Raw genomic sequence first — 72,089 nt, 5'->3', positions numbered from 1 at the left:
ATTGATTCTCAATCAATTACTCTAATTGAAAATACATGGAAATATAATTAATTTTCTTTATCCTTAAAACTTAAAGTATTAAATTATATAAATATAAATTATTTAAATCAAATCATATAAAATTTTTATAATTTCATAATTACCAACTACATATTTTAAATATAGAAAATAACTCAATAATTGTAAAATTAAATATACTTCTAATTTAAATAGCCAAACCTCATCATTTTCGAATTTCTAAAACTTTAAATTGTAAATAGAAAAATAATCCATAATTATAGAGTTTGGATAAAAACCTTAATTTATTTCAAATCTAATTAATCAAAATTTTCTTTAATTATTTTCAATAAAATAATTTATGAAATTAAAACTCTAAATAAATATATGATCTGAAATTAGTTTAACATAGGATTTTTCAAAAGTTTTGTGTCTTACATGTAACATCGGCACAGTAGTGATAAATTCTGAGTTTTAGAAGGAAACCAAGTTCTATGTCGTTACTTATCCTATTGCTTAAGAAGCAATAGTTCTGCATGAATAGTGAAAGAGTAAGTGCAAGAGAGTGGAAGCTTTGATTTTGTGGCTGCCATGAAAAGGTCGGATTCACTAAAAAATTCGGAAGTAATTCACACATCTTTGTAGAAGAATCATTGTATGTCAATAGGGCACCTTCTAATATTTGTTTATAAAAAATGCCTTGTTTTTATGTGGAAGTTCTTCGTAACAACTTTGGATTCTTGTTAGATCCCTGCCTTTCTCTCAACATTGAGATGAACATGTCATATCCAGAACTAAGAATCAAGCAGTTTGAATGAGATGCATAGGGAAGCTAGCGCACATATTGTTGAGGAAATCATTATAATGTACCCCAATGATATTCATGCCACTAACATTTGGATGTTTAGAAGAGGAAGAATATTTTCTCTTTAAGGCAACCATTTGGGGTACTAGATCATTTGGAAATAATTGTGCCACTGATTTTAATATGCTTGCATCCTATTCATTTTGAGTGGTTTCCTGAGCATCTTGTTGATCATCCGTCATTATCAAGGGTTGAGCTCCAGATCTCCGACAACACCACCAATGTTCTGGGAGTTACTTGAAATTGTGATTTTGTAACGACCCAACTTCCAGAATGTCATGATCATACCGAAAGTAAGGCGTTACCAACCTACTTTCCTTTATTAACTATTTATTATTGAGCCTTTAGTTCAATATCGCGATTTAGTTTTATAAAAAATTCCATAAAATTTTGTTTTTGTTTATCAAAATCATATAGCAAACATCACCAAGTAATAATAATCACATAATTAGTAATAATAATAAATATTTTACAAAAGAATTCAAATAGAACTCAGGTACAATTCCTATCCCTCTGTATAAAATAAAAATCTTAGGCAATAAGGGCGAGGGAACTCTATGAAAGCAAATTAACTCATAAACTTAACTTGTAAATAAATTCTATAATCGCCCGTAGCTTCAAGCTGAGTCTTCGAACCTGTGTTACTGAAAGGGGGAAATTTACGGGGTGAGAACAAACCACACGTTCTCAGTAGGGAATGGGAATGCCATAAAAGTAATGATTAACATGCAAATAATTAACATACTCAAGGAAACTACATTTTTATCAAACCTTTTTGAAAATGCTACTCTTGGTTTTACTTTAGATAATTAATTACCTCTTTCAAAAATCCCTAAACTCAAAACAAATTCTAAAATATAAAATTGGTCACATTAACAATTTATCAGCCACAAACAGCATCGCTCAATCATTGCAATAACTAAATAAATCAGCAACATAAATAATATAGCCAAACCAAAATTCACAAATATCACTCCTCAATACTTTACTAAGTTCACAGCTTCAACAAAAATATTCAGTCAAACACACAAGCAAGTCACCAAGATAAATAGTACAATCACAAGGGAAAAAGATAAGCAACACAATCAAATGCAAATGCACAAACAAGGATGATGCATGTCTAGCTCTAGTGCAGGTAATGAGCTCATCTGTCGGTTTCTACCCGCTCCCGACGTAACCCAGCATTACTAGCCGGATATGGCTCTCCTGTTGGCTATACCCCTGTGTACAGGAAATAACCCCTCTGCCACCACAGGGTCCACTGCACGCAGGAAATAACACATCTGCCACTACAGGGATGTATGCTGACACACCTTCTGTATACAGGAAATAACCCCTCTGCCACTACAAAAATAGAACAGGTGGTCACGGTACTTCTGTAGTAGAAAATAACCCCTCTGCCTTACAGAAATAAAATATGGATATGTACCGTAGAAAAGCGTTCTCAGTGGTCACACCATCATCTATCTGACTGCCACAATGCAGCAGATGTACACACATAGATATCTATGGGGTTGCCTTAATGCAACAAATGACCTCTCAATAGGTCCTCTGCTTTTTATCACATAATCATTCTCATTATCATCATTCATTATCATTCTCATTATTCATCATCACTTTCACATTCTTATGCAGTACCTCTTTCTTTCTTTGTTCAATCATACTATACAAACTTTATACCTTTCAGCCACAATTGATTCTCAGTCATAACAATTAGCACAAATAAGAAACTCAATTCAACAAACAAATCACAATAAAACAAACAGCACAACAATCCTCAGTTCGTGGGTTATACCCGAGATCAATATACAACAATACAACAATCCTTAGTTCGTGGGTTTTCCCCATAGTTAGACAACTAACAATTCGTGGGGTTTTCCCATCTTTTGTCATTTTTCATTATCCTTTCTAACTCACAACAATCCACATATCCATTCGTCATTCTCACTTTCCCTTTGAATCTTTAACACATTTTCTTAAACCTTTCTTAACTTTCTCAAGCATTCGTTTATAAAAATCTTAATCATCGATTCAGTTCATAATCTCTGCTTTGGCAATCTTGAGTCAAGCCAACTTTAAAACTACTTTTCAGTTTAGTTCTCTATCAAAAGACTCAAGAAAATCGTTTATTTTAAATTCATTAAACACTTTTCAAAACATAACCTCTCATTAGAAGTAATCAAATAAAACTCTTTCTCAAGTTTACTAACTTCCCAAAGACTCAAAAATCATCTCTCTTTACTATTCAAATTCAAATATTATAAATTCATCAAACTTCTAAACAGCAATCCTTTATTTTAAACCCAAAACATAACTCTCTTCATATTAATTCAATATAAAACATGGTTTCTTTCTTAAATAATTTATTTTTGAAGTATAAACCTTTCCTTGGTAAATAGAATTCAAAATAGAATAATTCTTTTCTTAGCTAAATAAAACCCAAGTAATATAATTTTCCAAATTCAAAGCTTCTAAAATAACTTTTCAAATGAAACCTTTGATTTTTATAAAATTTCGGCAGCACCTCCCCTAAAACTCGAACTTAGCCACCCTTACAGGTTTCCGCTTTCTCAGCAATTCATCAATCCTTTTCTCAATAATTATCAAACAGAAAATTCTCAATCGAACAGAAATTCACAACTCATGATAAATAGTAATTCGATTATTCTCTACGATTTCCACTTAATCCATCAATCCAATTTCATTCTTATCAATTCATAACTAATTTCCACATAATCCATTATTAACTTCCATTTCATCAATTATTTTGACCAACGGACTAACAGTTTTTCACTTTCCAAACACTTTATCACCTAACTCAATCAAAATCTTAGCAATATTGACACCGAAACACATTAAGAGCACAATAATTTCATTTACATTATAAATGGGATATAGTACGACAAATTTAAATCAGCTATAAAATGATTTGCAAGTATTTATGATCTATATTTCTTCTTTGTTCTTTTCAATGGGTTTACTAATGATGTTTAGTGGTGAATATATTTTTGTGAGTGTATGTCTTAATTGTCACATGAGAAATAGGGTTGTCATGCACTCATTGCAAGGTAGATGAAAAGTGTGGGTCTTCAGACACCAACGTTCCATGAATACAACAATTAGGGTATTATCAAACACAAAGTCCCTGTGTTACACTGTATCGCCAAACCCAGCCTCCCTCAAGTAAAAAAGAATGGCATTAGTGTGGCTAACTCGCCTAGAAAGTAAAAGACAAGATCTCTACTAAATTTAAAAATGAATTAATATGTGACACATTTCAAAATATAATTAAGAATATAAAATACAAAATAAAGAAAGTGAAATGTAATAAACATTTATTTCAAATGTCATACTTTAATATAGTTTTTAAATTATTGAATTAATTCTTACTATAAATATTGAAATAAAAACAAAATTTATTAAGGAACTGTATTAAATGTCATAAATCCATGGTCATACATTTATTTTCTAAATCAAACATTTGAAAAATTTATTTACAAAAACTAAAACTAATATTCAACAAGACAAGTTACTCAAAATATATATTCAACGACTAATGAAAACTAAAATAGCAACTAACATAAATTATGTTCCTAACACAATACCTACTCAAAATATATATTCAACGACTAATGAAAACTAAAATAGCAACTAACATAAATTATGTTCCTAACACAATACCTATCATAGTCATACATATTAATACATCTATAAATAAAAATACAATAACTATAATTATATGTTTTTTTGTTCAAAATAAAAACATAACAATACAAGCTTAAAAGTCAATTGTCCTAGCAATATGTCACGTTGCATTTGGAGAGTTGATATCGTCATTCCTTACATATGCGCACACCATAGAGTCTGAATAACTCGAATATCTCAAGAAAATGCTCTAAAAAGGATAAGAGATATTAAAAATGGTTGAAAATGATACCTTAAAAGCACTGTCAACAAGTTATATATATAAAAGTCATTCGTGCATATCTTGTTTACAATGTGTTCGGTTGCTCGTTGGGTTGGTAATTTGTGATATGGACCTCCAACCCTTAATGGGTTGGGCTAGAATAGTGCCTCCAACGTTAGCATTGGGTTTAAGGTTTAAATTACTACTTGTGAGGCTCACGATTGGCACGTTCAAATTTTTTGTGTCTTCCTCTGCGGCCATTTGCTCGTCCTTCTCGTGATTCTGTCAACATCTTCACTTTTAGTGCACGTGAGCTGCCCCCAACCCTCACCTGGGCATCGTTTTCGATATCTGTGCCAAGAGCATTTAATACTCTTTACGATTGATTAGAAAGTGAAGGAAAAAGTCCATTTTAACCTTGCCTTTTCGCACTCCCCACTGACGGTTACCATTCGTACTTCCCCTTTTACTTTCACAACTCCTTCTTTCTCATTTTCTTTCACTACTTCATTCTTTTTCACTTTTACTGTTTCTCAAACCAAATTCTGCTCCTTTCCTGGTCTGAGATTCACCACATTTGCTTTGCATCTACCATTTGTCTCTACTTCACCTACTGGTAAGTGATATTTCCATGCCCATATATGCATCTTTCTCACTGTTGACTGTTGTATTTGCTTTTGTTATTGCTATCATTGTGTTTATTGCGTATACCGCGTCTATTTCTTATTCGATTAGAGAACTTGCCCTTATTAGCTAGTTCTTAGGGGGGTACCATAGTTGTCTTACTAGTAGTGATATAGCAGAACATAGTTCCTTTTTTCATTTCCTCCGAGTTTCTGGCTCCCTATGTTGACTTAAGTGGTGCCCCCACTATAGATATGATGCAGCAACCCAATGTAGATATTGATCATAGGCATATGGTGGTGGTTCTTGAAAGTCACAAGTGGATTCACCATAGCTATTTGACTGTTATGCATCATAGAATGGCTCTTGTTCATAGTGCATTGGTGATGCCAGGGCATCTTGGCCAGTTTCACTGACCTTTTCTTTACTTTTTAGGGTAGTTTCATGCATTTTCTTAGTAAATAAGCAAGTTTTGGATGAAAATACATTTACATCTTGATTCAAGCAATTATTGTGAACTTTACATGATTTCATGAGGATTAGGCAGGAATTGTAAGATATAATTGATGATGCATAACCTCATGACTTGGAACAGAGCTTTGATGCATCTTAATTGCTTGATTTCAGGACAAAAGAAGCAAGAAGGAGCCACGTTAGCAGCCATATTAATCTAATTAATGTGACCACTAACGTGGAATGGGAACAAGCTTGTAGCGTTAATGGAAAAAGTGATCGCCAATAATGCCCTCGAAGCCATCATAGCCCACATTAGTTGCCACGTTAACTACATTAACGTGGTAGCTAACGTAGAGGAGGAAGAAGAGCTCCAACGTTAGTGGTAAAAGTGATGGCCACTAACGTTCCACAAAGGCACAATGAAGCCACGTTAAGAATCACGTTAATCCAATTAACGTGAACTCTAACGTGGGATGAAGAACCAATCACCAACGTTACTGACACTCACCTTTGTCACTAACGTTGAACCAACCCAAGAGTGCCCACGTTAGTGGTCACGTTAAGACCACAAACATGAGAGATAACATGGAGCTAAGCATGATAAGCCAACGTTTTTGACACTCACCTTTGTCACTAACGTTGGAGATAGCAATCACTACCACGTTAGTGGTCACGTTAATCTAATTAATGTGAACTTTAACGTGGGAAGGAGGGGCGTTTGGAGCGTTAGTGATAATGGTAAGTGTCACTAACGCTCTCGAAGCTTAGGCATGCCCACGTTAGGAGTCACGTTAGTTATACTAACATGAACTCTAACGTAGGGAAAGGGGGCACAAGGCAACGTTATTGGAAAAGGAGATTCCCAATAACGTTTGTGAAGGACCAAGAGGCAACGTTAGTGGTCACGTTAGTGCCACTAACGTTGAAGTTAACATTGATCATTTTGGGTTGGAACGTTAGTGGAAAAGGTGATTGCCACATCCTCACTTAATGTTAACGCCACTAACGTCCTAACGAACGCCCATGCCTAACTCACATTTTTCTGCAAACAAAGCTGAGCCCACTGAACATTGTAACTGCTTCAACTCAAGATCAAAGGCCCATATCCAAGACATGAAAAACTCACTAGAAGATCAAGAAGAGTAGTATATATAGGAGTAGTTTTCAACTATAGAGAAGCTTAGCACTTTTTGAAGAACTACACTCTGTATATTTACTTTCTGCATTTTCTAGTTTGGGAAGCATGTATTCTGTTCTATCATTTTCATTTCCATTTCCAGAGCTATGAACAACTAAACCCCTTTCATTGGGTTAGGGAGCTCTGTTGTAATTTGATGGATCAATTATAGTTTTCATTCTTCTTCCTCTTTCTTTTCTCTTGATTTACTAGAAGGCTTTCGATCTTAATCTAATTGGTTAGTTGTCTTGGAAAAGAAACTCTCCATAATTGGATCTCCTCTGAGCCTTGGAAAAGGGATGAAGAGATCATGCTAGAAATGCTTTCTCATGTTAGACCAAATTGGGGTTTGGGCGGATATAGTGACATGTAATCCTCCTAATACTTTTATTTGGAAATACATGTGGTATAATTAGTGACCATACTTCATCTCTTCCCATGAGCAAGTAAATCAAGGAATTGGGCAATTGTTCAAGTTTAGAGAGATTGGATTGCCAAGGAATTGGGATCCAATCACTTAAGATTTCCAAGGAGATCAATGAATGCATTGATTGAGGAAGAGATGTGAATGAACTTGATCCGAATAATGCAACATCTCCTAAGCCCAATGAATTCCCTATCTCTGATCTTACCCTTTCTCTTTACTTTATGCCATTTATTTCCATGTTCATTTCCCCATATCCCCATTTAAGATTCTGCACTTTATTTTCTGCAATTTACTTTCCCGCCATTTAATTTCCTGCAAACCTCAACTACATTTCTATTTAGCTCAACTAGCACACTCTTCCAACTAAAGTTGCTTGACCAATCAATCCCTGTGGGATTCGACCTCACTCTATTGTGAGTTTTTACTTGACGACAATTCGGTATACTTACCGAAAGGAAATTTGTTGAGAGAAAAGTTTTCATGCATCAAGTTTATGGCGCCGTTGCCGGGGATTGATTTTGTATCAACAATGATTAAGTTGGAAGTTCACTAGATTGAGCATTTTCTTTTTATTGTTTAATTTGCCTAGCCATTTACTCTTAGTTTCAATTAATTTTCTTCCTCATCCCCTATCCCCTCGTTGTTTTCTTTTTCTTTGAATTTACTTACAATTCTGCTCACTAACCCACTACTATTTGATAATTTGCACCACTCACACTAACAATCACTCTAACAAGAATAATCACTTCATTTTATTTCTTGCTGTGTGCTCTGTTTGTTGTATGACAGAGAGAAGAAGTGGTGCTTCAACTTTGTATATTAAGGAGGGAAGCAAGAGGGAAAGGAGTTGTTGGTGCTGAGGAAGAAGAAGAGTACTTTGAAACAAACATGGAGGAGAACTTGAAAAATAACCATGAAGAAGAAGCTCACAACCATGCCAGAGAAGGCCCTGTGAATCATGCTGGGCAAGAAAGGAGAATTATAGGCTCTTACATCAATCTAAACCCAGAAAATTGTAGAAGTAGCATCCAAAAGCCCACCATACATGCCAACAACTTTGAATTAAAACCCCAGCTCATCACCCTTGCTCAGAACAATTGTTCATTCGGAGGAAGTACCCAAGAAGACCCCAATCAACATCTAACCACCTTCCTAAGAATATGTGACACTGTGAAGTCAAATGGTGTCCATCCGGATGTCTATAGACTGCTGTTGTTTCCCTTTTCACTCATGGACAAAGCATCTAAGTGGCTGAAATCATTCCCAAAGGAGAGATTAACAAATTGGGAGGATGTGGTAAACAAGTTTTTGGCAAGATTCTATCCTCCTCAAAAAATCAATAGGCTGAGAGCTGAGGTACAAACCTTCAGGAAACAAGATGGTGAAACTCTCTATGAGGCATGGGAGAGGTTTAAGGACTTAACAAGAAGATTCCCACCAGACATGTTCAATGAATGGGTTCAACTGCACATTTTCTATAAAGGTCTTTTTTATGAGTCAAAGAAGGCCGTAGACCATTCATCAGGGGGCTCTCTAAACAAGAAGAAAACCATTGAAGAAGCCATATATGTCATTGAGACTGTGGCTGAGAATGACTACTTCTATGCTTCTGAAAGGAGTAACACTCGAGGAGTAATGGAGCTGAACCATATGGATGCATTGCTGGCTCAAAATAAGATGATCACCAAGCAGCTAGCAGATCTTACCAAGAAGGTAGAAGAAAACCAAGTTGCAGCAATCATCACCTCATCACCAGCTTAAGAAGGAGTAAATGCAGGAGAAGAAGGTGACTGGGAACAAGCCAACTATGTTGGAAACTCACCCAGACAGACCCATGATCCATACTCTAAAACTTATAATTCTGGTTGGAGAAACCACCCTAACTTTGGGTGGGGAAATCAACAAGACCAAGGCCAAGACCAGAGACACTACAACCACAATTCCAACAGCAATGCAACTCCCCAACATCCCTCATAGAGATTCTATCAACACCCACTTAATCACCCTTTTCAACCATCTAACCTCAACCCACCATCACTAACGAAGGATAGACTCTCCAGAATTGAGACTCTACTTGAAGACATATGTAAAGAAGTCCAAGACAACAGAGTGTTCAAGGATGAAGTGCAAGCCAATATAAAAAACCAGTGAGACACCATCAAGAGGCTGGAGTCCCAAATAGGATATCTATCTCAACAGTTTCCCAAACCTACTGATAGTTTCCCAAGTGACACAGAAAAGAACCCCAGAGGAGAAACAAAGAAAGTAAGGTGGGAAGAATGCAAGATGATCACTATAAGTGATGAGAGGAATGTGGAGGAAGTGCACATACAAACAAAACACTTCCAAGAAAATCCAAAGAAAAAGCACGAAGAGAGAAACCACGCACTCCATCCCACACACAGGGAGGAGCTAAAGAAAGGGGAGACCCTAAACCCATATGCACCCTTTCCCCAAAGGCTCAAAGGTGGTGTAGCAAGAAGAATGTATTCAAGGTTCCTATACATTTTTGCATCTCTTGATGTAAATATACCATTCATTAAGGCCCTCCAGCAAATGCCCTCCTATATCAAGTACATAAAGGAGCTGCTGGCCAAAAAGATTTCATTGAAGGGTGGGCAAACAATAAAGATGAACAGGGAGTGTAGTGCTCTCATTCAAACAGAGCCACCTACAAATAAGAAGGATCCAGGGAGTTTTCACATTCCCTGTGCTATAGGAGAGATAATGATTGATAAAGGGCTCTGTGACCTGGGAGCAAGTATCAACTTAATGCCTCTGTCCCTCATGAAAAAGCTTCAAATCAATGAGCTAACACCCACAGACGTAATCATCAAATTGGCTGACAAAACTCAAAAACAGGCGATAGGAGTGGTTGAAAACGTATTAGTAAAGGTTGGGAATTACTTCTTGCCCACAGACTTTGTTATCTTGGAGATGGAGAAAATCACATCCATTCCAGCATCCTGGGGAGGCCATTCTTAGCCACAGCCAGGGCACTTATAGATGTGGAGCGAGGAGAACTAGTCTTGAGAATACATGATGAATACCTCACCTTCAATGTCTTCAAACCCTCACAAGAAGAAAATCATGATAACAAAGAGTCAAAGGAAGCCCACAGTAAGGAGCTGATGGAAGAGACAAGCATGGGAACACAAGCATCACACCTGAAAACCCTGATGGTTGATAAGCAAGGTGGTCAGAAGGAGCAACAGCCAAGTGTAACCCAAGAGGAGCTAGACCCACCAGAGTCATATGAGACAAGCAACAGGACCTTCTTGAAAGAAGAAACCACAAGGAGCAAAGTAACATCAAGGGAAACAAAGAAGAAGGCCCCAAAGGGATGGAGGAACAAGAAGATTCCTACAGATGGTTTCTCTCCAGGAGATGAAGTGGTCTCTGCCTATATTCCACCTATCCTACCTCATCTCCCCACCATCCCATCTACCTCAAGTGTACACTATCAGAAAAATTCTGTCCTTAGAACATGTGGAACATCTCAACAAAGCAAATGGAAACAGATTCATTGCAAAAGGGGAAGATTTGAAACACTACCAACCACCCTGACAAAGGCCGAACGTCAAGCTAATGACGCTAAAGAAGCACTTTATGGGAGGCAACCCATGTTCTATACCCTTTCCTTTTAATCTTTAATAGTAGTTAATAAAGCAAAGTTCATGGATTCTAAATCAACTTTGACAAACACCTATAAAAATCTCTACATGCAACATATGGTAAATGATAAGTTTGGTGTTCAAGGCACACCAAAAGGACTTGAACACACTCCATATTATGAAAGTTCTAATCAAATCTTGTTGTACCATATGATCACAAACTAAGTTTGGTGTCACCAACGTTGCATGCATGGGCATTGATGCGCGAAAAACTTGTCTCTCAACAAATCTTCCTTCGGCAAGTATACCAAATTATCGCCAAGTAATAACTCACAAAAGAGTGAGGTCGAATCCCACAGAGATTAACGGATTAAGCAATCAATGGTTAATTGATTATCCTAGTTAGACGAATCATATTGAAGTGATAAGCAACAAGAAAATGTAAATGGCATAAAAGTAAAGAAAGCAATAAAGTGCAGAGAAGTAAAATGGCAAGAAAAGTAAATGTAAGAACTAAAAATAAAATGAACATTGGGATCAAGAGATATTGCAATCCTTCAGATCAAGTTCATTCTCATCGTCTTCCTCAATCAATGCATTCATTGATCTCCTTGGCAATCTTAAGTGATTGGATCCCAATTCCTTGGAATTCAATCTCTCAAATCTTGATCAATAGCCAATTCCTTGGTCAATTGCTCATGAGAAGAGATGAAGTATGGTCACTGATTATACCACATGCATTCCAAAATCAAGTGTTGGTAGCATTATAGTCACATATCCATCCAAACCCAATTTGGTCCAGCATGAGAAAGCATTTCTAGCATGATCTCTTCATTCCTCTTCCAAGGTTCAGAAGAGATCCAAGTATGAATAGCTTCTTTTCCAAGATAACTACCCAATTCGATGAAGATCGAAAGCTCTCTAGTAAAATCAAGAGAAAAGATGGAAGAAGAAGAATGAAAACTAATATTGATCCATTGTATCACAATAGAGCTCTCTAACCCAATGGAAAGAGTTAGTTGATCATTGCTCTACCAAAATATAAAAGAAAGAAAGTGTAGAAAAGTAAAGATGAAGATTAAAACTGAAAATGACACTTCCAAATTCATAAATGAAAAGTACAAAGAAAAGAAAAGAAGGAAGAGTGTGTGAGGGGAGGGAGTCCGAAGACCCCTCTTCAATCCCCAATCTCCAATTCTCAAATCTCAATTCTCTATCCCCCTCTAACCCCCTTGAATGTACAAACTAAGGCCTTTATATAGGCTCTCCTAAATTATAAAATGAAATTAAAAGCAAATTACAATTAAATGAAAATTTCTATTCTAGATGCTTCTTGTGGCCTTGATTGGTTGACACTTGTGGGCTTGCTTCCTTGAGGTTGGGTGGTCCTTGAAAGAGAAGTGATCAAATTGAGGCCCATGGTGAAATGCTACCCAGTTGGTGTTTTTGGGGCTTAAAAGATGCCTCTTGTTTGTGCTTCAATTTCATGCCCACTATAGACTATTATATATCTTTGGAAAGCTCTGAATGTCAGCTTTCTAACGCAACTAAAATCACCTCAATTGGATCTCTGTAACCCAAGTTATACTCCTTTGAAGTGGATATGGTCGCTGGCATAGTCGCTAGCGTTAATGGAAAACGTGAGTCCCGATAATGCTAGCGACTGGGGGCTTAATATTTCTAGGTTCTGGAGCTCAAAATCAATGTCCATCCCATACTATTATATATTGTTGGAAAGTTCTGGATGTCTACTTTCCAACGCTTCTAGAAGCGCATCATTTGGAGCTCTACAACTCAAGTTACACTTCTTGGAAGGTGAAGAGGTCAGTTGGCTTTGCTACAGGTTGATACCATGTTTATCTTTGCACTTTCGGGGCAAGTTTTCTACCTCAAATTTAGTGTCAACCATGTAGTGCCATATATTCTTGGAAAGCTCTGGAATCCGACTTTCCAATGCCGCTGGAATCACCTCATTTGGAGCTTTGTGGCTCAAGTTATGCGTGTTTGAAGAAGGCATGGTCAGGCTACCAGGTGGGACTTTTGCCCACGTTAACTACCACGTTAACTTAGTTAACGTGGAAGTTAACGTGGGTCCTGTTGCTTCGTCAATGTTAGTGGCACTCAGTTTTTCCACTAACATTGGCATCCCCCTTTCCTTCCACGTTAACTTAGTTAACGTGGCTGTTAACGTGGGTCTTTTTGCTTCGCCAACATTAGTGGCACTCACTTTTTCCACTAACGGTGGCATATACCCCTTTTGCAAGTGTTATTGGGACTCACCTTTCCCATTAATGTTGCTTGTTGCCTTTTGTCCTTACGTTAGATTTCACGTTAGTGTAGCTAACGTGACTCTTAACGTAGGTCTTCTTTGCTTCACAAACGTTAGTGGCGTTCACCTTTTCCACTAGCGTTCCATGCTCTCCTTCTTCAAAGTTAATGCCACTAACTTTTCTCACTAACGTTGGGGCTTCTTTTCTTCAACGTTAATGACCACGTTAGTGGCACTAACGTAGCCACTAACGTGGCTCTTCTATGCTTCTTGTTACCTGAAATCAATCAAACAAAGTACATCAAAGTCTTGCTCTTAATCATGGGATCATGCATCATCCAATTTATCATTCAATTCATGCATAATTCTCATGAAATTATTCAAAATTCACAATGTTTGCTTGAATCATGGTATGATTGCATTTTCAACCAAATACTTGCTTATTTCCTAAGAAAATGCATGAAACCAACCTAAAACATACAAAAAATGGCTAGTAAAACTAGCCAAGATGCCCTGGCATCCCAACACCAAACTTAAAGCTTGCTTGTCCCCAAGCAAGAAAAGAACTATGCACAAAGAATTCTCTTTAATTGGAATGTATTGAAGGATTGCTTATGATGCCTTAGTGGGTGAAGTGAATAAGTGACAGTGGGGTGAACTCTAATTTGTATGCTTATGCAAGGATTCCAGTGCTCATTAGTCCTCACATTTTGGAAGTCTTATATCTTAGGACTTTCATTCAAATGATATTATGGAATCCTCTTTATAGATTGTCACCTTGAAGCAGCACTTATTTTCTAGCATTTTTCTTTTCTTTTTTTTGGGATTTGGCCTCGACTCTAGGTGTCATGTATCAAAGCGGCTTTTTAAGATAAGCTTTCAATCAATACTCCCAAACCAGTTGGTCTAAGGTATTAGGTGTTGAAGCACCCCTTAGGATTTACTTGCTTAAGCCTCTCTCTTTGATACAAATCCACCACAAGCATTTAACTAGGACAATAACTCTTTGAGTTCTTGTTTCTTTCTTTTTCTTCCTAGTAATTGATGCTCAGAGCCTTGGGCTTGTTCTTTGTTTTTTTTTCTTTTGTTTCCTTTTGTTACTGCTTCTTGGATCAATAGATGTTTGAGAAATTCCATAATACTTCTCTAAACTTCATTTCTTGTCTATGAGTTCCCATGCAAGTTTTCACAAACATGCAACCTCAATACACAATCATACAATCAGAACCTCCACTCCTCTTAATCTTTTGCTTGCCCCATGATTTATAAAATTCTTCAACATTTTCCTTTCAAAAGAATGATTTCTTTGTTGCATTCTAAAAGATATTGGGTACAAGTAAAACTCAAGATGATAATCATGATATCATAGCAACATGTTACAAATCAAATATCAAATTATGCTTATTCACAAGGAGTAATCACACATGCATACAAAGAAAATATAAGACAATCATGCAATTTAAAGTGTTGGAAATAAGTAAGAGGAAAAAGGAACTTTACCACCTTGTAGTTCATCTTCATTGTTGTTGCCCTTTTCCTCCTATTCTTCCCCTTCCCACACCAAACTTAGAATGATTGCTTATACTCAAGCAACAATTAAAACAGTGGTGATGGGGTCTATGATGGATCATGAATGTCTTAGAATGAAGTGTGAGTATGCATGTGTTTCAGCAAGCAAGATTAATGATACAATAAAGGCACAAGAGATAGAAACAGAGACATTTTGATTGCATTAATAGGTGGTGTGCTTGGTACCTTGCATGAATGATAAGTGGCAACACCAAACTTAGTGTGACACTATCAATTTAGAATGTTGCAAGTACCCAGTGAAGATTGAAAATCAAATTGTTGCATGGCAACACCAAACTTAAAATCCAATCATATGCCAAGTTATTGAAAGTAAATTAAGCAAAGCAAGGAAATGTTACCTACGGTTGGGTTGCCTCCCAACAAGCGCTCTTTTAATGTCATTAGCTTGACATGTTGTTCATGACTTTCTTCCTCTTCTTCCAGTTTGTTAAGAGAAATGACCTCAAGAGGAAAGAGGAGCCAATTAATGCCCCTTGTTTAGAGTGCCTCTCCCCAGCAAGCTTTCTTTTGTTGTTAGCTTGAGTAGACTTGCTTGTTGGGGTAGGGGTGGGATGGCTTTTGGTTGACCTTTTTTTCTTCATGGATATTGTCCTTCTTTTCTTGGTCACCATCCTCTTTTTAGTGCTCATGTTGATTGCCTTCACCACCTTGATTTCAGGACTTGGGTGTTGTATGATGGTTGGAGCATCCTCTTCATCAAGTGCTTCTTGAATTGGTGGTTCAATGAACTCACCCTTTATGCAACTCTCTGTTTCATTGGAGTGTGGGCTCCCTTGATTGACTTCCTCCCTTGTTCTTGACCGTTGAATGCACTCCTCTGTTTTTGGAGAGAGTGAAGTGGTCTCTCTTTGTGATTTCAGCTCTTCAATGAATTGTTCTTCAGAATAGAGTTGTGCATTCTGTCTCAATTTTTCTTCATGGTCCCTTTCTGCTATTTTCTCCTCTTCGATTGTCTTCTTTATTTTTTCAAGGAGGAGTTCTATCCTAGTGAGTATATCTTCTTCTCTACTTCTTTTGAGTTCTTCAAGGATGAGTTCCATCCTAGCAAGTCTATCTAAAGGAGGTTGGGTAGGTTGTAATGGTTGGTTGTTTTGTGGTTGTGTGTTCTGAAAGTGGTATGAGTCTTGTTGGTAGTGGATTGAGTTTTGTGGATGATGAAATGAATTATATGGATTTGGGATAGACCTTTGTGCTGAGGCATACTCAAATGATGAATAATTTAGGCGTGTAAAACTTGGAGGTGAGGTTGTATAATTGAGAGGTGATGGCTCTTGATGAATGGGGTATGAATGAGTGAAATCTCTTTGATTTTGATCTTCCCAGCCACAACATGAGTAGTGATCAATTTCACCAAAATATGGACCATTTTGTGGCCTTGAGAAGCACCCCATTTCATGTTCTTGATACTTTCACCCACCATGAGCATAGTAAGGTAGATTATTCTGTGGTAGTTGAGAGTTTTCCATGAAATTTGATTGACTACCATATGATGGATGCTCCTTTCTTTCTTGCAAAAAGCTTTGTCTCAAACAATAGTCACCAAAAGAAATTGGAATCTCCATTGTCACAGATGAGGAAATTCCCAGTGAGGCAATATCACAAACAGTTGGTTAGCAAAAGAAAATAAAGAAACAAAAGAAAACAAAAATAAAAGAAAAGTGTCTAATCTAGTAAATCAATCAACTGGTAGTTTGTTAATCATAATTAATCCCCAGCAACGGCGCCATAAACTTGATGCGCGGAAAACTTGTCTCTCAACAAATCTCCCTTCGGCAAGTATACCGAATTGTCGTCAAGTAATAACTGACAAAAGAGTGAGGTCGAATCCCACAGAGATTAACAGATTAAGCAATCAATGGTTAATTGATTATCCTAGTTAGACGAATCATATTGGAGTGATAAGCAACAAGGAAATGTAAATGGCATAAAAGTAAAGAAAGCAATAAAGTGCAGAGAAGTAAAATGGCAAGAAAAGTAAATGTAAGAACTAAAAATAAAATGAACATTGGGATCAAGAGATATTGCAATCCTCCAGATCAAGTTCATTCTCATCTTCTTCCTCAATCAATGCATTCATTGATCTCCTTGGCAATCTTATGTGATTGGATCCCAATTCCTTGGAATTCAATCTCTCAAATCTTGATCAATAGCCAATTCCTTGGTCAATTGCTCATGAGAAGAGATGAAGTATGGTCACTGATTATACCACATGCATTCCCAAATCAAGTGTTGGTAGCATTATAGTCACATATCCATCCAAACCCAATTTGGTCCAGCATGAGAAAGCATTTCTAACATGATCTCTTCATTCCTCTTCCAAGGTTCAGAAGAGATCCAAGTATGGATAGCTTCTTTTCCAAGATAACTACCCAATTCGATGAAGATCGAAAGCTCTCTAGTAAAATCAAGAGAAAAGATAGAAGAAGAAGAATGAAAACTAATATTGATCCATTGTATCACAATAGAGCTCTCTAACCCAATGGAAAGAGTTAGTTGATCATTGCTCTACCAAAATAGAAAAGAAAGAAAGTGCAGAAAAGTAAAGATGAAGATTAAAACTGAAAATGAAACTTCCAAATTCATAAATGAAAAGTACAAAGAAAAGAAAAGAAGGAAGAGTGTGTGAGGGGAGGGAGTCCGAAGACCCCTCTTCAATCCCCAATCTCCAATTCTCAAATCTCAATTCTCTATCCCCCTCTAACCCCCTTGAATGTACAAACTAAGGCCTTTATATAAGCTCTCCTAAATTATAAAATGAAATTAAAAGCAAATTATAATTAAATGTCAATTTCTATTCTAGATGCTTCTTGTGGTCTTGATTGGTTGACACTTATGGGCTTGCTTCCTTGAGGTTGGGTGGTCCTTGAAAGAGAAGTGATCAAATTGAGGCCCATGGTGAAATGCTGCCCAGTTGATGTTTTTGGGGCTTAAAAGATGCCTCTTGTTTGTGCTACAATTTCATGCCCACTATAGACTATTATATATCTTTGGAAAGCTCTGAATGTCAGCTTTCTAATGCAACTAGAATCACCTCAATTGGATCTCTGTAACCCAAGTTATACTCCTTTGAAGTGGACATGGTCGCTGGCATAGTCGCTAGCGTTAATGGAAAACGTGAGTCCCGATAACGTGGGTCTTTTTGCTTCACCAACGTTAGTGGCACTCACTTTTTCCACTAACGTTGGCATCCTCCTTTCCTTCCACGTTAACTTAGTTAACGTGGCTGTTAACGTGGGTTTTTTTGCTTCGCCAACGTTAGTGGCACTCACTTTTTCCACTAACGTTGGCATATACCCCTTTTGCAAGCGTTATTGGGACTCACCTTTCCCATTAATGTTGCTTGGTGGCTTTTGTCCTTACGTTAGAGTTCACGTTAGTGTAGCTAACGTGACTCTTAACGTGGGTCTTCTTTACTCACAAACGTTAGTGGCGTTCACCTTTTCCACTAACGTTCCATGCTCTCCTTCTTCAAAGTTAATGCCACTAACTTTTCTCACTAACGTTGGGACTTCTTTTCTTCAACGTTAATGACCACATTAGTGGCACTAACGTAGCCACTAACGTGGCTCTTCTATGCTTCTTGTTACCTGAAATCAATCAAACAAAGTACATCAAAGTCTTGCTCTTAATCATGGGATCATGCATCATCCAATTTATCATTCAATTCATGCATAATTCTCATGAAATTATTCAAAATTCACAATGTTTGCTTGAATCATGGTATGATTGCATTTTCAACCAAATACTTGCTTATTTCCTAAGAAAATGCATGAAACCAACCTAAAGCATTCAAAAAATGGCTAGTAAAACTAGCCAAGATGCCCTGGCATCAGGCATTTGATTGGTCGGTTGCTTTGCATTCATGAATGGCTCTTAGTTAGTCAAAAGCAAAAACAAAAAAATTGGAGCGGGCTAGCCTCCCTAAAGTCTTTTTTTACCGCCACAATTCAAACTAATTTCTCCTTCCTTTTGTTTTGCAAGGAATTTGAAGGGAATATTGGAGGAACTTGATGGGACAACCAATTGAAGGGGGGTCGGCCACCTCACCCATGGAACTACACACTTGCCTTTAAGAGGAGTATCTTGGAAAGTGTTACCATGCAACATTGGGAGTGGGATAGCCTTGGAGACTGAACCAAGACCCTCATAAAAGGAGTGATCCTTATGCCCATCCAATGCTAAACCCCAGCTGTTCACCATTAAGCCGTACCACTAATCTATACCCTTCAATTACCTATCATCTTCCTATATAAAAGACCCCCACTCTACACCTCTTCATATTCTAATATCCGTTCATTCCATCTTTTGTTCTTCTTTCTTCCAAATTCTTCCAAAACTTTACACACTATCAATTCTGACCCATGGCATCGTCGAGCTCGAAAAGAAGAAAAGGAAAGGAGCCTATGGAGCAGCCTCCTTTTGATGAGAAGAAATTTAGAACCTTTTACCATGCATTACAATTCGGGTGGATGGCTGAGAAAGAAATCATATACGAGTTAGGCTTCCAAGTCACAAAAACTGAGTGCCCCGAAATCACACAGAAAATGGAAAAGAGAAAATAGGAGCTCCTTACTGATCCGGTCACAAGAGTAAACGCAACTCTTATAAGAGAGTTCTATGCAAATGCGGTCAGATATGATAAGGCAGATGAATCCTATACAAGCTTTGTAAGAGGGATGACAGTGGATTTTAGTCCCATGAACATCATGAGGGTGCTAAACTACGAATCATACCGTTCGCAGAAGAGAGCTATCAATCAAGGATAGATAGCAGCCCCAACTATGACCAGATTGTGGGAGACATTTGCATACCAGGAGCGGATTGGAAAAGAGATCCCTATAAGAAACCCAGGTTTATAAAAAGAGAAGACCTCCTTCCTGAGGCTAAGGGGTGGTTCAAAATTGTAAAGAGATCCATCCTCCCAGCCGAAAACAACTCAGAGGTAAACCTTAAGAGGGCAACAATGGTGCAATGCATAATGAAGGGAGGAGAAATCAAGGTTCATGAACTCATAGCCCAATGTATTCGGAAGTTCGCTGAGAAAAGTGATTCTAGAGGAAGGTTAGGCTACCCCAGCACCATTCTCCGTCTTTGCACAAAGGCTGGGGTGGTGTTCGAAGATGAAAACCCCGAGTGAATAAAAGTCGGCATCCCCATTACTCTTCGACGGATGCATGCCGCTGCACCTCCCCTACCTCAACAGAGACTAAGAAAGAGGCCAGCCCATCAAGTGGAAGAAAGACAAAACCTACAGGAGCAAGCCCTAGCCACCTTAGACATGCACCAATTACAAGAAACTATTGATGCACTATCTAGGCAATACATGGAGAATCAAGGGGCACAGAAGGAGCTTCAAATGCAAATAATGGACTGCCAAGAAGAATCACTCTCTAGATGGATGAATCAACAAGGGGAGTGGCAAAAATAATTGATGGAGCAGCAATTGGAACAAGGGAGACAATGGAGTGAATCCTTCCATAACTTGAACCAAAAGCAAGATCAACAACAAGAAGCCATCCAGAAGCAAATCAACATCTAAGCACATCAAGGTGCACACATTCATGAGATGCATCGGAAACAAAGAGAACAGGCAGGTCTTTTTGACGAATACAGAGCTTTTTATGAAGGGGTTTATATGAGTGAGACTGGATATCATGTAAACACCCAAGCTAGGCTCGGGTACTTAGTCAGACAACTACCTGTATTACACCCTGGGATCACAAGATATGAGGACGTAAAGGATGAATTAGCACGAGTGGAACGAGAAAGAGCCGAAAAGAGTCATGAATCAGTAAAGAAGGCACTAGAAGATTAGAAAAAGGCCAGAATGAATCGGATGCAAGGAAGTACAAGTGGACATCAAGAAGGATCCCAAGACAAAGGAAACAAAGGGACATGAGCATTCCAATAAGTGAAAGGTGGTGGAGTTCTTTCTTAGTTCTATCCTTTTTCAAGCTTTAAATAAGGAAAATCATGTATGAAATAGAGCATGCTTCCATAGTAGCTTAGGAATTTTCAATTCTGTCTTTAAGATTTTGTTGTTTAGGTCTAAGTGTGTTGGTCTAGGCCCTAGCTTTCATTTTCATCTTGCTTATATGTATGCTTGTCCTTCTAAGTCAATTAAAAAGAAAATGTTATGAAAAAATAAGAGTGGAGTTATCTTGTGAAGTAAATTCTTAAGTTTGTGGTATGGTCATTGATCAGCTAAGTTGGTTCACCCACAAGGTATATAGGCAACTATATGCTCTAAACCACATGCTTGGAACACATCCTATGAGACTAACAAAAAAAAAGATCTTAATAAGAAAAGAGAAAGAGCAATAAGAGTTGAAAAGGAAAGAAAAACAATAAGAAATAAGGCTAGGCACCAAGGGTTGAATATTGAGGCATGTGTCTGTGCCTGTGCAAGGGATATGCTTGGATGAATAAGCTATTAGGGGTGCCTTATCACTTAGTAAATTGGGTTAACTAATCCGGGATTATCAGCTGAAAGTCCACTATCAAGAGTAACCTTTGCTACAAAGCACTTAGTAACCCAAAGAGGTGCTGGACACCAAGGTCTCAAGGAAGAAAAATAACAAACCATGTGCCTGTGGTGTGTATGTATGAGGGAAAGAAACTTGAGGGAGTAAGTCCTTAGGGGTGTCTTAACACCTAAGGAGAATGCAATAAACCTTGGAAAGGAAGGGAGGATTAATAATAAGAATTCTCAAGGGATGCAATCAAGCAAGTGTTCAAGGGCAGGATAAAGGCCTGAAAGCTAGTGAAGGAATGAACCTAAGTTGCTATGCATGAAACCCTATAAACCAGGAATTTGACTTCTATAATGATTACTTGTTTATCTTGTTCCTTCATTTATTTTTTTCCATGTTTCAGTACTTGCTTAGGGACAAGCAAGTTTTAAGTTTGGTGTTGTGATGCCAGGGCATCTTGGCCAGTTTCACTAACCTTTTCTTTACTATTTTAGGGTAGTTTCATGCATTTTCTTAGTAAATAAGCAAGTTTTGGATGAAAATACACTTACATATTGATTCAAGCAATTATTGTGAACATTACATGATTTCATGAGGATTAGGCAGGAATTGTATGATATAATTGATGATGCATAACCTCATGACTTAGAACAGAGCTTTGACGCATCTTAATTGCTTAAATTCAGGACAAAGGAAGCAAGAAGGAGCCACGTTAGCAGCCACGTTAATCTAATTAACGTGACCACTAACGTGGAATGGGAACAAGCTTGTAGCGTTAATGGAAAAAGTGATCGCCAATAACGCCCTCGAAGCCATCATAGCCCACGTTAATTGCCACGTTAACTACATTAATGTGGTAGCTAACATAGAGGAGGAAGAAGAGCTTAAACGTTAGTGGTAAAAGTGATTGCCACTAACGTTCCACAAAGGTACAATGAAGCCACGTTAAGAGTCACGTTAATCCAATTAATGCGAACTCTAACGTGGGATGAAGAACCAATCACCAACGTTAGTGACACTCACCTTTGTCACTAACGTTGGACCAACCCAAGAGTGCCCACGTTAGTGGTCATGTTAAGACCACTAACGTGAGAGATAACGTGGAGCTAAGCATGATAAGCCAACGTTAGTGACACTCACCTTTGTCACTAACATTGGAGATGGCAATCACTACCACGTTAGTGGTCACTGGTGCACGAAATTGTGACCCTCTTTGTATTTGCATGAGATTTATTTAATGGCTATTGATTATGTGTGGACACAACTCCGTTCATCTTAACCAGCAAGTGTACTGGGTCGTCCAAGTAATACCTTGTGTGAGTAAGGGTCGATCCCACAGAGATTGTTGGTATGAAGCAAGCTATGGTCACCTTGTAAATCTCAGACAGGCGGATTCAAGTATAATTGGATTATTGGTTTAAATTTGATTAATGGAATAAATAGAAAATAAAGATAAATAAACTAAGATAGAAATACTTATGTAAATTAATGGTGGGGATTTCAGATAGGCGTGTGGAGATGCTAGAATCCTCTCGAATCTCTATTTTCCTATTGCTTTCATCCAATCCTTCTTACTCCTTTCCATGGCAAGCTGTATGTAGGGCATCACCATCGTCAATGGCTACTTTTCATCCTCTCGGGAAAATGGTCCTATGCGCTGTCACTGCATGGCTAATCGTTTGGAGGCATCACCATTGACAATGGCTACATCCCATCCTCTAAGTGAAAATGGTCCAAATGCTCTGTCATAGCACGGCTAATCATCTGTCGATTCTCAATCAGGTTGGAATAGAATCCATTGATTCTTTTGCGTCTATCACTAACGCCTAGCCTTCAGGAGTTTGAAGCTCGTCACAGTCATTCAATACCGGAATCTTAATCGGAATACCACAGACAAGGTTAGACTTTCCAGATTCCCGGAATCCTACTCGGAATACCACAGACAAGGTTAGACTTTCCGGATTCCCATGAATGCCGCCATCTATCTAGCTTATACCACAAAGATTCTGTTGGGAATCTAAGAGATATGCGCCCGGCCTAAGGTAGAACGGAAGTGGTTGTCAGTCACGTGCGTTCATAGGTGAGAATGATGATGAGTGTCACGGATCATCACATTCATCAAGTTGAAGTGCAACGTATATCTTGGAATAAGAATAAAAGAGACTTGAGTAGAAAATAATAGTAATTGTATTGAAACTTGAGGTACAGCAGAGCTCCACACCCTTAATCTATGGTGTGTAGAAACTCCACCGTTGAAAATACATAAGTGAAAGGTTTAGGCATGGCCGAGAGGCCAGCCCCCTGAATGATCAAAAGACCGAATGGCCAAAAGATGACTAATACACTAGTAAAAAGTCTTATTTATACTAAACTAGCTACTAGGGTTTACATGAGTAAGTAATTGATGCATAAATCCACTTCCGGGGCCCAATTGGTGTATGTTTAGGCTGAGCTTGATCTATCCACGAGCTGAGGCTTCTCTTGGAGTTGAACGCCAAGTTATAACGTGTTTTGGGCGTTCAACTCCGGGTTGTGACGTATTTCTGGCATTTAACTCCAGACAGCAGCATGTACTTGGCGTTGAGTGCCACTTTACATCGTCAATTCCCGAATAAAGTATGAACTATTATATATTGCTGAAAAGCTCTGGATGTCTACTTTCCAACGCCGTTGAGAGCGCGCCATTTGGAGTTCTGTAGCTCCAGAAAATCCATTTTGAATGCAGGGAGGTCAGATTCCAACAGCATCAGCAGTCCTTTGTCAGCCTCCTATCAGCGTTTTGCTCAAGTCCCTCAATTTCAGCCAGAAATTACCTGAAATTACAGAAAAACACAAAAACTCATAGTAAAGTCCAGAAATGTGAATTTAACATAAAAACTAATGAAAACATCCCTAAAAGTAGCTTGAACTTACTAAAAACTACCTAAAAACAATGCTAAAAAGCGTATAAATTATCCGCTCATCAGTCACGTTAATCTAATTAACGTGAACTCTAACATGGGAAGGAGGGGCGTTTGGAGCGTTAGTGATAATGGTAAGTGTCACTAACGCTCTCGAAGCTTAGGCATGCCCACGTTAGGAGTCACGTTAGTTATACTAACGTGAACTCTAACGTAGGGAAAGGGGGCACAAGGCAACATTATTGGAAAAGGTGATTCCCAATAATGTTTGCGAAGGACCAAGAGGCAACGTTAGTGGTCACGTTAGTTCCACTAACGTTGAAGTTAACGTTGATCATTTTGGGTGGAACGTTAGTGGAAAAGGTGATTGTCACTAACGTTCTCGAACCCACATTCTCACTTAACGTTAACGCCACTAACGTCCTAACTACTGCCCATGCCTAACTCACATTTTTCTGCAAACAAAGCTGAGCCCACTGAAGATTGTAACTGCTTCAACTCAAGATCAAAGGCCCATATCCAAGACTTGAAGAACTCACTAGAAGATCAAGAAAAGTAGTATATATAGGAGTAGTTTTGAACTATAGAGAAGCTTAGCACTTTTGGGAGAACTACACTCTGTATATTTACTTTCTGCATTTTCTAGTTTGGGAAGCATGTATTCTATTCTATCATTTTTCATTTCCATTTCTAGAGCTATGAACAACTAAACCCCTTTCATTGGGTTAGGGAGCCTGTTGTAATTTGATGGATCAATTATATTTTTCATTCTTCTTCCTCTTTCTTTTCTCTTGATTTACTAGAAGGCTTTCGATCTTAATCTACTTGGTTAGTTATCTTGGAAAAGAAACTCTCCATAATTAGATCTCCTCTGAGCCTTGGAAAAGGGATGAGGAGATCATGCTAGAAATGCTTTCTCATGTTGGACCAAATTGGGGTTTGGGCGGATATAGTGACATGTAATCCTTCCAACACTTTAATTTGGAAATACATGTGGTATAATCAGTAACCATACTTCATCTCTTCCCATGAGCAATTAAATCAAGGAATTGGACAATTGTTCAAGCTTAGAGAGATTGGATTTCCAAGGAATTGGGATCCAATCACTTAAGATTGCCAAGGAGATCAATGAATGCATTGATTAAGGAAGAGATGAGAATGAACTTGATCCGGAGAATGCAACATCTCCTAAGCCCAATGAATTCCCTATCTCTGATCTTACCCTTTCTCTTTACTTTATGCCATTTATTTCCATGTTCATTTCTCCATATCCCCATTTAAGATTCTGCACTTTATTTTCTGCAATTTACTTTCCCGCCATTTAATTTTCTGCAAACCTCAACTACATTTCTGTTTAGCTCAACTAGCATACTCTTCCAACTAAAGTTGCTTGACCAATCAATCCCTGTGGGATTCGACCTCACTCTATTGTGAGTTTTTACTTGACGACAATTCGGTATACTTGCTGAAAAGAAATTTGTTGAGAGACAAGTTTTCGTGCATCAATTGGTGGAGGTTGTCGCCAAGAAGATTGATCATATGCATATGGCTCCTCCCACCTTTGGTTATCCCATCCTTGATACACATCCTCATTGAAGCTCTCATTTCCTACAACATAGTTAGAACCAAACTCATAGCCAAAGTGAGAATTCATAGTGAAAAGAGAAAATAAGAAATAAAAGCTAATAAGAAATAATGAAACAAAATCCTAAAGCTAGCAAAAACTAACAAACAATCCAAAAATCAAGCTATTCACAATATTCACATATATAAAATAACCAATAACACAACACCATTGCAAATCCCCGACAACGACGCCATTTTGATGATTGGATTTTTGACGGTCTAGAATTTCACTAATGAAGTCTCGTTGCAAGTATAGTTTCTAAACCAACACTAATCCTTTCATACAAAAATTTATTTGTCACAAGTAACAAACCCCTTAAAATCTATAAACTGAAGTATTGAACCTTGGGTCGTTCTCCTTAGGAATTGCAATAAATTGTCTTATTATTGGTTATAAGATATTTTGGGGTTTTTGAGATTTTAGACAATAAATATAAATGGCAAAGAGAATAAACTAACAACTAACAAAGCTCTTGGCAAGATATGAGAACAAAAAGTCCTATCCTAGTTATCCTCCTCAATTGTGACCAAAAATTGTTCATTGCTACCACTTAGTTAACCTCTAACCATGGAGGAAAGTCAAGTGGATGAATTAACTTGATTCCACAAGTCCTAGCCAACTCCCAAGGGAAAGACTAGCTTTAATGGTATCCAAATCAATTAGCAACTTCTAATTATCAATCGACAAAGGAATTAGATAACTCAAGCATCACTAATTACTCTACCTAGGCCAAGAGGAATAAAATCTATACTAAAATCTAACCAAGCATTTCATCAAACACTTGGAAGGCAATAAAAGGAAAGCATAGTAAAATTGCAAGGAAAGTAAATCTACACTACTCAATTGCAAGGAATTAAACAACAACAAATCAAAGAAAACAATAAAGGAAAATGAAAACATAAATTGCATTAAAGAGAAATAGAAGAACAAAAGTGCAACAACATAAAAGTAGAGAATTACAAGAATTAAATGCTAGACTAGAGAGAGGAAGGGTAGAAGAGGAAGAATTACAAAGAGAAAGGAAAATCAAAGCATGAAATTAAACTAGATCTAAGAGTTTCTAATCTAGATCTAAAACCTAATCCTAATCATATAGAGAAGTGAGAGCTTCTCTCTCTAAAACTAACTTTCCCTCCAAAACTAAACTAAACTAAACTAATGGTAACTAGTGTGTTGATTTCCCTTCAATCCTGGGCTTAAATAGCATAAAAAATAAGATGGAATGGGCCCACAAGGCTTCTAAAATCACTGGCCACGAGTTGCATTTAGTGGATCATCTGCACCATCGGCGCGTACGCATACTGTGCGCGTGCGTGCCCCTATGCACGATGCAACTATAGCAAATCGTATATCATTTCGAAGCCCCGGATGTTAGCTTTCCCTCGCAACTGGAATCGCATCATTTGGATCTTTATAGCTCAAGTTATGGTTAATTAAGCGCGAAGAGGTCAGCTTGACATCTTTTGCGATTCTTTCATTTTTTCATGAGTTCTCCATTTCTACATGCTTTTCCTTCATTCCCTTGATCCAATCCTTGCCTCCTAAATCTGAAATCACTTAACAAACATATCAAGGCATCTAATGGAATCAAGGTGAATTAAATTTAGCTATTTTAAAACCTAAAAAACATGTTTTCACTCTTAAGCACAATTAAAGGAGAATTTACAAAACCATGCTATTTCATTGAATAAATGTGGGTAAAAGGTGATAAAGTCCCCTAAATTCAACACAAGATAAACCCTACAAATGGGGTTTATCAGCGATCAAAGCTACCGAGGAAGCGATCACGGCTCAGGTCCCCCTTCTTGCTCCCGACTTCGACACTTCAACAATTGGAGCTTTCAAGATGATCCAGGACAGGAAAATAGTGGTAGAATACATTTTGTTGCTAGTTGTTCTTATATCCTCATTTGGCCATCTAGCCACCGAATTGCATTAGATATTCGCTGATTGCAATATTGTGGCACCCGGGGTGATCAGTCTCAGGTATCGGTTTTTGTACCTTGAAATTAATCACAACATACTTGCTTGTCAATGGTTAGCCTCGTTAAAACCCCTTGTCGCTGCCTCGTTTAGAGGGCAAGGGAAAACAACAACCCCTTTTTAATAACGAAACAATAGTACAGAAGTTATTTGTAGCAAGTATTTAAAAGAAAATAAAGAGTTAAACAAAAAATGATGAAGTAAAGGGTGACATTAAATTGAAGTAAAAATGAGGTTGAAGAATAATCGTGTGGTCGGAAGGTTGGTCGGCCTTCAAGAGTAAAACCTCTTCAAGTTTGCCACATTCCATGTCTTCGGGACCTCTTTGCCGTCTAACCGTTCCAACTTGTAAGCATTTTTTCTGAGAACTTCTCTTACTCTATATGACCCTTCCCAATTGGCTTGCTTTCTCCTAGAGTGGGTGGGCCAATGTCGTTACGCTGCAACACTAGGTCACCCTCTTCGAAGCTTCTATTCTACACTCTGTGATTATAACGCAAGGATATCCTCTGCTTCAGTGTAGCTTCCGACAAGTGAGCCATCTCCCTTGTCTCATCTATCAAGTCTTTTTCAATCGCTTCACTACCCTCACCTAGCAGTAACCTTGGGCTTGGTTCTCGGATGTCTACAAGGATAATCGCATCAACACCGTAGCTACGTCGGAAGGGCATCTCCTTGGTAGAAAATTGTGGTGTTGTCCTATAGGACTACAAAATGGAGGACAAATCGTCTGCCTTAGAGCCCTTTCGCTAATCGAGTTGTTTTATTTAGCCCACTGAGGATAACCTTATTTGCCACCTCAGCTTGCCCGCTACTCTGGGGATGTTCCACCAAGGAAAACTTCTACTTAATTCCCAATCCCGCTAAGAACTCCCTGAACTTTTTGTCAGAAAATTGCATCCTATTGTCTGAGACCACGACCTCTGTATTCCAAACGTGGCAATTACTTGCCTCTAGAGGAACTGTCGACAATTTGCCGACGATATGTGGTGAGCGAAATTGTTACTCCTACTTAAATTCTTGTTCGAAATTGATTGTCCCTAGTAACGGCGTCAAAACCTGGTGCATAATACCATGGTACAAACATAACTTCACAACTTCACACAACTAACCAGCAAGTGCACTGGGTCGTCCAAGTAATACCTTACGTGAGTAAGGGTCGATCCCACGGAGATTGTTGGTATGAAGCAAGCTATGGTCATCTTGTAAATCTCAGTTTGGCGGATAATAAATGGTTATGGAGTTTTCGAATAGTAATAATAAATAAACAGAAAATAAAGATAGAAATACTGCTTTCCTACTGCTTTCATCCAATCTTTCTTACTCCTTTCCATGGCAAGCTGTATGTAGGGCATCACGTTGTCAATGGCTACATCCCATTCTCTCAGTAAAAATGGTCCAAATGCTCTGTCACAACACGGCTAATCATCTGTCGGTTCTCGATCATGTTGGAATAGAATCCCTTGATTCTTTTGTGTTTGTCATCACGCCCAACAATCGCGAGTTTGAAGCTCGTCATAGTCATTCAATCCCGGAATCCTACTCGGAATACCACAGACAAGGTTAGACTTTTCGGATTCCCATGAATGCCGCCATCAATTCTAGCTTATACCACGAATATTCTGATTAAGGAATCCAAGAGATATGCGCCCGGTCTAAGGTAGAACGGAAGTGATTGTCAGTCACGCGTTCATAGGTGAGAATAATGATGAGTGTCACAGATCATCACATTCATCATGTTGAAGTGCAACGAATATCTTAGAACATGAATAAACTGAATTCAATAGAAAATAGTAGTAATTGCATTGAAACTTGAGGTACAGCAGAGCTCCACACCCTTAATCTATGGTGCGTAGAAACTCCACCGTTGAAAATATATAAGTGATAAAGGTTCAGGCATGGCCGAATGGCCAGCCCCCAAGTTCTAAGGACTAGGCGTACAGAGACAGATACCAAGATGTAAATATACTAGTAAAAAGTCCTATTTATACTAGACTAGCTACTAGGGTTTACAGAAATAAGTAATTGATGCATAAATCCACTTCCGGGGCCCACTTGGTGTATGTTTGGGCTGAGCTTGAGCTTTACACGAGCTGAGGCTTCTATTGGAGTTGAACGCCAAGTTGTAACGCGTTTTTGGCGTTCAACTCTGGTTCGTGACGTGTTTCTGGAGTTTGACTCCAGAATGCAGCGTAAAATTGGCGTTGAGCGCCAGTTTGTGTCGTCTAATCCCGAATAAAGTATGAACTATTATGTATTGCTCGAAAGCTCTGGATGTCTACTTTTCAACGCCATTGAGAGCGCGCCATTTTGAGTTCTGTAGCTCCAGAAATTCCATTTCGAGTGCAGGGAGGTCAGAATCCAACAACATCAGCAGTCCTTTGTCAGCCTTTTATCAGAGTTTTGCTCAGGTCCCTCAATTTCAGCCAAAAATTACTTGAAATCACAGAAAAACACACAAACTCATAGTAAAGTCCAGAAATGTGAATTTAACATAAAAACTAATGAAAACATCCCTAAAAGTAGCTAGATCCTACTAAAAACTACCTAAAAATAATGCCAAAAAGCGTATAAATTATCCGCTCATCAATATGCTGGCTAATGGCCACGATGATGTACTTGACTTGTCTTGGGGCCACCGGGAATGGCCTCAAGAGGTCGACTTCCCACTGGGAGAAAGGTCGGGAGGCCAGCGTGGAACTTAGCTCTTCTGCTGGAGCCTTGTGGAAATTCGCATTTTCTTGACACTTTCTGCACTTTTTACGAACTCGCGGGCATCTGCCATCATAGAGGACTAATAGTATCTGGCTTTCATGAGTTTCTTGGCTAACTTTATTCTTCTAACGTGGTGGCCGTAGCACCTTTCATGGACTTCACTTAGGATGAAGTCCGTCTGGCTGGGGCATAAACACTTCAACAGGGGATGATTAAGTCTTCTCTTATATAGCTGCCCTCGTATTACTGTGTACTTAGCAGCCTCTCTTCTTATCACTTTGGCCTCCTTTTTATCTTCAGGGAGCATTTCTTCTTTGAAGAAGCACTGAATCGGGTTGATCCATGAGGTAGGATCGGGAACTTGGGTCCAGCAAAGGGTCACCAACGGCTCCTTCACCAAGCTTTAGATGAGAGATCGATTTTTCGCTCCAGCTTTAGTACTTGCCAACTTTGACAAGAGGTTGGTGATAGAGTGAAACCGTTGGTTAAGAATTTTCTCTCAGTAAGAGGAATAACTTTGTTGCAAGTCTAGTTCCAAACCGACAGATAACACTCAATCAAAGTTTAATTTTGGTTTTCACAAGTTCAACCCAATAAAAATAACCGAGAGTATTAGTCCCAGGTCGTTCTTCCTAGGAATTACAGTCGAGTTCTCAATTATTGGTTATGATTTTCACGGGTTGGGTTGATAAAGAAGTGAGAATTTAAATGACAATAAAATAAAGAAAACAACAAAGGAAAGCAATTACTAAAAAGAGGCATTCATGGCAAGGATTGAGAATCTAGGTTTTCTATCCTAGTCATTAATCATAATACAATAATTATCAAGAGCTAATCCTATTTCGTCATCTCCAACATCGGAAGAAGGTTTAATGTTATCTTCACAATGAGAGAAAGTCAAATAGGACTAGTTAACCCCAATTAATAAGTAATGTTAATGGAAACAACACTAACTAATCACTCTAGATCACCGATCTAAATTGGGTATTAATGACTCAAGATTGCCTAATTACTCTTTCCAAGCCAAGAATGCTCAAAAACTACTCTAAAATCAAACTAAGCATTTTGTCAAACACTTGGAAGGCATAAAACAAAAACATGGTAAAATTGCAAGAAATATAAAATCTAACAACTACCAATGCAAGAAAATAACAATAACAACTCAATTAAACATCAATGACATGAAAACATAAAATTGCATTAAAGAAAATCCAAATCCAACAATAGTGCATGAACATGAAAAGAACATAAAAGGGAAATTAACAAGTAAAATTAAGAGAACAAGGATGTAGGAACAAGGAAAAGTAACGGAAACTAAATCAAAACAAGTAATTAAACCTAAATCTAAGAGAAAACTAAACTAAGAACCCTAATTTCTAGAGAGAAGAGGGGACTTCTCTCTCTAGAACTAACCTAAAACATGTTTTCTACACTATCTAATTGCTCTCCCTTTCTCCCTCTTGAATTCTGCATCATATAGCTTCAGAAATGAGTTGGATTTGGGCTTGGATGGCTCAGAAATCGCCCCAACATATTCACTTTAATAAGGTCACGTGACCAACGTCACGCGTCCGCGTCGCATGGAAATTGTCCTCCTCACGCGTATGCGTCGATGACGCGTGAGCGTGGCCTTGAATACTCCAAATGCTCATTTCTTCATGAATTCTCTACTTTGCATGCTTTTCTCTTTACTTTTTCCATCCAATCATTGCCTTATAAGCCTGAAATCACTAACAAACATATCAAAGCATTGAATGGGATTAAAGTGAATTAAATTCAGCTATCTCAAAGCCTAAAACGCATGTTTTCACTCATTAAGCACAAATTAGGGAGAATTACAGAACATGCTATTTCATTGAATAAATGTGGGATAAGTTGATAAAATTCCCTAAATTTAACACAAGATAAACCACGAAATTGGGGTTTATCAGTCGACCCTGGCATTTCTCTCCCTGGGAACGTGCTGGACCACTACTTCATCGAAATCCTTACAAAGCCGTTTTGCTTTCTCCAAATACTTTTGCAATAAAGGATCTCTTGTTTGGTAGGTTTCGTTCACTTGGGAGATCACGACTTGAGAATCACTATTGACCTCGAGCTTTGTTGTTCCGACCTCTTTGGCTAAAGTTAAGCCGCCTATCAGGGCCTCATTCTATGCTTGGTTGTTTGAGACTGAGAAGTCGAACTTGATGGACTACTCGTAAGTCATTCCTTCCGAGCTTTCCAAAATGATCCCAGCACCTCTGAACGCTTGGTTGCATGCTCCATCAACATGAAGTTTCAACCGTGTATTTGGGTCATCGGGAACGTCTGCGGTCACTTCAACCTGGAAATCAACCATTGACTATGCCTTGATCACATGTCAAGGTTCGTACTAGATATCATACTGAGACAATTCTACTACCCATGTCACCATAAGCCCCGTCAGGTCGGGCTTCTGTAGGATCTGTTGGATGGCCTGATCGGTTCTCAAGGTGATAGGTGCCCTTGGAAATATTATCTCAACCTCCAAGAGGAGATCAGCAAAGCATAAGCTAACTTCTCCAACCTAATGTACCTTAGCTCCGTCCCTTGGAGCACTTTGCTTATGAAGTACATCGGCTGCTGGAGCTTATCTTCCTCCTAAACCTAGTGTACCTTAGCTGGGCTCTTTGGAGCACTGGCTGCTGGAGCTTATCTTTCTCCAGAACCTAGTGTACCTAAGGATGAATGTATTGCGAGTGTTCATGTTTTGAGTAACAAAATATATATCGTTTGCAATATAAACAAGATATGTGCATAATCAATTTGTTTACACTGTAAATGTGATAAATAATGAAACCTAAAAATATAAATTATTTTCAAATTACCTATTTTGATAAATATAAAAATTAAAATATTTATTTAAAAAAAATCTATGTGAACTGTCACGGTAAATTTTTAGAAGGTTAGATTTAACAGTGTTTGTATAGTTTTCTAGAGTGTTTGAGAATACTCTAGATGGTTCTGGAATGTTCTAGAATATCCTAGAAGTTCCTGGAATACCCTAGAAGGTTCTAGAAGACTCTAGAAGATCATAGAATATTCTAGAAGAGTGTGGATTGATATAAAAGTATGAAGAGTTGTATGAAACAATCTAGAAATATTTAGAAAGTAGTGGTAGGATAGATATTTATAAAGAACGTTCTAGATGATTAATCTAGACCATTGATTAGATTTAATCCTAACCATCCATTGAGGAGGTGGATGGCTATAAATAGGAGGTAAGAGTTAGTGTGAGGGTGTGTGAATCATTTGTAACCACACTTAAGTACTAAAGTGTTCTTTCCACCAAGCTTCCTTTTTCTTGTGTTCTCTTGTGTTCTTAGCTTTCTTGCTAAGTATTGAGGGTTAGGCTGACATGGTCTTAGCTCAAGAGGTGGAGTAAGTCCGAGTGCCGGCACGGTAGCATTGGAGTGTGTCCAAGGCCGTGACAACTTGGTATCAGAGCAAGGTTCGAGAGGGAGCACAAGTGGTTTGTGGGAATGGCTTCTAATATCACCATGGAGCATGTTAAGTCTCAAAGGGAAAGGGATGCTATTCCTTCTCAATGGGGAGGCAAGAAGATCCGTTCTTCAAGTGAGCCTAGAGGTAAGGACTCTAACTTCTTAGAAGAAAGAGTTTCTATGTTAGAAAATGTTCTATCCTCTATGGATGAGCGCTTCCAAATGATAGAACATGACAAGGAGACCCTCGAGGCTCACGTGTTGGGAGAATTAGATGCTTTCAAAGAAAGCATGCTCCAAATCAAAGAGAAGCTTGAGAATTCCTTGAAGCTATTTGAGGAAGTTCGAGTTTGGTTCGAGGAGGCAAAATCTTGACCAACCATTATAAGGGAGATCACAAAGATTGATCTCCCAAAGCCAAAGGAGTTCAAGGGCGTGAGGGACGCTCGAGAGGTGGAGAACTTCCTATGGCAAATGGAGAGGTACTTTGAAGACCAAGGGGTGGTCGAAGAAGCAATAAAGGTACGCCTTGCAGCTCTCTATCTTTCTGATAATGCTACTTTGTGGTGGAGGAGAAAGAGCGTAGATATGGAGAAGGGTACTTGCAACATAACCACATGGGAAGATTTCAAAAGGGAGTTGAAAAGACAATTCTTCCCTGAGAATGTGGTTTATGAAGCAAGGAAGAAGTTGAGGGAGTTGAAGCACAAGAGTACGATTAGCGACTATGTAAAGGAGTTCACTACTCTCACACTTCAAATCCCCAACTTAGCATCAGAGGATGCATTGTTCTTCTTCATTGATGGACTCCAACCTTGGGCAAAGCAAGAACTACAAAGAAGGAATGTTAAGGATGTCGATGAGGCCATCGTGGTGGCCGAATCACTCATTGAGTATCATAGGGGAGACTCTAAACCCAAGTCTTCTTCCAAGCCTAATTCTACTAAAAGTGGGGGAGACAAGGGGAAGAGTTTCTCAACCAAGAAAGAAGGAAAATACTCTTCAAAGAAAGAGTATGAGGAAAAGAAGAAGGTTTTCGTACCTAATGGAGGATGCTTCGTGTGCAAGGGACCACACCAAATGAAGGACTGTCCCAAGTTAGGGACTCTGGCATCTATCGCCGAGGAACGAGAGGCCCAAACTCAAGTAACTGAGTGTGTTGGATCCATCCAACACATAAATGCTGTGAAGGGCAAAGAGGCAAGCACTGCAGAAAAGAAAGGCTTGATGTATGTCAAAGCCTTTATCAATGAAAAACCTGTCATGGCTATGATCGACACTGGTGCTACACACAACTTCATCACGCCTGATGAAGCACAGAGGCTTGGGTTGAAGATCACCGAAAAGAATGGTTGGTTCAAACCCGTGAACACCAAGGGTGAACCCCTTAAGGGAGTAGCAAAAGGGGTTGAGATGACTCTTGGTTCTTGGAAGGGCCTTGTAGATTTCTCAGTAGCACCCATGGATGATTTTAAAATAGTCATCGGGCTCGATTTGCAAAGGAAGGCAAATATAATACCTATGACATACTACGACGTAGTATGCGTCATGGAGAAAGGGTCTCCATGCATGGTCCCTACAGTCTCTAAAGTCGGAGGACCACCAATACTCTCTGCTATGCAACTCAAGAAAGGGTTCAAGAAGGGAGAGATTACATATTTGGCTCTATTACAAGAGGAGTTAACATCTGAAAGAGAAGATGTTCCTCCCAAAATCAAGGAAGTCCTTGAAGAAAGTAAGGATGTGATGCCTCCCGAGTTGCCAAAACAACTACCACCTAGGAGGAAGGTGGACCATAAGATTGAATTGGAGTCAGGAGTAAAGCCGCCCGCCTCAACACCTTATAGGATGGCACCGCCAAAACTTGAAGAGTTGAAGAAGCAACTCAAGGATTTGCTAGATGCTGGATTCATCCGTCCATCGAAGGCACCTTATGGCGCACCCGTCTTGTTCCAAAAGAAGCATGATGGTTCATTGAGACTATGCATCGTCTATCGAGCACTGAACAAGGTAACCATCAAGAACAAATACCCCATTCCTTTGATAGCCGATTTGTTTGATCAACTTGGTAGAGCCAAGTGGTTCTCAAAGCTAGATTTAAGGTCAGGATATCACCAAGTGAGAATTGCTGATGGTGATGAGCCTAAGACAACGTGTGTCACGAGGTATGGATCGTATGAGTGGTTGGTAATGCCTTTTGGCTTGACCAATGCTCCTGCGACCTTCTGCACCTTGATGAACGAGATCTTTCGACCTTACCTTGATCGGTTTGTAGTGGTCTACTTGGATGACATTGTTGTCTATAGCAATACTTTGGAGGAACATGTAGAACACTTACAAACCGTGTTCAAGATCTTGCGAGAGAATAACCTATATGTGAAGAAGGAAAAGTGTTCCTTTGCAAGGGACGAAGTCCACTTCTTGGGACACATCATTAAAGGTGGAACTCTCTGCATGGATCAAGGAAAGGTGAAGGCTATCAAAGAGTGGGAGCCGCCAAACAAGGTATCTGAATTGAGGTCATTCCTTGGGTTGGCCAATTACTATCAGAGGTTTATCAAGGGATACTCCACCAAGGCTGCACCATTAACTGATCTTCTCAAGAAGAATCACACTTGGGAATGGTCAAAGGAGTGTCAAAAGGCCTTTGATGAGTTGAAGGCTGCTATCACAGAAGGTCCAGTACTAGCACTACCCGACTACTCAAAGGTGTTTGAAGTCCACACTGATGCTTCTGACTATGCCATTGGAGGGGTTCTAATGCAAGAAGGACATCTGATTACCTTTGAGAGTCTCAAGTTGAATGATACAGAGAGGCGATACACCGTCCAAGAGAAGGAGATTATCGCGGTAGTGCATTGTTTGAGAACTTGGCGTCACTACTTGCTTGGTTCACACTTTATCGTCAAGACAGACAATGTGGCTACAAGCTACTTCCAAACTCAAAAGAAGTTGAGCCCCAAACAAGCTAGGTGGCAGGACTTCTTGGCTGAGTTTGATTTTGAGTTTGAATACAAGTCAGGCAAGACTAATGTGGTAGCAGATGCGCTGAGTCGCAAGGCTGAATTGGCGGCCATTTCTATGGTTGAAGGAGATATTGTGCACACCATCAAGGAAGGGTTGCATCACGATCCATTAGCTAAGAAGTTGGTGGAGTTGGCTAGAGAAGGTAAGACCAAAAGATTTTGGCTAGAAAATAACCTTCTCTACACTAAAGGGAGAAGACTATACGTCCCTAAATGGGAAAATCTAAGAAGAAAATTAGTGAGAGAATGCCACGACACCAAGTGGGCTGGTCACCAAGGTCTGCGAAGGACCTTGGCACTCATTGAATCTTCTTATTATTGGCCTCAAATGAGAGATGAAGTAGAGAGCTATGTGAAGACTTGTCTTGTGTGCTAACAAGATAAGATTGAAAACAAGACACCAAGCGGGTTGTTGGAACCTCTGCCTCCATCAGAGCGACCGTGGGAAAGTGTCTCTCTAGATTTCATTTCCGCCTTACCGAAGTCTGAGGGGTTTGGATCTATTCTCGTGGTAGTGGATCGATTTTCAAAGTATGCTACCTTTATACCCGCCCTTACTGACTGCACTGCAGAGGAGGCAGCACGACTATTCTTCAAGAATGTGGTGAAATATTGGGGATTGCCTAAGAGCATCATTAGTGATCGAGATCCACGCTTCACAGGACGACTATGGACAGAGCTGTTCAAACTCCTTGGGTCGGAGCTTCATTTTTCAACAAGCTTCCATCCTCAAACCGATGGGCAGACTGAGAGAGTGAATGCCTTACTCGAGTGTTACTTGAGGCATTTTGTAAGCACTAATCAGAAAGATTGGACAAAACTCCTCGACATTGCTCAGTTCTCATATAATTTGCAAAGGAGTGAGTCTACAGGGAAGAGTCCGTTCGAGATTGTGACTGGACAACAACCGCTTACACCTCACTCTCTTCCTTCCCCTTACTCAGGGAAGAGCCCTGGAGCTTATCATATGATTAAGTCTTGGGAAGAACAAGCAGATGTCACTCGTTCTTACCTCAACAAAGCTGCAAAGAGGATGAAGAAATGGGCAGATAAGAAGAGGAGGCATGCAAGCTATCAAGTGGGAGACAAGGTAATGATCAAACTTCTTCCACAACAATTCAAAGCCTTTCGCAAGGTTCATAAAGGCTTAATCCGTAAATACGAAGGGCCATTTGAGATCAGTGGACGTGTTGGGGAAGTTGCTTACAAAGTACAACTCCCTCCCTCTATGAAGATCCACCCGGTCTTCCATGTGAGTATGCTTAAACCATATCACGAAGACCAAGATGAACCGAGTAGAGGTGATTCGAGTTGTGCTCCGCCTGTGGTGATTAGATCCTTTGATAAAGAAATCGAAAAGATCTTAGCTAATCGCGTCGTGTGACGAAGAGGAGTATCACCAAGTATCCAATACTTGATCAGGTGGAAAGGACTTCCGATAACTGAAGCTAGTTGGGAAGCTCGTGAAGATCTGTGACAATTCCAAGAATACCTAGAGCGCTATCATGAACAGAACGCGACGAGGACGTCTGCGCATTAGGTGGGGGAGAATGTCACGGTAAATTTTTAGAAGGTTAGATTTAACAGTGTTTGTATAGTTTTCTAGAGTGTTTGAGAATACTCTAGATGGTTCTGGAACGTTCTAGAATGTCCTAGAAGTTCATGGAATACCCTAGAAGGTTCTAGAAGACTCTAGAAGATCATAGAATATTCTAGAAGAGTGTGGATTGATATAAAAGTATGAAGAGTTGTATGGAACAATCTAGAAGTATTTAGAAAGTAGTGGTAGGATAGATATTTATAAAGAAGGTTCTAGATGATTAATCTAGACCATTGATTAGATTTAATACTAACCATCCATTGAGGAGGTGGATGGCTATAAATAGGAGGTAAGAGTTAGTGTGAGGGTGTGTGAATCATTTGTAACCACACTTGAGTACTAAAGTGTTCTTTCCACCAAGCTTCCTTTTTCTTGTGTTCTCTTGTGTTCTTAGTTTTCTTGCTAAGTATTGAGGGTTAGGCTGACTTGGTCTTAGTTCAAGAATTGGAGTAAGTCCGAGTGCCAGCACGGTAGCGTTGGAGTGTGTCCAAGGCCGTGACAGAACGCTAGGCTCATTTTTTTCTATATTTTAAATAAACGTGTGATATGCATTAATATTTTTATAATATTGTGTATTACACTGCTATGCTATGAGTCTGATCCATTTTTTTTTAAAAAGAACAAAATGTAGATGATGTTTTGTCACTTAATAACAATTTTTAATTAAATAATAACAAAATGACATTGACGTTATGTGTTAAAAGAATTATATAAAATTTTTATATATAAAACAGCAACAACATTTTGTATATTTTTTATTTTTGTTTAATTGATAAAAAAGAGAACGTCAGTGACGTTTTGTACAAAACGTCGACAAAACGTCGGCAGTGACATTTTGTTGAAGACCATAATAACATAAATGAGAAAACGGCGGTCACATTTTTCGGTGGCCATCAAAATTTCCGGTAACTACGTCAAACACAGTTTTTGGACATTTTGGTGAATTACATCAATTTGAGCCCAATATTAAAAATAAAAATCCTGATATTTATTTTTTAAAAAATCCGATGCTAATGTAACGAGCAACGGGAATAGCAGGAAAAAACTAGTACACCTGATTGCTCGAAAGTCAACCTCTTGGCCAGAGTTACAGTTCACACAATTAATTGCAGAGCTGCAATGGCAAAACTGAAGATCGGAGGGACGTGGGCGGGGGTTCTGGAAGACGTGGACTTGGACAGTTGGACCGTACCAAAGCTGCGGGAAGAGGTGGCCAGGCGCTCCAACTGCTCCCCTGACTCCATCAGTCTCATATGCGCCGGCAAAATCCTAAAGGACGATGACGCCACCGGCGGACACGGAGGAAATGGAAACTTGGCTCAGGTGGGCGTTAAGAACAATTCCAAGATCCTCGCCTCTCGTGTCTCACCTCAGGAAGGCAATTTGCTCAGGCAGGAGATCATGGCCGAAGAAGAACGCTCTCGCAGGCTTTCCCGGCTCAGGTACCTCGCAATCGTGTCTTCTTGATTTTCATTGTTTGTTAGGTTTAGAAGCTGTGCAAAATTTTTGATTTTCTTGATTGAAGTCGTTAGACTCCTAGGAACTGCGCACCCTTCTGTATAAGCTAAGAATTTTTCTAATTAGATAGTCTACGAGAATTTTTATAATTCGCGATTATGAGGGATTTTCAACTAGGTTGATGACTAGTGAAGACCAGATTAGGTTTCAACCTGAAGGGGAAATCTCTATCTTGTGGGTGTAAAAGCGTTTGACACCCATTGTTATTGACTTATTGGTACTACTTGAGCCCAGCGGATTGGGTGGCTTTAGGTCGGAGGTTTCTTCGGTGATGTGTACATGGCTTCTGACAAAGGAGGCACATGAAGGGGACAAAGCCAAAATTGACAGGGTTAGGCGAAGGTTGTGCTGAAAATGTTGTTTAAATTAAGGTTAGAGGAAGACTAATAATTTAAATGTTTAGGTCATACCCCTTGGAACAGCCTTTAGTTTTGTCACTCTTAGTAAAGGGTTCGCCAGGATTCATGAATCCTTCAACAAACCCAGAGAAATTTTGCGCACCTATCGCCGGTAGAGAATTACAGAAGTCATATCTGGAGTAAACATCAGTGGAGAGTGGGGGCACAATTGCTCTAGCCCAAGAGAACCCCGTTGTTTGGAACCTCCCTGTTTACAAAATCCCTCTTCACTTTCCAGGAAATCTCACTTAGGAAACTCTTGGTCTTTCCGCCTCATAATATGTTATATGTAAATATGTAATTCCAATTAGATATTATATCATGTAACTTTAACCACATAGTCTGCGGAAGAAAGGTTTTGTTCAAAAATTATATCTATAATGCAAGATTATTAAATGGTTGCAAATTAAGAAATTTGGATTGAGAGGCCTTGATAAACTTTATGAACAACGCTTCATTTCTAATGTTATTACCTCAGTCATTCTTTTGCACATAGTGCAGAGAAATGTATATGACAGTCTAATTATGTCTTATATCTGTTTTAATTAAAAACAAGAAAAAAAGAAAAAGTTAAAAAGAAGGAAAAACTTGAACTCTTGTTACTTGAGTTTTTGTACCATGAGAATCTTTGACAGTTGCTGTCTTTGTATTTGATTAATGAGGGTTAAATTTTCAAATAATTTGTATTCAGGGATGTTTCATGGTGCTTGGTTTTGGGAATAATCACGGAACAAAGTTCTAAGTATTAGGAGGAAGGTAACTTACGTTGTCTGTATAAGAAATTAAGAATAGTATTGCGGTTGGGTCGATCCAATTGCTCTATTTCAGGATAAAGATAAGCTTCTAATTGCTGGATATGTTCTAAGACTGGACTTTGACCTTCATCCTAGCTGAGCTCAAAGAAAGGGTTAAAATAATTTATTTAAAAAGAAAAGAAATCATTGATGATATATTAGAGAAGACATTTCTGCTTCACAATAGATCAACCGTTGCAACCTTCTTTCTTTTATAATTTTAATCTTATGCAATGTATTGCTGGGATGTTTTCAATTTGATCCATGAGGCCTAATGATTCACGAACAATGGGAAGCTTATGTTCTCCAGCACCCCTTTCCCAGTCTAGGCATTTTGTTGAGAAAATCCAAAGACTTAATTTATTTGTTTATCATATTGGTTACTTGTTTGCATCAGTATTCTATCTGAAGCTCTTTTGTCTTTGATGCAAACAGGGCAGCTGCAACTGCATTAGCGGAAAGACATGCAGATGGTTCACTACCTGTTGAAGATTTCAACATAGAAGTTGAGGATCAAAGTGGCAAGAAAGTACGTCTAGGTTCTGAGACTGATCAAAGGTATTTACCCTTTTATATTGTCATTCTTTATGGATGGAATTGTTTGAATATTAGGGTTTTAATGCCTATATTTTGTTTCCACTGTTGAAGTGAGTCTCAAACTGTCATTTGGCAGGGCAGTAATGATGGGATTGATGCTTCATGCAAAGGGAAAACGTCTTATTAAACAGGGAAATTACAAAGATGCACTAGAAGTGCTTAGCATGGGAGAGGTCAGTTCCTGATGATATTCCTCTATTTCAGCAAGAGCTGTATATTGTTGCAAATATGGTTTTAAATAGACACAGTTCTGAAGCTGAATAATGCTAGTAGTGTGCTTGATCACCATTGTTTGATTGTTTCATTTTCTGTCCTCCCCCCCCCCCCCCCCAAAAAAAAAAAAATACAGTAAATTCCAAAGTTCAATTCTTATTTTCTTTTGCAGGAGTCATTCTCACTTTGTGATCCAAAAGTTATTGAGGTGAGTGATCAAATTTATATTTCCACATTTGGGAATATGAATGTATTCAGTTATCAGTTATTAATTTGAGCCAAGTGATGCTATATTTTGATTTTATATTGTTATAGTCATTTTACTTCATGGCACCCTTTGGGTGCGACCCTTCTCCCGACCCTGTGATAATGCGGGACGCTTGTGCACCAGGCTGCCTTTTTTTTAATAGTCATTTTACCTCGTTGTTTAGTTGTGATTCCTTTTTGTTTTTGGTTTTTCCCAAACTAATTGACATTGGAGTAGCCTTTTCCCACTTAAAGAGTTTGTTGAAAACATTTATTTTACAATGAGGCTTTCAATCAAGTAGGATAACATCGAATAGGTAGAGCTGCTTTTGATTTGGAGCAAAGCAATTTTAACTCACCTAAAACATTCCCCATCTAACTTCCATTTCATATGGAGTGCGTGCTCTGTTCTTTTCTTTTAATATATTTTCCCCTATGTGCTTTAATACCTAATTTGAAATTATTTCTGTTTTTGTCCACTCAGCTTATTGACAATGTTCCAATTCTGCAAATAGACATGGTGTGGTGCTACTTTATGATACGAGACATCAGATGGCTCTCAGATGCAGGAAAGCGTCTTGAAATGGCTAGGGTGGGAATTGAACGTGCTCATGGGAAGGATTCTTTCCGCCTCAGACTATTACAAGGAGGGCGCTATCCAGAATTAGCATTGTGAGTTGTCTGTGTATATTGTTCAACTAATATTTAGTAGAATTTCCCAAATAATTTCTAATCCTCAACTTCAAGTAGATTATTTTGGTGCCTAATTTTGTAAACTTGTAAGGAGATTTACTTATTTAACTCTACATAGACATTTGAGACTGGACCTGCTTGAAGGGGTGGTCACATATCATAGTGGCCAGTTGGACAAATCAAGAAAAGCATTAGATTCTGCAAAAGCAAAATTTAACCAGGTTTGTCCAACTGCTATAGCATTTTGACATAAATTATGATATGGAAAAAAATTCAACATTTTTACTCATATTTACTTATTTTCTTTCGTATTCTTGATTGATCACCATGCTGGTTGGTTGCTAATGCATGTGGCATGAAATAATAAAGATCAGCTGAGCTCAAGCTTCTGTAGGATAAAGAATTCTGCTTCTAAATTTAAACTTTCTGGGTACCAGATAATATTGATCATAATTCTCTTTTATACTTTTGAAAATGATTAAATATAGCCCTTTCTATTTTCTTGTCCATACCTTCTTGCCACTCTTTTTTCCCTTTTAAATTAGCGGAAAATGAACAAATAGTCTAGCTAAATAGATTGCTAGTTTTTTTCCTTTATTCTCCCCTTGTAAACAATGTTCTGTTTTATTCCAGCTGCAAGTCCCAGATGAAGCCTTATCATTTCTTATGAGCATGGGCTATAAAGAACGTGATGCAAAGAGAGCATTGCGAATGAACAATCAAGATGTGGGAAGTGCCATTGATTTCCTTGCTGAGGAGACAACGAAGAAATTGCAGAAACAGGAGGAAGATATCCGGAGAAGAACTGAAATTAGGTAGGTGTCACTTAATGTTTATTGATTGCTATATTAGTGGTATTTATATGTTTGTTAATATTTTTCTCTGCCAGGGAGCAAAAGCGGTATGGGATGACACCGTTGAAGAAAGCTGTTGATCTAGAGAGATTGAAGGAATTGGTCTCTATTGGGTGAGCTTTATTTATTGATTTTGGTTTTCTATTGTTGGCAGTGTTATTTGGTAAACTGTGACTGGTAAGTTACATCTCTGTAATTTACGCTAAAAAAGTTGGCAGGTAATGCAAGAATGTATCCACAGATGCTATGTACCCTTTGATAATTTTGTTCTGAACAAGTATATCCCCAAAGTTGCTTAATTTAAAGTCATTGTGGTTGTATAGGGAGCATATCCCAATGATTTAGCAATGATTATAGGAGGAAAATGTATAGAGAAAAATGAAATAAAAGAAAGGGGGACTGCAGCAGTGAATAACATGAATTGAATCTTAGTGGGACAGATCTGACTTACCCTTATAGGAGGACTGTTAAGGGCTTGGATATTATGGGGTGCTCAAAGTCCCACATCGGGTAGTATGGGATGCTTGATGTTTTGTATAAGGAAAGTGGTTCTTCCCCCTTATCAGCTAGCTTTTAAGCTGTGGTTTCCCACTTTCCTTAGATACTTAACAATGACATCATAGCATGGTTGTTGGTGCCATGAATACAGATAACCGGTAGCAAAGAGGCTACCGTTGAGTCAGTGTCGATACTGATAACCGGACGTTGGCTTTCAAGGGCAGTGTATTGTCAGGGACTTGGGTAGTATGGGGTGCTCAAAGTCCCACATCAGGTAGTATGGGATGCTGGATGTTGTCTATAAGGAGAGTAGTTCCTCCCCTTTATTAGCTAGCTTTTAAGTTGTGGTTTCCCACTTTCTTTAGATACTTAACAAGGACACTTAGTCATAATTCAGTTATTTCAGTTATAGGAAAGGATTGGGATCTGGGCAGCAGAGAGCATACACTGTGCTCTAGCTTGTTACCTAATTCAAGCTATATCTCTGTCATTTTTCTCTTTTTTTCCCTGAATTGGTGAGCTTTTAATCATGTTTTTCAGAGTATTAATTCAAGGAAATCCCTTTAGTTCTGTTGGCTGTTGTGTTGTTTCTGTTTACTTTAATAAGAGTTCATTTCTGATCTTCATGGAGAAATATAAAGATTTTATCCAAGTGTTCCGTGATTGGAGACGATGTCTGTCTTCCAATATAGATTCTATTTGCGGTATATAAAGCTTATGGAAGAGGTTGCCATTGATAAGCTATTAATGTCATGTTGGCTTGAGGATCTGAGTTATGAGATCCTAGCCCACAATAGTTACACACAATTTATTCATGGGGCGGCATCTGTTGTTATCAACTATCTAAATAATCTTAGACTATTACTATAAAAATGCTTGGTTAAGAAAACTCTTATAATGTACTAGTTAAATTTAAGTTGTTGCTTCTAAATCTGACAGGTTTGACAAGGAGCTCGCTGCTGAAGCCCTTCGAAGAAATGAAAATGACACTCAGAAGGCATTGGATGATTTGACAAATCCAGAAACTAATTCCGCTTTGCAGGTTATTATTAGTATTATTTTTTGACCATTTTCTGCATAACCTGAAGCCAATATTTCTGCTGACTCTCCCCAACATGAAGGTTCATATTGAGTCGAGGAAAAGGAAGAGACAGAAACAAGCAACGGAAACTCAAATTGAAAAAGTTGTACACATGGGTTTTGAAAGATCAAGAGGTACAGAAGTTAAGTTTAGATATAACAAACAACGATATGCTCAGGTTAAACCTGGTTATGCTGGATTCTGATACTGTTTTGTGTTTGCAGTGGTTGCTGCCTTCGAGGTCGGTGGCACTTTAGAAGAAGTAATCCAAAGACTGACGGCACTGCCTGAGGCTGACCATACGGCTGAAGCAATTCAAACTGCTGCTCCTGATGGCAGTGCAAGTTCATCTGCGCCTTTACCACATAACGTTTCTGAAATGCTAGAGCAAATTAATGATGTGGAAGATCCGTTGGATCTCAGCAAAGCAGAAGAGCGAGATGTGGAGATGGAAGACGAGCTATCTGCAGTTATAGTGAAGACTGATGCACTGGCTGACTATGACATTGAAGTGAACATAGAAGGAGAAGCCATAACCGAGTACTTGGCTCTGATAGAGGCTGCAGGCAGCTCTGGAAAAATGGCTCTTTCCCGGTAAAATAAGTGAAAATGAAAGATAATAAATACTCAAATTCGTCCACAAGGAATTTCAAATCAGAGATTCTGCTCCTTAACAATTTATCTTTTTCTTTAGAAAGAAGTCCTCGACAATTACTCCCGTCAGACAAATTAGTATTTCCGCCGTTCTGAATGGACTAATTTGTCTTATAATAATTTTTTAAAGATCTATTGTCTTATAAGAAAATTTTCAGTAACTTATTTATCAAGAACATACATTAAAAAATCAATTGAAAGCGACCAAGTGATCAATTTGTCTATCGAAAGTAATTCTTGAGGACTTCTAATGAATAAAACTTGTTGGGGACTAAAATATTCAATTTGAAATTTGTTGGAGGGATTAATTTGAGTGTTTACTCAAAATAATAGTTTATGTAAATAGCAGGATGATGTAGTTTAGTATTGAATATTTGTCATGGGCGTTATTGTGTGCATGTGTGCAAAGTAGGATGCTCATTCACCGAATACTTCCTATAGTACTAATTTGGAAATTCCATATATCATTATTTTCTTAATTTTCTTTTGTATTTACCATTCCATAGAGATATGTCTTAAAACTTGTTCGCTATTTCACCAATTACCAATAATATGTTTATTCTGCTGAACATTTAGGCGATGACTAGTTAATCAGGTATAACGAGTTGCCGATAATATGTTTGAGGAGTAAATGGTTAAATTAGTTACTAAAAGATTATTTATTTTTTAAATTAATTTTTGAAAGATTTTTTTAGCCAAATTTATTTTTTACAGATTTTAAATTAGTTATGTTTGTCTTTTTGTCATTTTATTTGTTAATAGTGTCAAAATTTGTTAATTTAATATGTTAAGTGACACTCTAATATATACTTAAAAGTCTTAATTGACTATTAACATAATTAGTTTATGAAATTAGATCAAATTAATTTTAAATTAAGAGATTCTAATGCCTCAAGTTTTCTGTTTAATTAGGTTTTGATTTGATCTAATTTCATAAACTAATTATGTTAATAGTCAATTAAGACTCTTAAATGTATGTTGAGGTGTCACTTAATCTGATACATTAGCAAATTTTAACACCATCAACAAAAATAAGTGACGAAATGACTAATATGACTAATTTAAAATATTTAAAGGACGAATTTGATTAAAAAAATTTTATGAAACCAATTTAGAAAATGAATAATCTTTCATAAACTAATTTGACTATTTACCTATGCTTGAGACTTCGTGGCACCCGTCCTTGTTGACATCTCTTAGGTAGCGTTTGGTGGAGAGACAGAGACAGAAACACTGAGACTGAGAGACTGAGACTAAGAGACAGGGATTGAAACAAATCTCAGTATTCTGTTGGTGCAAAATGGGAGACAGGAATTGAAACAAGAATGAAACTCTAATTTAATTTGCACAAAGGATAAAATTGAAATTAATTAATTGAAATGAAAGTATTTTAGGTATAAAATGTCATTAAAGTTTCAGTCTCCATCTCTAAAAATTTCAGTCTCCTGTGTCCCTACTTTTTGGAGGTACTGAAATACTGAAATTTTAGAGACAGAGACAGAAATTTTAGTACCAGTCTCTGAACTAACAAATACGATACTAAGTCTCAGTCTCTCAGTCTCTGTCTCAGTACTTGAAAACAAACGCTACCTTAGTGATTCTTGTTCTTAACACGAGATGAGAAATATATTTAGGAGAATAGTCGCGTCTTCTTTTCTCCTATCCTAATTGTTCTTAAATTGTGGTAGGCTGGTAGCATTATATTTTTTACGATATGGTATTAATCAAGATGTGCTATTAAGATAAGTAATCATTTGGCTATTGTTATCTGTCTAGTATTTAACTCCCCAAATTTCTTTCTCTCCCAAATTAAACCAAACTAAGTTCTTGTGTACTCATGTGTACTCTCAGAGACAATAATAATAATTGTCATTGATGCCGACAATATTAAAGAAACCATATTTGTTGTATTTTCTATTTATGTTATCTTCTTCAAATTTTAATTTTTCTCTCTGTATTCTATATTTATTCTCTTTTTTTATGTGGGTGTTTATGGAGAATTTGACTCAAAATTCACAATGAAATAAAGCGAATTTTATATAAAACTATGAAGATAAAATTTGCCGGAGGGTCATCCAAAATGCCAACAAAAAAACGTATTCTAAAATTTAAGGTTCGAATAATTTTTTCGATAAACAATTTTCTTATTATATAATAAAAAAATCCCAACAAAAAAGATTTCCAATGTGCATGCATGGGTCATCTTGTGGATAGCACCCATGAAACCGGTTTTCCTTCCACAAAAAATGACTTTATTCTCCACTGCATCCATGAAATAGCTATTTCTATAAAATTTGCAAAATTAGTAGATAATTAATTTATAAATTAATTATTATTTAAAGAACTTAGAAATATGAATTTGATAGTTTAATAAGATAGAGCTAATTAAAATAATATTTTTGACATTAACTTTAAAGAATTTAGTCCAAAATTAGACCGAACAGACTAAATCGAACAAACTGAACCTGTATTAAGCCCATGGCCCAACCCAACACCACATTAATATGTGGCTTCAGCCACTCTTTCCCCAAAACAGATGGGATTCACGCTGTACACACACAAAGGGGAAAGAAGGGGAAAAAATAGCAAACCCTTGGCTTAACTTCAATCCCTTATAACTTTTGATCCGGAGTTCCGATTGTCACACCGTTTGTGATCACGCATTTACCGCGTCGAGTACTACAAAACCCACCGAACAATTTTGTTGCTAAGTCACTTTTTATCATCCAACTTCTCATCCCTTAATTTCGGAATTTATTTAATGTTGAGAAATTGTGTAATTTCGATGTTTAGCACCGAATTAGCTTCATGGACTTGCTGGGTCTTGTCCCAATTTTCCGTTGGTAATATGAAAAATCTTTAAAATCTTGTGAAATTGTGTATATAGCAAACTTTATATTGATTTAGTGGTGTTTATATGATATTAGATTAAATTATATGTATTTGTGACAAATTTGTGGAGTTGAAAGCTTGAGTTTTGGACTTGGTAGTTGAATTTTCTGTTTAGAGTGGTTTGAAGCCATGGGTTTTGTGGAACGATGGTCAATTGTGACGTTCCGAGCTAGGAAGAAATCGGCCAAGGTATGGTTTTGGTTTCTTGTATATAATATATAATGTGTCGTGAAAACTTAGGCTAGACGACCAAAGATAAGTTGAATTGTATGTTTGATGCATGATTAGTGGTTATAGCTAATGTCATGTGTGTTGAGTTAGATGTGGATAAATAGATGTGTTGGTTAATGATATGAAAGTGGTAAATAGTTGATGAGATGTTGTATTGAATGAATAATGATGTTAATTAATGAACAAGTATGAGATTTATGTTGATTGCAAGTTCTTGAGGTTGGATTTGATATATGTGAATAAAAATGGGTAACATAATGAATGAGGAGGGTTGAGATTGGATTTAGTTTATTTGGGGTTAGTTTGGAAACTTGGAGTATTGGTTTGAGTTGAAAAATATGGTGAAAATTGAGGTTGGTATTTTAAATAAAAAACTTGATTTTAATGAAGTTTGGTGGTCCATAATTGGAGCTTTAAAATTAGGATTAGAAGGAAATTGGATTCAAATTAAAGATAGTTTCATAAACTTTAAAACTGTACAAATTTTGCTCACTAAGTCTTCCCAATTATTGATGCTTCTTTTGGGAAATGTCTCTAGCCATTGAGTGGCCTTATCCTTAAGAGAGAATGGAAACAGCAATAGCTTGTAGATGTCTAGATGCACACCACTTGTTTTGACAGTTTCACAAATCCTGAGGAAGATGGATAAGTGTTGGTTTGGATCTTCAAGTGGACTTCCTCCATATGAGCAATTGTTCTGCACCAGAGTGATAAGTTGTGGCTTCAACTCCAAATTATTTGCATGAACGTTAGGAGTGAGCATGCTACTTCCGCAGTTTCATGCATTGGGGATAGTGTAAGAGGCCAACACCCTTCTTACAGGCTGGGTATTGTTGCTCACTCCCTCTTCACGCACCTCAGCCTCCATGACTTGCAACAATCACAAACAAACCAAATGAAATATGGACATTCTAGTGCCAAAATGTGGTTAGAGGGTCAGGTGACACAATGTGTCAAACAGTTAATGTGCTTAGTAAAAAAAATAAAGAAAAACAAAGAAAAAGTGCTTAATTTAGACCACCACCTTACTTAATCATTGTCAATCTATTTCAATCCCCGGCAACGGCGCCAAAAACTTGATGTGCGGAAAACGATCCGACACAAAACTCACCGGCAAGTGCACTGGGTCGCATCAAGTAATAAAACTCACGGGAGTGAGGTCGATCCCACAGGGATTGAAGGATTGAGAAATTTTAGCTCAGTGATTGATTTAGTCAAGCAATTAGAAGTTGAGTTGTGTGATTTGTGATTGACAGAAGCTAAATTGCTTGAAATGTAAAGGGAGAAGGGCAATTGCAGTAAATTAAAGAGCAATCGAAGTAAAGAAGCTGAATCTTAAAGAACAAGTAAATGAAATTGCATAAACTTAGATTGCAAGAAATGTAAATGGCTGAAGCTTAGAGTGCAAGAAATGTAAATTGCTTGAATCTTAAAAGGAATCGGGAATTGGAATTGCAGAATTTAAACAAGACAGAAATAAATTGCAACCAGCAGAAGAACTAAATATGAATTGAAGTGTAATAGATCTCAAACAGAAAGATAAAAATGCTTGTAGAATGAAAATAGAAAATGACTGACGCTAAATTGCAGCAAATTAAAAGAGGTTGTAGATCTCAGGAGTGGAAGAGACTAGAAAACAAGTCTAGATCTCAAATCCTTCCTTGATCCAACAAGAACAATTGCAAAAGAACTAAAGGAAAGTAAATTGCAGAAAGAGTAGAAGATGAAGCAGAGAATGGAAATTGAAATTCAATTATGCAGAAAATTAAAGCAAGGGATCTCAAGGTGAGATTGAAACAGAAGTTCTTCAATTCTTCACCCAAGATCCAAAATAAAAAATAAAGAGTGCTCAAGCAAGAACAAGGAAGAAGAGAGATCAATTCTCCTTCCCAATTCTCTAAAAACTAAATTCCAAAGTAAAAGTTCAAAAATGAAAATGGAAGTTTTCCAGGAAAATTTAAAAGTGATTCTCCCAGTCCTAATTACATCAAACTAGCTCCTATTTATACACTTTCTATTCTTGGAATTTGGAATTTGGATGGGCTTTTAATTTGGTGAAGATTTGAATTTAATTGGATTTTTAATTGATTTTCCAGCCCATGAAGAAATTGGTTCCAGGAGGATGCTCAGCTCACAAGTTGAGCTGAGCATTGAGGCTTTGTGTGTGGATCCTTTTGTAGCGTGGAAGGCATCAGGGGAATGCTCAGCTCACTTTGTGAGCTGAGCATTGGTGCCTCGGTGCAAAATTGTTGCGCGCCTTGTGCCCCTGGACCGTGTCAAGATGCGCGCTCCACTTCCCTGGCCCGTGTCAAGATGCTTTTGTGATGCACCATGGGTAGCACTCAGCTCTCCAAGTGAGCTGAGCATTGAGGCATCCAAGGGAAGGTCCTTGGTTCGAAACTTGAGGGCAGCATGCGCTGAAGCTTTTCTCTTGGTGAAGGAAGTGGCGCCTTGCTCCTTGCTTCCTCTAGGTGCTTGGTTCGAACCTTGGAGGATGCATTTGGCCATTTTTGGCTCATTTTCCCTTGTGAGTAGCGCTCCCCCAACCCCCTTTGGTCATGGGTTCAATCCTTGGAGCAAGCATTGGCAACTTATTTTCGTTGATTTATTTCTTGTGAGAGCCCGATAATGCTCACTTGGTGAGCTGAGCATTGTTTTTCCTTTCCTTGTTTCTTGGCTTCATATTGTGCTCAGCTCACAAAGTGAGCAGAGCATTGTGCCTTGGTCCCTTGAGGGAAAATGTAGCGCTCCCTTGGTGAGCATGATGCTCTTGGAGAGAGCTTCATGGTTTTCCTTCATTGTTGTGCTACACTTCTTCCTTCCTTGGCCACACTTTTTCTTCCTTGGGCCACGCTTCTTAGGCCACGCTTTCTTCTTTTCTTCTTTTCTTCACCTACAATTAATCAAAACAACCAATCAAAGTATCACCAAATTCACAAGGTTTATAAATCATTAAAAATCAATTAAATTTAGCCTAAGCCTCATGATTTAGCATCAATTAGATGGTGGTTGTTTGATTCAAAGAAGTCATGCATTTCCATTCCAAATTACTTACTTAGAATGCAAGAAAGTGCATAAAACCTAATGAAAACAAAGAAAAAGACTAGTGAAACTAGGCTAAGATGACTTGTCATCAAGCGTATGCGGGAATACGGCTGCGTACGCAGAGCCCTATTTTTCAGCAAGCTCAATTTTTGTGTTTTAAACATGATTTTAAACTTCTAAACCTCTATTTTTACTTCTTTAGCCCCTAAACCTTAGTGGTATGCCTAGTGATAATGTGAAGCTAGGGAGGGATGATAACTTGGGGGTGAAGTAAGCTTGGAAAATGACAAATTAAGAATGAAAAGTGTGAAGATGTGACTAAATTGAGGGATGAATGTTGAAGCTGACAATAACTGGGTATGGCCGGAATGGTCGAGATGGCAAGGTTTGGGTGCGTACCCGCTTGCATGTTAACTTGAAAATGTATTCAGATGGCAAGTTGAGGACGGAGGATTCCCTATCTTGTCGTGATGGGGATGTGGGGAAGGTGGAATGGCACTCTCTTTTGTATTGTCTCCCCACATTCTTCTCTTGTTGCAAGGTGAAAAGGCACACTCCTTCGATGTAGAAAGGTACTTTCCTTCGTGAAACCTCGAGGAAAATGTGGAAAGGCACTCTTTTTTGTTAAAGTTCCTCTTGGGGATGTGCAACTTAGAGACAAATGTCTGGGTTAGCTACCAGATGTGTCGGGTTCTGGTAAAGTAACCAACACATGAGCTCATGGCCAGTAGGATAGACATTCATCATATACATATGTATGTTTTGTTTGTATGTGAATTAATTGGGCTTGCCTATGTGATTATTATGCTTACTTGCTATATTTGCTACTTGTTGTATCTGTAATTAACTTGTGTCTGCTTTTTCTGCTTTGTTTGTCTATGTGGTTCTACTGGTGTCTTGGATGATGGTGGAGGAAGCGGATAGTTGAAGGTTTTAGTTGGAATTTGGTTAAGTTTAGGAACCTTAGAAAACCATCCCTATTTATGGTTTCTGTTCTAATTCTTTAAGTCTTATAATCTAAGTGTCGGTGTTCTAGGATTGCCTCTGGCTTTTCCGGGACCTTATATCTTATTTATGTGACACTGTTACCATGTTGAGAATCTCCAGTTCTCATTCCATATGAATATTTGTGTGTTTTAGATGCAGGTCGTGAGGCATCTCGTTTGGCGTCTGGAGCTCTCGTAGCAAAGTGGGTCTTTTGGGATGTTATCTTTTGTTTCTGTTTAGATACATGCTCCTGTACATAACTCTCCTTTATACTTGTTTTACTTTTATACCTCAGAGATGTTTATGGAGAACTAGGGTTACTTTTATGTATTTTGGGTTATGTTTCTTTATATATATATATATATATATATATATATATATATATATATATATATCTTACATTTCTTCATACGCAGGTTTTTCATTTACGTGAGCGTTGTGCCCCTTTGTTTTAAACTTTCCTTCAAGGGCTCCTGAATAAAATTTCCTATCAACTATATTATATATAATTTTTCTTTTAGAGGTCGTAATATCTCATCACCTCAGCTTTACGACTTAAGCATAAAGTTCTGTGTGGTAGGGTGTTACAATTTCATTCTCTTTGGCCATGAAATAGACCAATTTTAACAAGTTTGCTCAGGTTTTTCTTATGAGGGTAGACTAGATGAATGCGCATATGTCAAGTTGTCAACACAAGCGTATGTTGCTCATTACATATGCTACTATTTTAACTAATAAACTAGTGCTTGAAACTCGCAAGGATTATAAATTTATATAAATATGAATAATTATCTAAATACACAAAATAATTCTCGAAGTTTACTTTCATTAGATAATATACTTGGTGCGCGAATTTGTAACTCGCACAACTGAACCGGCAAGTGCACTGGGTCATCCAAGTAATGCCTCAGGTGAGTGAGGGTCGAATCCCACGAGGATTGCCTGATTGAGCAAGATGTGGTTATCCTGTAGCTCTTAGTCAGGTGAATGGAAATATAGTTGTTGTATGTTGTAGGCGTATAAAAAAGCAATAATATTAAAATGTAGAAATAGTAAGGAGAGATTAGTTAAGGCCTCGGAGATACTTATTCTTCTGGATTAACACGTCATACTAGCTACTCCAACAATGAATGATTCATTCAATGGCAAGGCGGTAGGTGACTAAGCCATGGGTCATGGTCATTAATCTCCTCTGGTCCAAACTAAATGCCCGCTCAGGCTAGATCAATCTGGGTGAGGATGGAGCTCACACAATTCATTCTCTGATGATCTTACTCAAAACGCCACAGATAAGGTCGGATCTTCTGAATCGGAGAATGACGCTCTATGATTCTAGCTCTTAGAGCCACAGGAACCTCAATTACCCCTGACTAATGGAATTTCATGTCACATATCCCAATTAGCCAAAGTAACTTGTTGGACCCCGTGATGCACTCTCAAGCTATAGCTCAATATTATCCGGGTCAGGACTCGTAAAGAACTCATGTAGAACAGGGAGTCATACCTTCGTTCCACCCCAAGTTCATAAGGATGAAGAGCGACAATGCATCGTAGAATAGAATCAAACATAGATTGAAGTAGAAAAGTAATTGTATTAATCCATAGGAATCGGTAGAGCTCCTAACCTTAACCTAGGAGGTTTAGTTGCTCATAATGTATAGAAATAATGTATATGTGCTTCTCATCTCCTGGGAGGCATAATTGATGAGCAGATATTTTATACGCTTTTTGGAGGTAATTTCATGTAGTTTTTAGTATGTTTTAGTTAGTTTTTAGTATATTTTTATTAGTTTTTAGGAAAAATTCATATTTCTGGACTTTACTATGAGTTCGTGTGTTTTTCTATGATTTCAAGTATTTTCTGGCTGAAATTGAGGGGATCTGAGCAAAAATCTGATTCAGGCTGAAAAAGGACTGCTGATGTTGTTCGATTCTGACCTCCCTACACTCGAAATAAATTTTCTGGAGCTACAAAAGTCCAATTGGCACGCTCTCAATTGCGTTAGAAAGTAGATATCCAGAGCTTTCCAGCAATATATAATAGTCCATACTTTGCTCGAAGATAAATGACGTAAACTGGTGTTTAACGCCAGTTCCATGTTCCATTCTAGCGTTAGACGCCAGAAACAGGCTACAAGTTGGAGTTAAACGGCCAAAATAGGTTAGAACCTGGCGTTTAACTCCAGAAACAGCCCAGTCACGTGAAAAGCTCAAGTCTCAGCCCCAGCACACACCAAGTGGGCCCCAGAAGTGGATTTCTGCACTATCTATCTCAGTTTACTCATTTTCTGTAAACCTAGGTTACTAGTTTAGTATTTAAACAACTTTTAGAGATTTATTTTGTACCTCATGACATTTTTAGATCTGAACTTTGTACTCTTTGACAGCATGAGTCTCTAAACTCCATTGTTGGGGGTGAGGAGCTCTGCTGTGTCTCGATGGATTAATGCAATTATTTCTGTTTTCTATTCAAACACGCTTGTTTCTATCTAAGATATTCATTTGCACTTCAATATGATGAATGTGATGATCCATGACACTCATCACCATTCTCAATCTATGAACGCGTACCTGACAACCACCTCCGTCCTACCTTAGATGGAATGAGTATCTCTTGGATTCCTTAATCAGAATCTTTGTGGTATAAGCTAGAATCCATTGGCAGCATTCTTGAGAATCCGAAAAGTCTAAACCTTGTGTGTGGTATTCCGAGTAAGATTCAGGGATTGAATGACTGTGACGAGCTTCAAACTCACTAGGGTTGGGCGTAGTGACAGACGCAAAAGGATCAATGGATCCTATTCCAGCATGAGTGAGAACCGACAGATGATTAGCCGTGCGGTGACAGCACACCTGGACCATTTTCACTGAGAGGATGGATGGTAGCCATTGACAACGGTGATCCACCAACACACAGCTTGCCATAGGAGAAACCTTGTGTGCGTGAAGAAGAAGACAGGGGGAAAACAGAGATTCAGAAGACAGCATCTCCAAAACTCCAACATATTCTCCATTACTGCATAACAAGTATTATTTAATCCATGCTTTTTATTTACTACCAATCAAAACTGAGAATTACTATTATCCTGACTAAGAGTTACAAGATAACCATAGCTTGCTTCAAGCCAACAATCTCCGTGGGATTCGATCCTTACTCACGTAAGGTATTACTTGGACGACACAGTGCACTTGCTGGTTAGTGGTACGAGTTGTGAAAAGTGTGATTTACAATTTTGTGCACCAAGTTTTTGGTGCCGTTGCCGGAGATTGTTCGAGTTTGAACAACTGACGGTGAATTTTGTTGCTTAGATTAGGAAAATTTTGTCTTTTGGATCAGAGTATTTTATTTTCTTTTCAAAAATTTTTCAAAAATATTATTTTTCTTTATTAATTTTTAGTTTTTCTTGTTCAGTGTCTTTTCTTGTTCTTTTTGTGCTTTTTCAAAATATCAGTTTTCAAAAAAAAAAGTATTTATTAAAAATAACTTTTTAAAACACGTTAAATTTATAGCTCAGTTGGTTAGAGCGTTGTGCTTGTGTTCTTGGTAATTGGGTATCTTCCTTTTAAAACTTTTTAAAAATAATTTTTCTTTGATTAAATCTTGTGCCAAACTTTAAGTTTGGTGTTCTCTTGTTAATTTTTCTTTAATTTTCGAAAATTTTATTTTGGTTTTCTAAAAGTTTTAAGTTTGGTGTTCTTTCTTTTGTTCTTGTTGTTCTTGTGAGTCTTCAAGGTGTTCTTGAGTCTTCTTTATGTTTTGATCTTAAAATTTTTAAATTTGGTGTGCCTTGGTGTTTTCCCTCCAAAATTTTCAAAAACAAGGAGCATTGGATCTAAAAGTTTTAATTCTTGTGTCTTTTGTGTTTTTTTCTCTATTATAATAAAATTCAAAAATAAAAAAATATCTTTTCCTTTAATTTCTCATAATTTTCGAATTCCTTGGGTTGACTTGGTCAAAAATTTTCAAATCATATCCTTTTAAGATTTTTAAAATCATATCTTTTTCAAAAATATCCTAACCACTTTCTCTCTCCTCACTTTTTCGAAAATCCTCATAAAATATTTTCAAATATTTTTTTTTAATTTTTATTGTAGTTTTTATTTTATTTTATTTTATTATTTCGAAAATTTTCTTTATAAATATAATAAAATAAATAAAATAAATCCACGTCATCTCCCTTTCTCCATCATGGACCTAAGTGGAAATGAACAGTCCAGAAGGACTCAGGGGTCATATGCTAACTCCACCACTGCTTCATATGGGAGTAGTATTTGAATACCCTCTATCGGAGTCAGTAGTTTTGAGTTGAATCCTCAGCTCATTATCATGGTGCAGCAAAGTTGCCAGTATTTCGGTCTTCCACAGGAAGAACCTACAGAGTTTCTGGCATTGTTTTTACAAATTGCTGACATGGTACATGATAAGAAAGTAGATCAGGATGTCTATAGATTGTTACTATTTCCATTTGCTATAAAAGACCAACCTAAGGCTAGCATAAGGACATGGAAACAACTGTCAGACAAATTCCTGAATCAATATTTCCCTCCAAAACGGATGACACAGCTAAGGCTGAACATCCAAGGCTTTAAACAAGGAGATAATGAATCTCTTTATGATGCCTGGGAGAGATACAGAGAGATGCTAAGAAAATGCCCCTCTGATCTTCTATTATGGGCTTACAAAGAAAGCTCAGATGTCTTTGGACCACTCAGTTGGTGGATCTATACACATGAGAAAGACAATTGAAGAAGCTCAAGAGCTCATTGATACAGTTGCCAAAAATCAGCATCTGTACCTAAGTAGTGAACCTTCTATGAAAAAAGAGGCTAAAACAGTAACTACTGAACTCAGTCCTGCAGAACAAGTTACTGAATTCAATCAGCAATTAGATTTTCTAACAAAACAGCTAGCCGAATTCAAGGAGATACTACAAGACACAAGAATGGCTAATATGAATATGGAAGTACAGTTGAAGCAAACTGAACAGCAGTTATCAAAACAAATAACAGAAGAGTGCCAAACAGTTCAATTAAGAAGTGGGAAAATATTAAATACCTCACTTCAAGGCAGCAGGAAGCCAAGAAATGAACAACTGCTACCCAAAATCCCTCTGAGAACAGTAAGAGCCCAGAGAGGAATAATTCTGGCGCTCAAACGCCAGAAAAGGGTGGAGAGCTGGCGTTAAACGCCGAATCCATGCTCAGTTCTGGCGTTCAAATGCCACAAACAGGCAAGGAGTTGGCGTTAAACACCCAAGGGAAGCTCAGTTCTGGCATTCAAACTCCAGAAACAGGTAAGGAGTTGGCGTCCAACACCAATCCAGCTTCCAACCCTGGCATTCAATCACCAGTGAGGGATCAGACACATACAAGTGCTGATAGCAACTCCTCTAAAAAGGCTTCTCCAACCACATCCGTAGGAAATAAACCTGCAGCAACTAAGGTTGAGGAATACAAAGCCAAAATGCCTTATCCTCATAAACTCTGCCAAGCGGAACAGGGTAAGCAATTTTCCTACTTTGCAGACTATCTCAGGACTCTTGAAATAAAGATTCCATTTGCAGAGGCACTTGAGCAAATGCCCTCTTATGCTAAGTTCATGAAAGAGATCTTAAGTCATAAGAAGGATTTGAGAGAAACTGAAAAAGTTTACCTCACTGAAGAATGCAATGCAGTCATTATGAAAAGCTTAACAGAGAAGCTTAAAGATCCCGGAAGCTTCATGATACCATGCACATTAGAGGGTTCTTGTACCAAGAAAGCTCTATGTGATCTTGGAGCAAGTATCAACCTAATACCTATATCCACTATCAAAAAGCTTGGTTTGACTGAAGAAGTCAAACCAACCCGGATATGTCTCCAACTTGCTGATGGCTCCATTAAATACCCATCAGGCGTGATTGAAGACATAATTGTCAAGGTTGGGCCATTTGCCTTTCCCACTGACTTTGTGGTGCTGGAAATGGAGGAGCACAAGAGTGCAACTCTCATTCTAGAAAGACCTTTCCTAGCAACTGGACGAACCCTCATTGACGTCCAAAAAGGAGAATTAACCCTGGGAGTCAATGAGGACGAGTTTAAGTTAAATGTTGTCAAAGCTATGCAACATCCAGACACCCCAAATGACTGCATGAGCATTGATATTATTGACTCTCTGGTGGAAGAGGTCAATATGACTGAGAGTCTCGAATCAGAGCTAGAGGATATCTTTAAAGATGTTCAGCCTGATCTGGAGGAACCAGAGAGAATAATAGAACCTCTGAAAATCCCTCAGGAAGAGGAGAAACCTCCTAAATCCGAGCTCAAACCATTACCACCATCCCTGAAAAATGCATTTCTGGGAGAAGGTGACACTTTTCCTGTAATCATAAGCTTTACCTTAGAGCCACAGGAAAAGGAAGCACTAATTCAAGTGCTGAGGACACACAAGACAGCTCTTGGGTGGTCCATCAGTGATGTTAAGGGCATTAGCCTAGCCAGATGCATGCACAAGATCCTATTGGAGGATGACGCTAAGCCAGTGGTTCAACCACGGATGTGGCTGAATCTAGCCATGAAGGAGGTGGTGCAGAAGGAGGTCACTAAATTACTAGAGGCTGAGATTATTTGTCCTATTTCTGATAGCCCCTGGGTGAGCCCTATCCAAGTCGTCCCTAAGAAGGGTGGCATGACAATGGTTCATAATGAAAAAAATGAACTGGTTCCTACAAGAACAGTTATAGGGTGGCGTATGTGTATTGATTACAGAAAACTCAATACAGCTACCAGAAAGGATTATTTTTCTTTACCATTCATAGACCAGATGCTAGAAAGACTAGCAGGTCATGATTACTACTGCTTTCTAGGTGGATATTCAGGTTATAATCAAATTGTAGTATATCCCCAGGATCAAGAGAAAATAACATTCACATGTCCATCTGGAGTATTTGCATACAGAAAGATGCCATTTGGTCTGTGCAATGCACCTGCAACCTTTCAAAGGGGCATGCTCTCTATTTTCTCTGATATGGTGGAAAAATTTCTAGAAGTATTCATGGATGACTTTTCAGTATTTGGAGACTCATTCAGCTTCTGTCTTGACCATCTAGCACTTGTTCTAAAGAGGTGCCAAGAGACCAACATGGTTTTAAACTGGGAGAAATGTCACTTTATGGTGACTGAAGGAATTGTCCTTGGGCACAAAATTTCAAACAAGGGAATAGAGGTGGATCAAGCTAAGGTGGAGGTAATTGAAAAATTACCACCACCTGCCAATGTTAAGGAAATTAGAAGCATTCTGGGGTATGCAGGATTCTATAGGAGGTTTATAAAAGATTTTTCAAAATTTGCAAAACCTCTGAGTAATTTGCTAGCTGCTGACATGCCATTTATTTTTGATAAGGAGTGTCTGCAGGCGTTTGAGACTCTGAAAGCTAGGCTGGTCACAACACCAGTCATCTCTGCACTAGACTGGACATTACCATTTGAACTAATGTGTGATGCCAGTGACCATGCCATTGGTACAGTGTTGGGACAAAGGCATGGCAAGCTTCTGCACATTATTTATTATGCCGATCGTGTTTTAAATGATGCACAGAAGAACTACACAACCACAGAAAAAGAGTTACTTGCAGTAGTTTACGCCATTGAAAAGTTCAGATCTTATTTAGTAGGATCAAAAGTGATTGTGTACACTGACCATGCTGCTCTTAAATATCTACTCACAAAGCAGGATTCAAAACCCAGACTTATAAGATGGGTGTTGCTTCTGCAAGAATTTGATATAGAAATAAGAGATAAAAAAGGGACAGAGAACCAAGTTGCAGATCACCTGTCCCGAATAGAACCAGTAGAAGGGACGTCCCTCCTTCTTACTGAGATCTCTGAAAACTTTCTGGATGAGCAACTCTTTGCCATCCAGGAAGTACCATGGTTCGCAGACATTGCAAACTACAAGGTTGTGAGATTCATACCCAAAGAGTATAGTAGGCAGCAATCAAAGAAATTGATCACGGATGCAAAGTACTATCTGTGGGATGAACCATATCTCTTTAAGAGATGTGCAGACGGAGTAGTCCGTAGATGTGTGGCTAAAGAAGAAGCACAGAAGATCCTCTGGCATTGCCATGGATCACAGTATGGAGGACATTTTGGAAGTGAGCGAACAGCCACAAGAGTCCTCCAATGTGGCTTCTACTGGCCTACTCTCTATAAAGACTCCTGAGAGTTTGTACGTAATTGTGATAGTTGCCAAATATCTGGCAATCTGCTTCACGGTTATGCCATGCCTCAACAAGGGATCTTGGAGATTGAGTTGTTTGATGTATGGGGTATTGACTTCATGGGGCCTTTCCCACCATCATACTCAAACACTTATATTCTGGTGGCAGTGGATTATGTATCCAAATGGGTGGAAGCTGTCGCAACACCCACTAATGATACTAAGACAGTGCTGAAATTCCTCCAGAAACATATCTTCAATAGATTTGGTGTCCCTAGAGTACTAATCAGTGATGGGGACGCTCATTTCTGCAATAAACATCTTTACTCTGCTATGGTTTGATCTGGAGTTAGCCACAGGGTGGCAACTCTATATCATCCACCGACAAATGGGCAAGCTGAAGTCTCTAATAGATAACTTAAAAGAATCCTGGAACGGACTGTGATTAACCGTAGAATGGATTGGGCAAGAAGCTTGGATGATGCTCTGTGGGCATACAAAATAGCATTCAAGACTCCTATAGGGACCTCTTCATACCAGCTTGTGTATGGAAAAGCCTGTCACTTGCCAGTTGAACTGGAACACAAGGCCTACTGGGCAACCAGATTCCTAAACCTTGATGCCAAGTTAGCTGGAGAAAAACGATTGCTCCAATTAAATGAGCTAGAGGAATTCAGACTCAATGCTTTCGAAAATGCAAAAATTTACAAAGAGAAAGCAAAAAGATGGCATGATAAGAAGCTGTTATCCAGAGTCTTTGAGCCAGGGCAGAAAGTTCTGTTGTTTAACTCTAGGCTCAAATTATTCCCCGAAAAGTTAAAATCCCGGTGGAGAGGACCATATGTGATTACAGGTGTGTCACCATATGGATATGTAGAGCTTCAGGATAATGACTTTAACAAAAAATTCATTGTTAATGGACAGAGAGTCAAACATTATCTTGAAAGTAATTTTGAGCAAGAATGCTCAAAACTGATACTTGAATAAAGCTCAGTAATAGTCCAGCTAAAGACAATAAAGAAGCGCTTGCTGGGAGGCAACCCAGCCATTAACAAAGCTTATTTGTTAATTAAATGATAATTTTACAGGTTCATATTAATTATCTTCAAGGTAAAATAGCAATAGCATGAGTTCACAAAGTTACAGAAGGATTCAGAGGATAAAACAGCAAAAAGAAGCTCACTGGTGCGAAAATGCCAGTAAAAGCTGTTTTGGGCGTTAAACGCCCAAAAGAATCATCTACTGGGCGTTTAACGCCAGTAGGGATAGCCATTTGGGTGTTAAATGCCAGAATGGATACCATTCTGGGCGTTTAACGCCAGATTTGCAACATCCTGGGCGTTCAGAAAAATGCCCAGTGATAAAGGATTTTCTGGCGTTTAACGCCAGCCAGAAGCTACAGCTGGGCGTTAAACGCCCAGGAGAAGCAACAGATGGGTGTTAAATGCCCAAAACATGCAGCAGTTGGGCGTTTAACGCCAGGGTTGTAGGGAGAAGGTAACTTCGTTTTCACTTCAAATTTTTTCCATTTTTCATGTTTTAATTCATGATTTCTTGCATAAACATGTTACAAACTCTCATCTTTCAACTTCAATTTTGAAAAATTTTTAATCCTAAACATATTTCTTAATTTTTCTTCAATATCTTTTCAAACCTTTTTCAAAACTCACTTATCTTTTTGAATTCTTTTCAAAAAATTTTAAATTCCTCTCAAATCTTTTTAAACTCATCATATCTTCTTTTCAAAATTCAGACTTATCTTTTTCAAATATCTTTCATATCTTTCCCTTTAAATCCGCGTTCGGCCTCCTTCCTCTCCTCCTCAATTCGAAATTGGGCTCCCTTTATCCCCCTCATTTCCTTTCTTTTGCTTGAGGACAAGCAAACCTCTAAGTTTGGTGTGTTTATCCGTGATCATTAAGCCAATACCCACTAAGATCATGGCTCCTAAAGGAAAACAAACCACTCCAAGAGGCTAGAAAGAGAATATTCCAAAACCACTTTGGAATTAAGGGAAGTTCTTAACCAAAGAACATTCAGACCATTACTACAAAATAATAGTTCTAAGGTCAGTGATCCCGGAAGTTAAATTCGATCTGAAAGAAGACGAATATCTGGAGATCCAAGAGCAAATTCGAAACAGGAGCTGGGAAATCCTAGCTAATCCTAAGAAAAGGTGGGAAGAAACATGGTTAAGGAATTCTACTCTAATCTGTGGCAAACAGACAGTCAGAGAATAGCTGGAACCGCCTTCTATGACTATCAAACTCTGGTCAGAGGGAAGATTGTTCACCTCCACCCTGACAAAATAAGAGAGATCTTCAAGCTGCCTCAACTGCAAGATGACTCAGACTCCTTTAATAGGAGAATGATGAGAACAAATAAGAGCTTGGACGAAATTCTAGAGGACATATGCCTCCCTGGAACCAAGTGGACAACCAACACAAAGGGTGTCCCAAACTAACTCAAGAGAGGAGATCTCAAACCAGTCGCTAGAGGCTGGCTGGACTTCATTGGGTGTTCTATACTGCCCACTAGCAACCGCTCTGAAGTCACCATCAAAAGAGCAGTAATGATCCATTGCATTATGTTGGAAAAAGAAGTGGAAGTTCATCAGCTGATTTCTTGTGAACTTTACACAATTGCAAACAAGAACTCCAAAGATGCCAAATTGGCTTATCCAAGCTTAATCTCTATGCTATGTAAAGATGCTGGGGTAAAGATGGGAGTAAATGAGTATATCTCAGTTGAGCAACCAATCACAAAAAAAATCAATGGAAGGACAACAAGTGCAGGACGACCCCATCAAGAGGAAAGCACAGGAGTTCCTCCCGGAAATCCCACAAATTGAATACTAGGAGCATTTTGAAGCATTTGTTACCAAGTTACAAGAAGCTATGGACCAACTAAAGGAAGAACAGAAAAATCAAAATAGCATGCTTTGCAAACTACTTGGGGAACAAGAAGAGCAAGGGCGTGAACTGAAGAAACTGAAGCGTCAGAAGCTATCTCTTGAAGGGCCAAGAACCCCACAGACTAAAGGAGCATCCACCTCCCAAAATAAAGGTTGTTGAGTCCTAATCTTAGCCTTAACTCTGTGATAATTGTTCTTATTAGGAATTTACCTTAGAAGTTATATATGAGTATTAGTAATTAGTATCTTTATTTTGATTTTATCTCCAATTAAGCTATAATTTATTTTTCTCATCGTCATCAAACATGAATAAAATAGCAGATTTTTAGAATAAGGAGGCAATATTTTTTCGAGTTTTTAATAAGAAAAATTCAAATTATTTATATGTGGTGGCAATACTTTTTGTCTTCTGAATGAATGCCTGAACAGTGCATAATTTTGATGGTGGAGTTTATGAATGTTAAATCTGTTGGCTCTTGAAGGAATGATGAACAAGAAAAATGTTATTGATGATATGAAAAATCATGAAATTGATTCTTGAAGCAAGAAAAAGCAGTGAAAAAAAGGAGAAGCATTAAAAGCCAATAGCCCTTTAAACCAAAAGGCAAGGGGAAAAAGGATCCAAGGCTTTGAGCATCAATGGAAAAGAGGGCCTAAAAGAAATAAAATTCTGGCTTAAGCGGCTAAATCAAGCTGTCCCTAATCATGTGCTTGTGTCATGAAGGTCCATGTAAAAAGCTTGAGACTGAGTGGTTAAAGTTGTGATCCAAAGCAAAAGAGTGTGCCTAAGAACTCTGGACACCTCTAACTGGGGACTTTAGCAGAGCTGAGTCACAATCTGAAAAGGTTCACCCAGTTAGGTGTCTGTGGCATTTATGTATCTGGTGGTAATATTGGAAAACAAAATGCTTAGGGTCACAGCCAAGACTCATAAGTAACTGTGTTCAAGAATCAACATACTGAAATAGGAGAACCAATAACATTATCGGAATTCTTAGTTCCTATGGATGCCAATCATTCTGAATTTCAAAGGATAAAGTAAGATGCCAAAACTGTTCGGAAGCAAAAAGCTACTAGCCCCGCTCATCTAATTAGAATCTGATCTTCACTTAAAACTCTGAGATATTAATGCTTCTTTATTTCTCTTTATCCTATTTTATTTATCTAGTTGCTTGGGGACAAGCAATAGTTTAAGTTTGGTGTTGTGATGAGCGGATATTTTATACGCTTTTTGGGGGTAATTTCATGTAGTTTTTAGTATGTTTTAGTTAGTTTTTAGTATATTTTAATTAGTTTTTAGGAAAAATTCATATTTCTGGACTTTACTATGAGTTCGTGTATTTTTCTGTGATTTCAGGTATTTTCTGGCTAAAATTGAGGGATCTGAGCAAAAATCTGATTTAGGCTGAAAAAGGACTGCGGATGCTGTTGGATTCTGACCTCCCAGCACCCGAAATAGATTTTCTAGAGCTACATGAGTCCAATTGGTGCGATCTCAATTGCGTTGGAAAGTAGACATCTAGGGCTTTCCAGCAATATATAATAGTCTATACTTTGCTCGAAGATAAACGACATAAACTGGCGTTAAACGCCAGAAACAGGCTACAAGTTGGAGTTAAACGGCCAAAATAGGTTAGAACCTGGCGTTTAACTCCAGAAACAGCCCAGGCACGTGAAAAGCTCAAGTATCAGCCCCAACACACACCAAGTGGGCCCTAGAAGTGGATTTCTGCACTATCTATCTCAGTTTACTCATTTTCTATAAACCTAGGTTACTAGTTTAGTATTTAAACAACTTTTAGAGATTTATTTTGTACCTCATGACATTTTTAGATCTGAACTTTGTACTCTTTGACAGCATGAGTCTCTAAACTCTTTTGTTGGGGGTGAGGAGCTCTGCTGTGTCTCGATGGATTAATGCAATTATTTCTGTTTTCCATTCAAACACGCTTGTTTCTATCTAAGATATTCATTCGCACTTCAATATGATGAATGTGATGATCCGTGACACTCATCACCATTCTCAATCTATGAACGCGTGCCTGACAACTACCTCCTTTCTACCTTAGATGGAATGAGTATATCTTGGATTCCTTAATCAGAATCTTCGTGGTATAAGCTAGAATCCATTGGCAGCATTCTTGAGAATCCGGAAAGTCTAAACCTTGTCTGTGGTATTTCGAGTAGGATTCAGGGATTGAATGACTGTGACAAGCTTCAAACTCACAAGGGTTGGGCATAGTGACAGACGCAAAAGGATCAATGGATCCTATTCCAGCATGAGTGAGAACTGACAGATGATTAGCCGTGCGTTGACAGCGCACCTGGACCATTTTCACTGAGAGGACGGATGGTAGCCATTGACAACGGTGATCCACCAACACACAGCTTGCCATAGGAGGAACCTTGCGTGCGTAAAGAAGAAGACATGGGGAAAGCAAAGATTCAGAAGACAAAGCATCTCCAAAACTCCAACATATTCTCCATTACTGCATAACAAGTATTATTTAATCCATGCTTTTTATTTACTACCAATCAAAACTGAGAATTATTATTATCCTGACTAAGAGTTACAAGATAACCATAGCTTGCTTCAAGCCAACAATCTCCGTGGGATTCGACCCTTACTCACGTAAGGTATTACTTGGACGACCCAATGCACTTGCTGGTTAGTGGTACGAGTTGTGAAATGTGTGATTTACAATTTTGTGCACCAATAATCCTCAGTAATAGATTTTATGGGACCTTTTTCACCTTCATTTTTGAACACCTACATCCTTGTGGCAGTGGACTATGTGTCCAAGTGGGTTGAGGCAGTCGCTTCACCCACTAATGATGTAATAGTAGTGATGAAGTTTCTCCAGAAACATATCTTCAGTAGGTTCGGTGTCCCACGGAAATTAATCAGTGACGGAGGCACTCCCTTCTGTAACAGACAGCTTGACTTCCTTCTGCACTGTTATGGCATTCGGCATAGAGTGGCCATGCCATAGCATCTGCAGACAAATGGGCAAGTTGAGGTCTCCAACAGAGAACTAAAGAGAATCTTGGAAAGAACCGTGAGCACCTCCAGAAGGGATTGGGCGAGGAAGCTTGATGATGCTCTCTGGACATACATGACAACTTTCAAGACCCCTATAGGAACATCACCATATCAACTTGTGTATAGAAAGGCATCTCATTTGCCAGTGAAACTGGAACACAAGGCCTACTGGGCAATTAGATTCCTCAATTTTGATGCTAAGGCAGCAGGAGAAAAGAGGTTGCTCTAGCTGAATGAGTTGGATGAGTTTTGACTTGCTGCATTTGAGAATGCAAAAATCTATAAAGGAAAAAACCAAAAGGTGGCATGACAGGAAGATATCTTCTAGGTCTTTAAACCAGGTTAGAAGGTCATATTCTTCAACTCTAGACTCAAACTATTCCCAGAAAGCTCAAGTCATGTTGGATAGGACCCTTCGTGGTCACTAATGTGTCACCCTATGGACACATAGAACTCCAAGGTAAAGACTCTGACAAAAGGTTTACTATTAATGGATAGAGAGTCAAACATTACCTTGGGGACAATGTTGAGCAAGAAAGCTCTACACTGCTACTAAATTGAGTACAGTGAAGTCCAGCTAATGACAATAAAGAAGCGCTTGTTGGGAGGTAACCCAATGATTAATAGTATATTACTTATTTTGTTGCTTAATTTATTCTTATTTGATTTATTTTTCTTGCATTTCAATTAATTTACATAGTTACTTTGCTTTCTAACATTTGTGATCATGTATACCTCTTAAAACAGAGATTTTAGAACTGAAAACAGATCACCCTGGGGTAAGTTCCTTGCTGGCATTAGACACCAGACAAGGGGAAAGATGGGCGTTCAACGCCCAAGAGGGAGGAGCATTGCTGGCATTGAACACCAGGGAAGAACCCCTTTGGGGCGTTCAACGCCTTCCTAGGAGCAAGAATCTGGCGTTGAACGCTAGCCAGAGAGCAATGGCTAGACGTTCAACACCCAAAGGAGGATGGAGAGCTGGTGTTGATCGCCAGCCAGGGTGCATAGGTTGTGCGTTCAACGCCCTAAAAGGCATGGAAAGCTGGCGTTGAACGTCAGCCAGGGAGCATTGGCTGGGCATTCAACACCCATGAGGAGCACAATCTTGGCGTTGAATGCCAGAATAGAGGTACTCTGGGCGTTCAACACCCCAATCAGGATAGGGAGGTTTGACTTTTTCAAATCATATCTTTTTTAAATCTTATCTTTTCAAATTATCTTTTCCAAAGCCAACTACTTTTGATTCAATTCTTTTTGAACATCATCTTTTAAATTCAAATTCTTTTCAAATTTTTCTCAAATCTTTTTAAATTCTTTTTCTAATCTTTTGTTAAACTTTTAAAATCTTTTTCATATCTTTAATGCTTTAACAATTTTAAATCTTATATTTCTTATCTTTTTAAAATATTTTGAATCATATCTTTACTATCTTTTATCTAATCATTTTTCAAAAACCACCCCCACCCTCCCTATATCTATGCTCTATGGCATTCGTACCACACTAACTCCCTCATCCACCCTCCATCCGAATTCTTATCCTTTTCTTCGTCTTCGACTTCCTATCTTTTTTCTTTTTGCTCGGGGACGAGCAAAATTTTTAAGTTTGGTGTGGAAAGAGCCTTGCTCTCTCATTTATTTGAACTCCATGGCTCCAAGAGTGGAAAATCCACTTCAAGAAGCAACAAAGAAGATGACCTACCCACACCAATAGCTGTCTTCAAACCATACATTCCGGTCCATGGTCCGGGGAAAGGCTCTCTATTTTCATCTTGACAAAGTGAGAGAGATCTTTAAATTACCCCCACAAAGAGATGATCCAGAATCCTTTAATAGGAGGGTACAAGCCAATCCAAAGCTAGATCAGGTCCTAGAGGACATATGTCTACCTGGATCAATGACACAAAAGGTAAACCAATCCAACTAAAAATAGTGGACCTCAAACCAGTTGCTAGGGGTTGGCTGGACTTCATTGGGCGCTCCATCCTCCCAATAGCAATCGGTCTGAAGTTACTATTAAAAGAGATGTGATGATTCACTGCATCATGATGAAAAATGAGGCGGAAGTCCACCAATTGATTCCCATTGAACTGTACAAATTGGCCTTTCCAAACCTTATCTCTCGCTTGTGTAATGAGGCTAGTGTCCTGATTAACAGAGATTCATGTATCCCAACAGACAACCCAATTACCAAATAGTGATGGAAAGCGCCAAAATACCAGAAGATCATCCCAAAAGAAAAACACTTGAACCTCAACAAGAATAGAACAACCCTCCAATAGAATATTGGACTCAGCTGGAAGCATCTATTGCACAATTGCAATCCACTCCGGATCAATCGAGAGAGGAGCAAAATAACCAATCTTGCATGCTTTGCAAACTGATTAAGGAACAAGAGAAGCAGGGGTGTGAACTGGAAGAGCTGAAGGGTCAGAAATTATCCCCTAAAGAGAATAATGACCACCATGACTAAGGTGGTTGAGTTTCATCCTATCTAAATCTTACTCTAGTATTTGAATTTTCTGTCTTTTAATTTGAAGATTGCATCATCACTATTAGGATTTTAATTTTTTGTTATTTCCATTCTGTCAATTAGATGTAAAATATTTTTCTTATCATTCCATTGAACTTGAATAAAATTTTGAATTTTTTTATTTGAAAAAGAGAAGTAAGATGCATGAACTCAACTTATATAATAGTCCAATTATTTGATGTGGTGGCATTACTTTTACTTTCTGAATGCATGAATTAACAATGTATATTTGATATTGGAGTTAAGTGTGTTAGTTCTTGAAAGAATGATGGAAAAGGTGAAGTATTATTGGTAATCTGAGAAATCCAAAAAAAATTAATTCTTGAAGCAAGAAAAAGCAGCAATAAAAAAAAAGAAAGAAAAAGAGAAGGAGAAAAAGTTGAAAAAAAAAGAAAACGAAAAAGCCAATAGCTCTTTAAATCAAAAGGCAAGAGCAAGGATCCAAAGCTTTGAGCATCAATGGTTAGGAGGGTCAAAAGAAACAAAATCTTGCCTAAAAAGTTCAAATGAGCTCCTTCCCATAACTAAATGCTTGTGGCGTGAAAGTGCCAAGTGAAAAGCTTGAGACTGAGCAGTTAAAGTCGTGATCCCAAAAGTAAAAGAGTGTGCCTAAGAACTCTGGATACCATTGCCTAGGGATTCTAGCAAAGCTGAATCACAATCCAATTGGGTTCACCCAGTTAAGTGCATGTGGCATTTATGTATCCGGTGGTAATAGGAAAATAAAATGCTTAGGGTCACGGCCAGGCTAAAAAAGAAGCTGTGTTCAAGAATAAAAAAGAACTAAACTAAGAGAGCTAATAATATCATTCAGATTTTGAATTCATAAAGACACCAACACTTCTGAGCTTCAAAGGATAATGAGATGCCAAAACTGTTCAGAAGTAAATGGTTACAAGCCCCGCTCATCAATTGGAACTGAGCTTTATTGAAAACTCTGAGATTTATTATATCCTTCTCTTCTTTCTAATCCTACTTGTTTTTGATTGCTTGGGGACAAGCAACAGTTTAAGTTTGGTGTTCTGATGAGCGGATATTTTATACGCTTTTTGACATCATTTTCATATAGTTTTAGTTATGTTTTGTTTAAGTTTTATTATATTTTTCGTAGGTTTTAGTGCAAAATTCACATTTGAGTTTTTGTGTTTTATAATGATTTCAGGTGAATTCTGGCTGAAATTGAGGAGCTTTGGCAAAGTCTAATTTAGAGGCAAGGAAAGCATAGCAGATGCTGTCAGATTCTGATCTCCATGCATTCAAATGAGCATTTCTAGAGCTACAGAGGTTCAAATGACGCGTTCTCAACAACGTTGGAAAGCTAACTTCTAGATCTTTTCCTTGCTAGCGTTCAACGCCCCAAGGAGACAAGCCATGATTGAATGCTCATGAACCACCCCCTTTGGGGCATTCAACGCCCACCAATAAGTAAGACAGTGCCAACTACCCCCTAATGGGCGGTTACCGCCCAAGATGGACGCCAAGCTCAGCCCAAGTACTCAACCAAAGTGGGTCCAAGGATGGATTTTCGCACCTCTAGTCTAGTCTGTCATACTTTTTGAACTTCTTAGTTATTAGGTTAATATATATAGAACAAAGATCACCACTATTAAGGGATCTTTATGTATTTGTACATTTAACCATTGCTTTCTGTAAATCATGAGCTACTAAACCTCCTAAGTTAAGGTTAGGAGATCTGCTGATTCTCAAGGATTAATAATATTATTGTTCTATTTCAATACACGTTTGATTCCATTCTCTTGTGCATTTTCGTTCTTTATCTCATGAATTGAGGATGACCCGTGACAATCATCCTTGTTCTACATGGGTTCCGTGTGAGTCCTGACCCTGATAGCATTGAACTACAACTAGAGAATGCACTGCGGATTCCAAGAGCGTGCTTGGTCGACTTTGGATATGTGACATAAAATCCCATTGATTGTTGGTTACTAAGGTCTCTGTGGCGTTAAGGCTAGACTCTGAGAAG

General features: G+C 38.3%; 1 protein-coding gene across 2 annotated transcripts; it reads left to right on the top strand.

Annotated features, from left to right (window-relative positions):
* Window positions 1–39,023: 39,023 nt before the first annotated feature.
* On the top strand, window positions 39,024–46,739 carry LOC112790592 (uncharacterized). Of its 2 annotated transcripts, XM_025833071.3 has the most exons (11): window positions 39,024–40,156; window positions 41,860–41,982; window positions 42,098–42,194; window positions 42,407–42,442; window positions 42,965–43,152; window positions 43,292–43,394; window positions 43,807–43,988; window positions 44,063–44,140; window positions 45,465–45,567; window positions 45,647–45,740; window positions 45,831–46,739. In XM_025833071.3, exons 1-11 carry the CDS (start codon window positions 39,834–39,836, stop codon window positions 46,202–46,204), a joined length of 1,701 nt encoding a protein of 566 aa, XP_025688856.1. In that variant the 5' UTR covers window positions 39,024–39,833; the 3' UTR covers window positions 46,205–46,739. The 2 variants fall into 2 exon arrangements, with proteins under 2 accessions (XP_025688856.1, XP_029152894.1); XM_029297061.2 differs by lacking the exon at window positions 42,407–42,442.
* The last annotated feature ends 25,350 nt before the right edge of the window (window positions 46,740–72,089 follow it).

This window comes from Arachis hypogaea, chromosome 3, assembly GCF_003086295.3.
Source record: "Arachis hypogaea cultivar Tifrunner chromosome 3, arahy.Tifrunner.gnm2.J5K5, whole genome shotgun sequence".
NCBI classification, from domain to species: Eukaryota; Viridiplantae; Streptophyta; class Magnoliopsida; order Fabales; family Fabaceae; genus Arachis; species Arachis hypogaea.
The sequence above is the reverse complement of the archived record's forward strand: the minus strand, read 5'-3'. Positions and strand labels throughout refer to the sequence as shown.

What these genes read in the sequence shown, in the direction of transcription:
- LOC112790592 (XM_025833071.3), top strand. Translation starts at nt 39,834, where the DNA reads ATGGCAAAACTGAAGATCGGAGGGACGTGGGCGGGGGTTCTGGAAGAC. An exon ending in AAGTGCTTAGCATGGGAGAG is followed by an intron (nt 42,195 to 42,406) that starts GTCAGTTCCTGA and finishes TTTCTTTTGCAG; the next exon opens with GAGTCATTCTCACTTTGTGA. An exon ending in CGGAGAAGAACTGAAATTAG is followed by an intron (nt 43,989 to 44,062) that starts GTAGGTGTCACT and finishes TTTCTCTGCCAG; the next exon opens with GGAGCAAAAGCGGTATGGGA.